Here is a 70,233-nt window from a genome sequence, read left to right on the forward strand (position 1 = left end):
GCGCTACGCAATGGCCTCTTTTAAAGCTTTATCGCGTTAAGCGATGGAACCCAAAATTTTACCTATAAAAAGCGGCCACGAGGTGATGTTCCATTCATCCGTCCATACTCCAATCACATATAACCTTGAAAAGCGTGCCAAAATCCCGACGGTTCGACGTGTTCGTTGTCTAGAAATACGTACAAGTATTAGAAGTTCTGCCGGTTTATTCTCTCAATTACCTAACGATACGTAGAAGTGCTGCCGGCACAAAGCTTAAGCATGTCGTATAAAAGCATCCATGCAAGGTAAGGATTTTGCCCAAGTATTTTGTTTTTATGGCTTAGACCCTAGTTAGGGGTATAACCCATACATTGAACAAATAATAAGTGAAATATAGATTTTATAAGACAAGGGTATATTTGAAATATTATTTCTTTATAAATACAAAATTTTATAATGTTTCTTATGAAAGAATAAACTTGGTATACACGCTTCTTCATGAAGAAGAAACGTAGTGTACACATATTTTGTAAAGAAATGATTATCAAGGTGAGGGTTATGAAAATAGACTAAAGGTCTAAAGCTAGATGTTGATCTAGTTATTTATAAAAGGTTATTCTCGTACTATAAGTCCAAGGTAACAAGCAAGTATAACTCAGTGAGACACACTGATCACGAATAAAGGTGAATGCATCTAAACTCTTTACAACTTTATAAATAAAGTCTTACAAATGTTTATGTGGGATTATGTATCCCTAAAACTTTATAAACAAAGGTAATCGCTGGCCTTCAGGCTATTGTATACGTTTTTCTGAATCCTTTCATATGCGGGGTAGACAGTGGGCACACCGCACCACGCTTGATAATACCTTCGCCACATTGGGGCGAACCTAAATAATGCCCGAGAGAGGATTATTTTTTGTATATTTGTAGTTGCTAAGTCCTCGAACGCTACGGTGTTTTCTAAGTGATTTCGAGTTGAGCTGGAGTTTATAAAAGTAATTCAGACTTTCAGAACTTGATTATTTCCTAAACCACGAGGGCCGGGTCATAAGATACCTGAGTGGATAATTGAGTATCAAAATATTTTGTGTCAACGTGTTCACCAGCATGTGTTGCTAACGTATTTTATAAACTATTTTACATGTAATCAGGAATAGATGTTTGGAGACGATGGATAGCCATTAGACGATCTGATGGCTCAGATGAAGTTTTTGTTAATTAAAATAATGTAAATTATGGTTTTCTAAGTTAAACACTTTTGTATTCACTCTAGGGTGTTTAATTTCCGAATTTTGAAATATAATAATATTTTAATCAAGACTTTCGCTTTGCGACCTTAACCTCTGATATACTTACAAAACATGTACCAACTATCGGTCATACTCTTTGGCCCTAAGTTGGAATGTGACACTAAATACATTCCTTGCAATGATGTTAATCATATTCCATGATGTGCCATATCCACGTGATATCATATTACCCTTTTGAGTTTTTCTTATCAAGTTTTGCCATCATGATTCGTTTGCCATCTTTGTTTTATATGTTGTCAAAGTCCATGTTTCATGACTAACGGCAGGCTTGTGATCAAGTGGTGATCACGACACGCTGCCGCAACTGCATTTATCACAACAAGATGGGTGTTTTTCGTTACGGTGATCACGGTCTTGATGGATGAAAAAGTGGGGGAAGAAGAGTTGTGTCACGAGGTAGTTGGTTATTGGCCAAAGAAGTGTGGGGCATTTATTGAGAACCTATTAAATGATGGTGAGTGATCAAGTTATGGTGTTAGTGAACACCCAACCCACCCTAAAGAAATTGAGTGTCTCATTTTGTAGAAAGAATAACTAAATGGATAATAAGTAATCTTATGAATAATCAAAGGGGATGCTTTGCACTTCTTTATTATAATGGTGGCATGGGGCCCAGGCCTTGTCATTCCCTATGTGGGAGAATTTAGAATTATTGAAAAAGGCAGGGTGGAGATTTGACCTTTTCTTTTTTCATTATTCGGGTTTTTTTTTTCCTCAACTGATTTTGAACCATATATTATTTTAATTATCGAACATAGTTTTTATATTTAGTTTTGAACAAGTTTTTTAAATAGTGAAGGATCAAACGTTAATGTGTTCTCTTTTGGTTTTAATCATTTTTTATGATTATCATTACCTTTATTCAATTAGTTTAAAATTACTTGGTTCATTTAGTTCCGTTAATTAACTTGTAATCAAACCGACACTACCAACAGTGCTTGGTTTTATCGGTAAGACAATAACACCAACCAGCTTGCTCTGATTTTCAAAAAATACTAAAAAGGTAAATGGTTGTTGCTAAACATTTGAGTCTGATTTCCAACTAAGTCTCAACAATAATGATATTATTTATTGATCTTAAACATTATACAATATTATTATTGAAAAATATAGATGTTTGATGATTATCCGTTATCAAACTCCGGCTCCACCCGTTACTATTGGCGCAGCTTGGAACCTATTAACATCTATATAAGTTATAACACTCCTTTTTCTACGATAATTACAACATTGCCATCGTAGATATGTGGACTATCGAGGTCGTGTAATAAAGTGCAAAAGTGCTTGTACAGTTGTACAAGTTATGTTACACAACTATAAAAAGTGCAATAGTCAATTTGAGGATGCATATTGAAAAATAGGCTCACCACCCATCAAAATTGTAACTTGGTACCTACTAAATCGTATTAGATGGACGGAGTGGTGTTCTTATTCTCGAGGAAAGATTTTGGGTCGGTATTGAAATTCACTACCTTGTATTTTCATCCGTCTTTTTTTTTTTATCGTCCAATCTATCAGGATACTTTTTACCTATGTTCTTTCATGGGTTCGGGATGGTGAACCCGCCAAGGGCGGACTTAGCTAATAACCAGGGGTAGCCTCTGCAACTTTTCATCGGTAGTGTAATATTTTTATTTAGTCGGTTTTCGTATTTCGCTAACTCTGACAAAATATAACGTGACCATATTTGTTTAAAGTCCAAGCAAATTAAAAGCTAAAACAAATTAAAGTTTAGCCCGAATCAAATAAAACCATTGTTCGTTGTTCCTTTATGCTTGGACACCTGGACCATGCCGGACATCAACATCAAAACAAAGTTTCATTCAGCCACTGTCCACCCACGCTGCCCCAACCCCCTGCTGCCCTCCTTCGATCACTGAACCTCCACGATGCAGCCGAGTAGCCGATGACCGGTGTTCCCTTAGTCATTTTTCCACGGTTCGACTTCTGCTTGTTAATTTTATGTATTCTTCTACTTTTATCTAAATTGTAATTGTTAATTTGTTTATATAAATTGTTAATTTGGATTTTTTTTACAGGCAATTGAATATGGTTTATTGGATATTTGAACAACGTAAATTGGAATTGATTAAGGATTAGTGTTTAAATTTTGTTTATTCTAAAATTAGGGAACTTGGAAGATGAAACGACAGAGTCTTATTAGCAATATTTTTAAACGAAAATTCAATAAAATAATGATATCAGTCCAATAAAAAGTTAAAAAATTATTATATGAAATACGGTAAAAAAAATTAACGTTATCCTTGAGATTTTCGTCTAGATCCACCACTGAAACGCGCTCGGATACTTTTTCAATAGTAATGGCCGGTACCAAATCCACGCCTAGAGCCCACTTAGTCCGGCCATCCTTAAAGAAACATGCTCAAATTTTGTGGAAAATATAATGCCACAATCAATAACTAACTACAATTTTTTATTTATTAAAAAATAGTCATATAACATGATCATTTAAGTCTACTTATCTTTTTATTTTTTACTTTCAAACAACAACGCCAAACACATGAGATTATCCTAGCAAATGGATCACCTTTTGCCGAAATAATAGAATTTGTTGATCTAGCCCACCCGCATAGAAAAAGTCAAAAAACCTACACTACCACAAACCACTATTGGAAAACGTTATGGATCAACTTAGAAAAAAATACTCAAGCGAGACTTCAGTCTACAACGTCTTATAAGAAAAACAATGAGGCTACCACTAAATAAGTTTGTCTTTCGTTTTATTTCTACTTGTAGCTTTTAAAAAGATTTTTGTCATATACTTAAAATATATAAAAACAGGTTTGCCATTAGATTAAGGCCCCTTGGATTTTGGGACCAAAAAGTAGTTTCTCAAACAACATTAATCTCGTGTTTGATGACCACTCTAGAACACAGTAGACTCCACCAAACACCACGTGTCATCAATCTATAACCTAAGACCACACAAGCTCCATGCTCCATCACACACCCAATCCCAAACACTTCTCTTCAAAGCTCTATAAATGACCAATTCTTCACAGCAATTATTCCTTCCCACAGTCCCTTGAACCTTAACCTAAGCACCACGCTCATATTAGCAACAGCCTAACTTCCCTTTTGAAATTACACACACCATGAGTTATGATCTATATTACGCCGGGAGTGAAGAGCCCCATTTTCTTCAAGCTTGTACTCTTTGCTCTAAACCTCTAGGTCACAACAGTGACATATTCATGTACAGGTATAAATTTTTTTTTATTTTTTACAACTTGTGCATCATTGACTTTTACTTTATGCATAAAGACTTGTACCATCATTGAACCTAGACAAAGACCAACTTTTATATTTTGGTCATGGTCTTTAATGGGTATTTGGTAAAATAAAACAAAATTGTACTTTATGAATGAAGAGTTGTATACAGTGAATTTTGTTGTAAATTTTTATTTTAGGGAGACTAGATTCATTGAACCTCGACATAAAATAGTTTGGATCAAATACAAATGAAATTACGTGACATAATTACTGTATAATTACTCTACCGTTATATATAATTACCTTATTTAATTTAATTCTTACAATTACCACGTTAATTTCATTTGTACATTAACTTTTCCCGACATAAAAAAACCTAACCTTTTTAAACAACACTTTACTTTGATGCATCAAGACTTGTACTTTATGCATAAAGACTAGTACTTTTTGATGCATTAAGACTTGTACTTTATGCATAAAGACTTTTACCATGTGAAAAAATTCAAGATTTCTGATGGGTATTTTTGTAATTTGTTACAGAGGGGACATTCCATTCTGTAGTGAAGAATGCAGGCAAGAACAGATTGATTGTGATGAAGCAAAAGAGAGGAGACTTAAGATGTCATCCAAGAAGTCCAAAGAGATGACCAAGAAATTTGAAACTGTGCAAACCGGAACTCTTGTTGCTTCAAACTAGCAAAGTTTACAATAATAATAATAGTAATAATAATAATATTATGTGAAATTACATAATTACCCTCTCTGATAAAAATAAATGATGGGAAGGGGTTATATAACTTTGGTTTTGTATAGAAGTTGATGGTGGGGTGTCACGGCGGACTCACGACGGTTTGATGGTGGTCATAAAGGGAAAAGACGAAGATGCCCTTTGAGAAAAATTTTGCCTTTTTTTTTAATTTTTTTTTTTTGTATTTTGTGATGCTTTGTTCTCTTTTTTAACCTTTGTGTGTTTGGGTTTTTATTTTGTAATGAAAATACCCAACTTCACGAGTATAGGTTAAATAATAAATTTTGATGTTATTAATTTTGGTTTTTATTTTGGAAGAATAATACTATATGCTCTTGTTTTTGGTAAGATATAATGAGATTTAAATATAGGATAAAATGTTATAAAGCATCTTTAATCAGCTGAACAAATTATAAGCTTTGTAATCTATGTTTTACTCAAAATATTATGCACCAGATTTTATCCTCCCTACTACGGGGTTGTTTTACATTATTCGTTTTCAATATTTATATATGTATATTTGGATTTTAATTTTATTTATTGTAATAAAGTTAATATACTTGAGGTTTGATAATGAAATGGTTTCACAAATAAATGATATGTTATAATCCGATTTAAAAGCTATCTGGGTTTGGTGATACTCATTACTCATTTATTTTCTTTATTATAAAATTGTTTCTTAATTATAAATAATATCTTTTTTTAAATAAAATAGGACATTAATTTTTAGTATATCCCTATTTTATAGGATTTTCATATCAAATATTTGATGAGATTAATTTTTAATATAATGAGATGTATAACCCGTTTAAGAGCTATGTGGGTTTGGTGAGACCTTTACCCGTGAATTCAAGTCAAATGCGTGAGAAGCCTTCTTTTACAAATATATCAATATAATGGCTTGAGAGAATGGTTGTTTCACATTTTTTGTTTTTAATATTTACTTTTTGGATTTTAATTTTCTTTATTATAAGAAAGTTAATAATATACTTAGGGTTTGATGATGAAAGGATTTCATAAAAAATGATATGTTATAACCCGTTTAAAAGTTATCTAGATTTAGTGACCCATGACCCGCTTATTTTTTTACTATAAAATTGTTTATTAATTATAAATAATATCTTTTTCTTTTTAAATTAGATATTAAATTTTAGTATATCCCTATTTTATATGATTTTCCTATCAAATAATTGGTAAGGTTAATTTTTAATTTAATGAGATGTTATAACCCGTTTAAGAACTATCTGGTTTTGGTAAGACCCATACCCATGAATTTGGGTTAAATCAATGAGAGACTTCCATTTAAAAATCAATCTGGTGACTTCCATAAAGGAGGGGGGGGCGACTACATCGCGACACATAAGATTTTAGGGCTTTCAATTATATATATTATAGATATGTTTTCTCATTGAAATTATCTAAAAATATTTAAGAATAAACTTAAATTAGTTGAATTAGTAGTGACCTGTAATAAACTATAAAAATCATAGTTGTTATTAAAAAAAAATCAACAAACTTGCAGTATGGGTAAAACCTTAGGAAACATCCGTGTAATCAGCTATTTAAAAAATAATCAACAAACTTGTAATATGGGTAAAACCTTAGAAAGAATCCGTGTAATTAGCTATTTTTAAATTAGTTTGTGATGCGTTGTGATATGCTTCTCTTGATGCTTTTAAGTTTTTTATGAAATGGGTATCTCATCAATGGATGATCAACAAAAGGGTACAATTTTAGATACATATCTCACCAATGGGATGTTCACAACTAGGCACTATGATATCCATCAATTTAACTGGTAATGAGTTTTCTCTCACTTAAACTCGTCGCCAATCCATTTGGTGATAATTTTTGTCATTGCAGGATACAACTTAGGGTTGATTCTTCTAGAGCAGAGCGGCGGTACATGGGTGAGTCAATAGGTGAGGGAGAACTTATCTTCAAATGAATTATCTATGAGTTTAAGTGAGAGAACACTCATTACCAATTCATTTGGCGATAACCCTAGTCATTAAACATGTGTAGGATTGTACCTTTTGTGGGATTACCAGTTGATTTTTCCTTTTTTTTTTTTAAATAATGCTTTTTAATGGTTTCTGAGGTTAAAGCTGAAGAATATATTATAGAAAAACAAAATAATAATAATAATAATAATAATAATAATAATAATAATAATAATAATAATAATAATACTTTACACTTATACTTTCTCGATACTTCTTTTCTTGGTATGTTTCTTTCATTATGGCTTGATTTGTTGTTATGCTTATCATAAAATTGCATGGCATGCCATGAAAGTGCCATAATATAAAAATAGTAAATTCGATATTAAAACAAGTACAAAATTATAATGGAATGCTTTTTTTTAACTTTGTAGACACTATGATGAATTATGATGAAAAAGTACACTGAAGTTGATAAAACTGCAAAAAGCAATGATCTCACTTCAATTTGGGCATCTAGATAGGTCACTACCTCCATTCATGACTTTCACTTTTGCATAGTTTTAAATATGGACCGTTGCATGACTTCAGTTAACTCGAGTTAAAGTCGTGTTATCTATCTGAGGGCACGACTTATCTATTTATACAAAACAAAAAAATTTGAACTAAAGATGGATTGCTACATCTGCCCGTGACTTTCACTTTTACATAATTTTAAACATGGGTCGCTACACACATCACGACTTCATACTTTTCTGATAGGTCGCAACCCCATCATGACTTCAGTTAATCCAAATTAAGTCGTGGGTACCAGGGTAACAACTTACCTGATACCTGTATGTACAAAAGCTTTACAAAACCACATAGAAATCCGGGGTGGTTTTGTAAACCACCATTCTGGAAAAAAAATTGTTCCAATATTGAGATGTTATATTCTCGGACAAAAAACGAACTTTAATGGTGGTTACAACCAAACTAATAATTTTAAGACACTTTTTAATTTTGATCATTAACTATAAGATGTATTACTTTTAAATACCAAGATTAATACAAATGTAAAGCTATATTGAACGACGACTCACACACCCATCTACATCTTTCTCTTAAACCGTTTTAGAAAAAGAAGAAGTAAAAAAAGCTACCATGTCAAGATTTGAAACCTAATTTCTACCAAAAGTCAGTCGTTACTATGATAGTAATTACTAATATAAATGTAATGAGAATTAGAATGAAGACAATAACTAGATCATGGATCTATTATTAATCATTAGAGCGCACATATACTTTGTGAACACACCTACATAAACTATGCATTTTAATATATGAGATGAAAGTAAGTAAACACTCCTTGTCCGGTTATATGTGATTACTAAGTACTTTGTAGAGGTTTGCTTATTTTGTAGAGATTCTTACCTTTCAGTAGGAGGTTCTGAGTTCCAACTCAGGCAAACACTGCATCTATAAAAAGAGTATTATGAGAATTGCAACTTTACCGTAAAAAAATTAATTATGTATAAAAGCATTATGACAAAAAATATATATATTAAATATGTTGGGGGTGATTGTCAATATATAGTTAAGGATGAAAATGTAATATTAAAAAAATACAATTATAGAAAATGAAGGCTTTTTTATAGTGTGATTATTGAGTTGAAAAAAATGTGTTTGGTATTAATCAACTTAGGTAAGGCTGAGGGGTGTGGGGGGCGCGAGAGGGGGCGTGAGTGGGGGCGCCATCCAATAATATTGTGACGTGTGGCAGAGAGAGAAACTTGATAAGATGGGTATTGGTAGTGGTGATAGCGCCCCGGGGCATGGTGTGGAGGGGCGCGAGAGGGGGCGCGAGCGGTTTATTTTTTTATTTTTTTATAAATGTATTAAAAAAACGTATTATTAAAAAAACAAGTAATTATTTAAACAAACACACATTAATTAAAAAAACACATTAATATATAAAAAAAATTAAAGTACTAAAAAATTAAAAAAACACATTAATTAAAAAAAATTAAAAAAACACATTAACATTATTCTTATTCTTCGGCTTCGTCTTCTTCGATCAACCTCTTCCGGATACGTTCCTTTTGTTTTTCCATCAGCATTTGGTCGACCGGATTTAGGTGGCTGAAGTCTCTTGCAAGGAAGTCCAAATCTCTCATTCTTTTTTTTTCCTTTTTGTCAACAGAGACCACCTCCAGGGTTTTGTTGAATTTATTGAGGGATTCAACAAGATCGTTGATGTTTACGGCTTCCCCCTCAGCCGGTTTTTTCCCCCTGGCGTCCCTTCCCAATGGCCGCCTCCTCGGCGGTGAAGACGTTTCCTCCCCCGCAACGTTTAGGTCGAATCCAACCCGGCAATCCGACCCGTCCGTTGTGCTGTACGCTCCAGACGAACTAGTTTTAGTCCGTTTCGGCCCTACTTCCGCATCAAGGTCCGGCGCCACCAGCTCAACCCACTTGGCACACCTTCTCAACCTCTCCCACAACTTTACACCGTCCCACGTCTTCACCGCCCCATACCTCCGCAGGCACTCCTGCTTCCACTCTTCGACAGTGAAATTATAGACCGCCAAATCGTCACTGCCACTTGGTCTCATACGACCGGCGTTCCTGTTGAACAGATTAGTAAACAAGCCGACAAATTTTCTAATTTCGGTCCACCGACCCGAAATCATATCGGGATTCCGCTCTGTACTCCCAACGAGCGAATAGAACGTCTCCCTAACCTTTGTCCAAAAGACCTTGCTCTTTTGGTAGTCGGCTGCAAAATTATGTAAATAAATTTGTAAGCCATTTAACTTTTTTATTTAACTTTTTATTTACAATCATTTTTAAAAACGTTAAAACAATTACCGCAACGCCGATCCTCAGAAATGGCTATCCAAGCCCGACACAGGGCTTCCTTCTCATCCGATGACCACGGAGTGATTTTCCGTTTCGCCCTTCCGGTCGAAGCCGAACCCGACCCGTCCGTTGCAAGTTGTTTTTTCCGGTGGACGCGTCTTCTTTGTCCCGCAGCTTCACCTTCTGGTTCCGGTTCTTGTGTCTCCGGAACTACAAAGTTAGGAGACGGTTGCATGTTGGATGGTTGAAAGCCGGATGATTGTTGCGACCCCGAATAAAACATCGGTTGTTCCGGTGCCGACCATAAATCGTCGTAAGGGTAATCTGAATCTAGGTTTGGGTACCAATTTCCAGACATGTTTTTAAAAAAAGGTTTCGAAGATAGGGTGATTTTGGGTTTTGGGTGTGGTGTGTGATATTCGTTTTGGTTGTAGTATGTGAGAATGGTTGTGTTTGATATGTATTGTGATATATGTATTGTGATATATATAGATGATTTTGTTAAAAAAAAAAAATATTTTTATTCATTATTAAAGCCTTCCAACGGCTCTTTCCCATTTCCCACAGCCACTCACGCGCGCGAGCCTCCTGGCGCCTGCCTCGTTTTCCGCTCTCGCGCCCCTCTCGCGCCCCTCTCGCGCCCCGGTGGTGTGGCTCTCGCGCCCCGGGGCGCTATCGAAGTCCCTCACGCGCCCTGACTAGCGCTCCGCACCCCTCAGCCTAACCTAGGTGAATGAGTCATCAACCGGTCACATGACATGATATGATGTTGATGTTTGGGATGACTCACTTCCACATAATGAGGACTTTATTATTACCTAATTATTATTGCTACCTACGTCTTCAAAACGACCTAACATTTTTTATTTAGTTAGTTTATTATTTTATATAGATCATAAATTAAGATATGACAGTCTCAACTCTTTTTATTATATTGGTTCAGATTGTGAATGATTTCTAAGTACACACACAAATTTATTTTAGTGTATATGTATGATGTATCTTGGTTTTATAATACTAGTGTTACATACATACCATTTACAACCCTAACATATTAGGTTGATAGCACATGTTTTAATTAGGCTCGAATGTTTTTATCTTTAATTTGTAAATTAAATTAGATAAGTAACCTTTACAAAGTTCTCAAGGAGAAAGGCAAGGTCGTTTTACTCGATTTGCCTTGTTTCGTTGTGATGCTTATGGAATGAGAGGAATGATATGTTGTTTAACGACTTGGTGGTTACGGTGGAATGTGTGGTGGGAGATATTGAAACTCTTAGCTTTCTTTGGGTTAAAAATAGATTGGGTGGGTCACCCGTGTCATGGGAGGTTTGGTGGAGGTTCAAAGTGTAGCTAGTGTGCTTGTATTTGGTTGTGGTGTCCTTTGTTGGTGGTCACTGGACCGTGGTCTAGTCTCTTGCTAGTCCCGGGCCGCTTCTAATGTTGGTTTCTATATAATGTTTTTGTTGGTCGTTCAAAACAAAGTAAAATATAATAATCACAAAATTTAGTATAGGAGAGAGGCCAATCAAAGGATCAAGTTGTTAGAGTATTCCTAACCCATTCCTCAAAATTATGTGAGGAGGGTTTGTAAATTATAGGGTGGGGTTGTGAGTGGTTGTGAGTAAATGAGAGAAAAAATTTATATGGGAAAGTTAAATTTGAGGTTTTACTTAGATACTGTATAATTATTTTAATATTTTCTTAAAGTAGTTGTGAGTGAAAGAGAGAGAAAATATGTTGATAAAGATATAAAAATTATTATTTAATTAAAAATGAGAGAGAAAATACAGTGTTTTTAGTGCAATTATCTATAATATATATAAACGAAAACCATAAAATCCTACGTGTCGCGATGTGGTTGCTCCCCCCTTTTAAGGAAGCCACCAGATTGCTTAATTTTTAAATGGAGGTCTTTCATTGATTTAACCCAAATTCATGGGTATGGGTCTTACCGAAAGCAGATAGCTCTTAAACGGGTTATAACATCTCATTAAATTAAAAATTAATCTTACCAATTATTTAATATGAAAATCCTATAAAATAGAGATATACTAAAATTTAATATTCAATTTAAAAAGAAAAAGATATTATTTATAATTAATAAATAATTTTATAGTAAAAAACATAAGCTGGTCATGGGTCACCAAATCCAGATAGCTTTTAAACGGGTTATAACATATCATTATTTATGAAACCTTTTTATCATTAAACCTTAAGTATATTATTAACTTTCTTACAGTAAAGAAAATTAAAATTCAAAAAATAAATATTAAAAAACAAAAAATGTAAAACAACCATTCTCTCAAGCCATCATATTGCTTTATTTGTAAATGAAGGCTTCTCACGCATTTAACCGAATTCACGGGTAAAGGTCTCACCAAACGCAGATAACTCTTAAACGGGTTATAATATCTCATTATATTAAAAACTAATCTAATCAAATATTTGATATGAAAATCCTATAAAATAGGGATATACTAAAAATTAATGTCCTATTTTATTTAAAAAATATACATTATTTATAAGTAAGAAATAATTTTATAATAAAGAAAATAAACGGGTAATGGGTATCACCAAACCCAGATAATTTTTAAACCGGATTATAACATATCATTTATTTGTGAAACAATTTCATCATCAAACCTTAAGTATATTAATTATCAACTTTATTACAATAAATAAAATTAAAATCCAAATATACATATATAAATATTAAAAACGAATAATGTAAAACAACCCCCGTAATACAGGAGATAAAATCTAGTATGGTATATACGGATATAGAGTAGGAAACGGGGTGGGAATGCTTTAATTGTTATGGACTTATGGTGTCCAAAAGATCTCTCTTTGGATTTGAAGCACGTGGAAACACGTGATCATTATTAAGCCTTCTGACTTTTCCTCGTGTTTTGACCACCTTTAAACTTTCATATTTACTCACAAAACTTATATACGAATGCATGAAACGATGCCACGTGCTGTGTTTAAAATATAAATTCCAGAAGGAGCAATGAGTTATGAGTACCATTCAAATTAAGGGTTATCAGTTGTTAAAACCAGGTCAAGTCGAACAATAAAAATTCTATAGTCAATCATTCAACTAAAACACCAATTCAATCATTCAACTTATCGCTCTTGCCCATAAAAAACCAATTTTTAAAACAAACAACGACAAGAAGCGAGGAAAAAGATGAGTACTTGAAAAAGAATCACAACTCAACACAGTGACCTTTAAGATCTTTAAACTCATCAATTACGGATGTTGAATCAAAATTTCAGCAAGTTATCTTTAATATAAATCACCAGTTTTTCCATGATAATTAACCTAACAAAGTGAAACTCCTAGTTTTAATATGGAGGATAAAATTACAAATATTGTATACAGAGAAATATTTAGAGATTTAAGAATTTTGAACTTTTTATTTCTATATTGTGTATTGTGAAATTTATTCTATTATTATATCTTTATATATGTTGAACATATTTTTTATAGTTCACATTGGGTTATTATTTAAATAAATTTATTTATTCAAACACACGGGTGCCTAACCTAGTTCTTATATATTTCACACATTTAACACCACAAATTAGAAAAAAAAAAACCTATTACTTTTAAGTTTTAATCTAAAATCAAAACACATCAAATTCACATTCAAATACCAAATTTACATAATCAAAAGACTCGTATTCCTAATTCATAAAAGGAGACCAACTTCAAGCACCAATTCTTCCAATATTTCCAAACCCTAACATACCAAATTGAAAAAAAAAAGAAACAAACAAAACAAATGTCGAACTTGTTGCTTGCCTAATGTCTAAATTGTGATTCGTGAGCACTCGTGACTTGGCCCTTGTTTAGTGCTCCGAGTCTTCTTCGAACGACCTGCTTTTGCTCCTTCAACTTCAATTTTCACACCTTAATGCCCAGACAAAAACTCTTCTGCTTCGGTTGTTTGATTAAGGTTGGTAGTGTGGACTTATTGTTCGCTTTCTTATATCATTTGGGCTTGGACTTTTTTGTTTTAAAATAAATAGGCATACGGGACTTTCTTTACGTTTATTAGGTAAACGGTTTCCCGTTCTTCGGCTTTAAGGGATTTACTTATTTAAAAAAAAAATCAAGTGTGGGCCAGACACAAATATAATGGATGGGTCGGACACAAATACTATGGATGGGCCGGACTCAATATATTTATTTTATTTTTAAGTTTTTGAGAAAAATTTAACCTACTAAGCGAAAAAACTGGATGGGCCGAGGCTCACCTTGGCCCGTAAGAAGATCCGTCCCTAACTCCTACTAACTATGGTGCTAATTTCAACTAATTTACTTATGAATATGTAACTAATCACGAGTTAAATATGCTAAGACGAAAAGGTAAGGTAATGGGTCAAAACTCGCATGGTGTATATTTAATGCAAACTAGAAGTATTAATAAAATAAGAGGAATGTTCATATACATTTTAATATTAATATGAGAACGCAGGAAATAATACCAATTTATAAAAAAAATGTGAACGTAAAAAATAATACCAACTATAATACCAATCTTCATAAACAATGATTTATATTAACAAAGAAAAAAACCTAAAAGTTACAACAAAAGAATCCACATCAATAACAAAATAATAACTGCAAATACTTATAACAGCAAAAGAAAAAATCTAATAATAACAACAAAATATAAATCAGCAAATACTTATAGCGTCTCATAATCGAAAATTAGCAAATACGAACAAAAGATAACAGCAAACACCTATAAAAATAAATCTAATAATAACAGCAAATTGGTTCTCGAATAAAATGTAATTGATCATGTTTCAATAAAATAATATGGCTTAAAACTTTTTAAACGTGTTAAACGATTTGGTTTTCGGTTACGGCAGACAGTGAGATTTTGGGATGCATGGTCTTTTTATTTTTATTCGGGTTGCATAATGCCATAATTTTTAGATTGAATTTGGGCTACATAAGTGCATAACTATTTCAAGTGGGCTATGTATTTTGCAATGGCCCTAGATGGATGGAATTAGATACCCAAATAAAAACCGTATTACTCATTCATCCTTGGCTTAACTACATCGATTAGGTGCTTGTGTTTTCATAACTCAATATTAGTAATTGTTTTTATTTTGGATTTTTAGAAGTTTAAGAGTTGGAAATAATTTACTACGCATCATATTTCATATCTTGTATCATTAACAAACAAATGTACCCATTAATATCTAACTCATAGCAAGCTATTTGTAAGGTTAGTGAGGGGTTGATAAGGGCAAACATTTCCTCTATTCCATTGGATAGAGAGGCCGCTCCCACAAAGACTGTCGACTTTAAAACCTTTTTATACAAGTATATATCTCGTATATGTAAAAGTGATTAATTATTTGTGTTTAATGTTAATGATTTTTTTATTCAGTGGTTTATTGGATTTTAATAATCCCTATTTAATGGTATTGGCCGATAATAATCCCTATTCATTTTATCGCCACCAGCGGTCCCAAATTTAAAATAGTTGGCCCCAATAGTCCCCCGTTAAAAATGAGTTGACGTTATTATACTTTTTTCCGAACTTCAAGCTAATGTTTTAGGGCTTTTGATCGGAACGAGAATACGAGTCGATTGGTGTAAAACTTAGCATGAAGCATTGATCCAAACGGCTTGATTTATGTTAATTGTAAGTTCAAAGATCCGAATTAAAGTATTGTTTCGTCATTTTGGAGCGCCGTTTCAAATTAAGTTTTACACTAGTCGACTCATATTTTCGTTCCGATCAAAAGCCCTAAAACATTAGCTTGATATTCGGAAAAAAGTATAACGACGTTAACTCATTTTAACGGACGACCATTGGAGGTCAACTTTTTTAAATTTGGGACCGCTAGTGACGATAAATTGAATAGGGATTATAATCGGCCAATACCATTAAATAGGGATTATCAAAATCCAATAAACCTTATTCAGTTAATCTTTCCAATAGGAACAAATGAAAGTTATTATCTACCATAGTTATAATGTGCTAGTTACCTTTTTTTTTTTTTTTTTTCTGATTTGTTATATTTGCGGCCTCATCTTTTTAACTTAAAACATAGAGCCATGATGTAGTATGTACTGTGCAAACAAATGGACCTGACTTATATTGTTGCGCCCGTGGGCCTTGAACCAACTTAGGTACGGTCATCAAGGCAGAAGGCTTACCCACTTAACCTCTAAATATATTAGTGTCTATTAAGAGGTGCGACAAACAAACGTATCTAGTAAATCCTACAAATTACAAAAATTATTGACAGGGTTTAAGAATTGCATGATGTAAACAAACCTTACCTCTATCTATAAAAATAGAGAGACAACTTCCAAAGAGATCATCGTCTCCACGTTGAACAAATACTTGGGTGACATGATGATTGAAAGATTAAAAAACTTATTTTATAATAAGAGTTAAACATTTAATACTAGGTACCAATCATAAATAATTAAAATGAATATAAATAAATAATGTGTTATAGTGTTGTATTAATCAAGTGAGGTATGAGTGTTTTTTTACATTCCTAATTTTTGGTTTACTATTGCCTTTTTTTTTTTGGTTTACAATTGCTTTTTTTTTTTCGTTTTCTTATCAATTGAGGTATAAGTGTTTTCTATTTTTTTTTCTATTTTTTTGATTATAATTGTTTTTACTTTATGACTTTTCTTTTATTATAGACGTGCAAATTTGATCAGAATTATTTATACTGTCAATGCCGTATTTAGTAGTGTGAAGAGTTTTACAATGTCGTTAAGTTAATAAGTATGAATTGGTTTTACCATACCCATTTTATCCAGACTTATTTTGGCCATACCAATTTTCCCTCTAGTTAAGTTTGTTGATCGGCCATTGGCGAAAAGGAAACATGTTGAACTTGCGTACATTTTCATTAATCCAAAACCCTTTGACCTTGTACCTAGCAATATAAGCTAAATAAGTAGTACCAACATTATTAAACAATAAACCATGAGAAACACTTACATATTGTAGAGCAAGATACTTATTTGCTTCCATCACAAAAAACACACACTACACCGCAAAAGAGAAAGCAAACGGCAATATTCCATGTGTATAGTAAATAAAAAGAGAAGGATGTTCTTTGAGATTCCTACGCATTTTAAGAACGTTTTGTCAGATTGAATTCGTTTTGTATGTCTACATCTGCTAATTGAAATCGGTAAATGTATTACACGTACATCATCATAATAGAAAATACAAGACATCACAAATTATGCCAAATAACACACTAAAGTAGTTCATCGAGTCTACACTTCATCCTTTGAATTGAACATATGTAATGCACACATAACCTATCCGAAGCACACACAAGTTGTTGCATAAACCCTAAAAGTATCAATGACTATTGCAAATGAGATCTTAAAATCATTTTACAATTTCAGATACCATATCCCGAGTCAAAAGTTACGAGACTTCTTATGACCTAGTTTTCATAGTGAATTTCAAACCTAATAACTTTTCTAAAGCATGCTTTATTACTATACATTTTCACGGATTTCACGGGCCATCGGCCTAACTTCCAACTTATTTCATTAACCCACTCACTCGCAACCCAGAACTAAGTATAGCAATTGCTTTAGGGCCAAACATAACCACTCCTGTTACATATCAACTTAAAGGCTTTCTTAAAATCTTCACACTCTCCTCGTGTCTACAGAAAGAAACGTTACTCTAGTACTTTGACTCTCCACATGCAAATTTAAAGACACTGAATAGATTCTTACATCCTCAAGTAACAATGCAAACTATCCTCTATCTCAAGAACATTGCACAAGATCATACCAAAAGCTAAAGAGAAAATCTCACAACCCGTCATCCAAACTAAATATTTGTAAACTTTGCTAATTTGATTATCCCCTTCAATTAGTAAAACTCTTGATCAGATTAAAGAGCAGACTTACAACAACTTTTATAAATAGTTATCGAAACTTTGTAAGATTATTCTTTTCATAGGCATCTAATTTTTATTAGCGAACATATCCTCCAATGGTCATAAATCGTAATAAGTTACAAAAGATCATATAAAGATTAGATATACTAACCTTTTGGATTAAGTATCATTAGTAGATAATAAATGTGACAATTGAATTCATTAGACATAATCAAGCTCATCAAAATTTAGTAAAGAACTTTAGATCATCTTTTTAATTTTTGGGCGTACTCTAAAATCCACTAAAAATTGGAGTCAATGATCAATTGTCTTTACTCATAGTCATCAGCAATCCGATTCACATCGACAAAACCCACAACCAGTTCATCATATTCTTCATTTTTCTCTGCATTAATGGCGTAAAGCTCGAAGCTTTAAACCCAAAACCTCATCTATGGCCAAAACCCATATCAAATCTCGCACGATCCTTGAACCCTTTGCCCAATTCAACCCATCTTCAGCTTCAATTCGATCTTTAGCCCTCTTTTCACCTTCCAATTTCCAAACCCTAATTTACATCGGCACTGCTTCTGGTAAACTCCTTTTACTCTCTCTTCAACAACCCAGTTCAGATTCTAGTAGTAGTAGTAGTAATAATAATAATGAGAATAATAATGGTAGTCAAGAGAAGCTTAAGTTTGTGAGGCATGTTGTGATTAGTGACTGTGCAGTGGAATCTATACATGTGTTTGGTGAAATTGAGAAGCTTTTAGTGGTGTCAGATGGGTTTATACATTTTCTTGATTTGGAGTTAGTGAAATCGGTGAAAAAGATTGGTGTTTTGAAGGGTGTTAGTGTTGTCGGTAGACGGTTAAGGAGTAATAATTTGAATGAGGGGTTTTCGAAGTTGACGGTGGGAGGTGGCGGTGATGCGATTGGGGGGTCGAGTCTTTTGCAGAGGTTAGGCGGTGGTGGTGGCGGTAGGGTGAACGGTGGTGGCGGTGGGAGTGATTTACCGATTGATGATGATTGTGTTTTTGCGGCGGCGGTTGGGAAGAAGTTGATTTTGGTGGGGCTTGTTGGTAGGGATAATGAGAATTATGATAGTGTTGCGGGTTCGCTTGTGACTTTGAGAGAAATCCCGTGTGTGGATGTGGTTAAAGATTTGGTTTGGGTTGATGATTCGATTGTTGTGGGTTGTTCGAGTGGTTATTATTTGTGTTCATGTGTTACGGGTCAATGCGGGTTGATATTTTCGTTTCCTGACGTGTCGAGTGTGCCGTGGCTTAAGGTTTTGAAACGGGATTATAAGATTCTTATTTTGGTTGATAATGTTGGGATTATTGCTGATTCTCATGGGCAGCCTCTGGGTGGAAGTTTGGTGTTTCATGGGTCGCCGGATGGTGTTGGGGAGATGGGATCTTGTGTGGTGGCGGTTCATGGTGGTAAGATGGAGTTGTATGTTAAGAAATCCGGGAAGTGTGTTCAGAAGATTTTGTTTGGTGAGGGAAGTGGTTATTATGCTGTAACGGATGATGAAGATGGAACCGGGAAGGTGATGGTTGTAGCAACATCATCCAAGGTATGGTCAACTCTATAGTCAACTGAACTTTTGTAATTTGTAATTAACGATAATTATATAATCTAGGTTATGTGTTACTTAAAAGTACCATTTGAAGAACAAATGAAAGATTTGTTAAGAAAGAAGGATTTCAAGGAGGCCATTTCGTTAGCTGAGGAGTTACACGAGGATGGTGAAGTTACAAAAGAGACCCTCTCACTTGTTCATGCTCAAGTGGGATTCTTGTTAATGTTTGACTTGCATTTTGAGGAAGCAATCAACCATTTTCTACAATCTGAAACAATGCAGCCTTCTGAAATATTTCCATTCATCATGCCAGATCCGAATCGTTGGTCTTTGCTGGTATACTTGCATATGCTTTCATTCGTCACCTATTTATTGTTTGTTAGGGCCAATTGCATAACAAAGTTATCAACTTTGTAAAATATATGTTCTGGTAACCAACTTATATTAGGCCAGAAACTGGAAAACCATCAAAGTTCCAAACTTGTGATTCAAGAATATTAGTTAAAGATGGTTTTCAGGCGCTAATTTAGGCCTGTAAACAAACCAAACGTTTAGTAAATTGTTTGTGAACCTTTCAGCAGGAAGTTTACTTATGTTCGTTTTTCTAATAAACAGACATACATGAACATAATTTTTTTATTCATTTTGTTAAACGAATGAGCATGAAAAAAAAAATCCTGTTCTTTCATTTACATTCGTGAACGTTTGTTTATGTACGCTCATTTATGTTTGTTCATTTAGTTTATATATATATATATGTGTTCATTTGTTATTGTCCGTTTAAATATTCAACTTTATTTATTACTAATATTAATTTGAAATCAATTTGATTTTCATATTTCAAAACCACTTGTTAATATGTGTTTGTGTGCGTGAACCGTTTGCTTAAAATATTAACGAACGGACATAAATGAACACAACCAAGAAAATCCGTTCTTTCAAGTGTCTGTGTCCATGTTCGTTCGCTTGTTTGAAGTTAAACAAACAAACACAAGCAAGCCCTGTTCATGTTCGTTCTGTTCGTTTACAGGCATCTAGGCGACATGCCAGTTAGAGTAAAATTCCTCAAAAAGTTATCAAACTTCCAAATCTTTTAATTCAAGAGAATTACCCAAGATGGGGTTCAGGCGCCATGTCCGGAAAATGCCCAAGTTTTCAAAAGTCAACGTCACATCATAGTTTTGACCTGTCACCAAATCAGATTATCTTAAATTTAAACTTTTTGAGAAAAAAAAACCAACTTTTGTTATCTTTTTATGCAATTAACCATTATTATTATTATAATTATTATTTTTATTTTGATAACAAATTGTTTTTCAGGTACCTAAGAATCGTTATTGGGGGTTACACCCTCCACCTGCCCCTCTGGAGAGTGTTATCGACAATGGTTTAATGGCAATTCAGCGAGCTGTTTTTCTTAAGAAAGCCGGTTTGGAAACTGCTGTGGATGATGAGTTTCTTCTAAATCCTCCAAATAGAGATGATTTATTAGACTCCGCATTAAAAAACTTAATCAGGTTGATATTCTTTCTCGTGATGTTAATTTCATATGCTCTTATCAAACTTACGTTCACCCCATTTTTTATAAAAAAAATTTGTAGGTATTTAAAAGTTTCGCATGAGAAAGATCTGACATCATCTGTGAAAGAGGGAGTTGACACACTATTAATGTATCTTTATAGAGCTCTGAATCTTGTTGATGAAATGGAGAATCTTGCATCTTCTGAAAACTGGTGTATAGTGGTATGGGTGGTTTTATTTTACTCTTTCATCATCATTTTTTTAAATTATTTTTAAGCATATGGTTGGTTTAAAGTTTTTGACTTTTGTACCAGAGGTGTCAGTTTAGATCATTTACTTATGATTGGTTGATTTGGGTTGTGTTTATATCTCAAATGGGTCAAAATAGGTCGGAAGGTCAAGTGAGTAAGCCCGCTACATTTTGAGCTCACACCGAACCAAAAACCTAAAATTTGGTTTTTGGGTTATTGAAAATCATTAGGTTTCGATTTTTTTTTGGTTTTATCATCTGGGCTTGAAAATTTTGGTCGGAAGGGCCTGAAACTTTGGGCCTGATTTTTTTTTGTTATTTAATTATTTAACTCATGATTACATTTGGACCTAAAATTTTGGGTTACCGTTTATTAGCTTTTTTTTAAATTACTTAAATTTTTTTTTTTGTGTGTTTTCGGTTATGTTCGGTTTCTTTGGATGATAGCAAACATAAAACCAAAGCGTTGGTTTTTTTGTTGGGTTCGGTTATTTCATTTACAATTCCATCAGTTATGTCGGTTACAGTTCGGTTATATCGGTTTCTGGACACTCCTGCTTAATGGTTCATTATGGTATCTAAATATAATCATCATGGTTAAAATTATATAATCATAGGAAAATTAAATATTTAATATTATGTAGGAGGAGTTGGAAACTTTACTAAACGATTCGGGGCATTTAAGGACACTTGCGTTCCTGTGCGAAAGCAAAGGAATGAGTTCCAAGGCTCTTGCCATCTGGCGAATATTGGCAAGAAACTATTCTTCGGGCTACTGGGTGGACCCCGCAAAAACAAATGAAGAAAATGGTTCAGGTTTAAATATTATTATTTCTGGCAAAGAAAATGCAGCAACTGAAGCTACACGAATTCTTGAGGAATTATCTGATCAAGATCTCATATTGCAACATCTTGGATGGGTATGACTGCTTATTTATTGTTGTTAATGATAATAATAATAATAATAATAATAATAATAATAATAATAATTATAATTATAATTATAATAATAATTACAGTTTATTATACAGACAGTTACTTTTTTGTAGCTCATTGAAAACTTGTATTTTCAATTAGATTGCAGATATCAACAATATCCTTGCTGTTCGAGTATTAACGTCTGAAAAACGGAGTCATCAACTTCTTCCAGGTAATGGTAGTTATGTAATTTTTTGCCCCTTGCTATATTTTGCATGTTATGACCAAACTCATATATTATTGTGCAGATGAAGTAATTGCTGCGATTGATCCAAAGAAAACCGAAATTATTCAGAGGTACATCTTGAACTTCTAGTTCATGTATTTATAGTGATTTATGCATATGATAAATTTTATAACGTTTACACGCTTACAGATATCTTCAATGGCTGATTGAAGATCAAGGCTTGGATGAACCTGAGTTCCATACATTATATGCTCGGTTACTCACCAAATCAGCACTTGAAACTTACGGGACCGAAAGCCCGTCAGAGCAGATTAACGGTTCAGACCGCTCGATATTTCAAAGTCCCGTTAGAGAGAGATTACAAGTCTTCTTACAGTCTTCAGATTTGTATGATCGTGAAGAGGTTCTTGATATGATAGAAGAATCAGAATTATGGCTGGAAAAGGTCGGTTGCAACAGGTCACATAGGGTTGAAGTCAAACGGGTCGGGTCGGGTCGACTTGAAACACGTTACATTTATATTGAAAATCTTCTCTACTGTTTATTTTTGCAGGCTATTCTGTATAGAAAACTCGGGCAAGAAACATTAGTGCTCCAAATCTTGGCTGTGTAAGTTTTATATTCAAAATAAGCAGTTAATGTCTTTCCAAACAAATTTTTGTTGAAGTTAATAATTAGTGTAATGTAAAATGTTCAGGAAATTGGAGGATAGTGACGCTGCTGAACACTATTGTGCTGAGATTGGTAGACCAGACGCCTATATGCAGTTGGTTCTTTCTCTCGCTTTACTCTCTCTCATCACCGACACAAGTATCTTGGAAATGAGTTAGACAGCTTATATTTTCATGGATTTATATTTTCAGGTTGCTTGATATTTATCTAAATCCAACGGATGGCAAGAAGCCCATGTTTAAAGCTGCTGTTCGGTTGCTTCATAACCATGGAGAATCACTTGATCCTCTCCAAGTTCTTGAGGTTTCAAATATCTAATTTTTATGATATTTAAAGCCGAACAAAACACGAATTTATTGAACTTTGTCACACACAATTTTTATATTTAAAATGTTATTCATGCTAAAGTTTTTAGGTTTTATTTGCAGAGATTATCCCCAAACATGCCCTTACATCTTGCTTCCGATACAATATTAAGAATGCTAAGAGCGCGGCTTCATCATCATTATCAAGGACAAGTATGCTCTTCATATGATTTAAATTTTAAAGAATACTTTTTAGGAACTTTTAGAAAAATAAAGCATTAAATTTGAAAGTTGTCGATTTTTTAGGTGGTTCATAATTTATCTCGGGCTGTTAACCTTGATGCAAAATTAGCTAGATTGGAGGAACGGTCTCGACTTGTACAAATTAATGATGAGAGTCTATGTGATTCTTGTCACGCGAGACTTGGAACAAAATTATTTGCAATGTATCCTGATGACACTATAGTTTGCTACAAGGTACCTCTTACTTTTGCTAGCTAAATATATATTTTTTGGTATTCTTTTTTTATTATTTATTATTTTTTTATTGATAAAAACATAGTGATTTTAGTCAAACTTTGACCTCATTTAACCTTTTTATTTATTTATTTATCATGTTGCAGTGTTACCGACGGCAGGGGGGGTCCACATCCGTAACAGGTCGCGACTTTAATACCGACCCTGTTTTCAAACCCGGGTGGCTTGTAACTGAGTGAGTGCCAATATCCACCATTTTTGGGGGTGTTTGGTTTTTTTTGACGCTGAGGTTGTGACTGAATAGTAAAAGATTTGATGGATTGTCAACGATGTAACTATGGTTTTGGACACGAGTCAACATCGGTCAAACAGGTAGATACGTAAGACGGTCACGGTCAAACCTATACTAAGGCACGGGTTAAAAATTAGTGGTGAAATGTTATAGGCGTGTCTAGTTTTACACTGATGCAAGACCCTTACTTTTATTTTTTTTTTTTATTTTTTTTTTGTATTATGTCATTCAACATGTGTAAAGTATTAGCTTGTATGTCAAATGGCTGGCATTTGTTGTATTTTTGGAGTTATTTTGATGGCGAGTCGAGATGATTAATGACCGTATTTTCACAAAGAACGACATGAATCTTGAGCTAGTCGAGATGGCGTGCGCATTTTATGACGCAGTTTGTGAATTTGAGTTTAGTCCAAACATATTTGAGTCAATTTAGGTTGAAACCATGATGTGATTGACTTGTCCAAAAATGTTACCGAGTATTTTCCGCCAAAAAAAAATTAAAAAAAGAACATCAGTTTTTATAGTTTGGACGCAATGTTTGATACACATTTGTATTTGCGGTTGTAAATTTGTAATTTTAGAGTATTAAAATGCAAAAAAAGTGAACCAAAATAATTGTTTTGACACGAATTTCAGGTTCGCATCGTGTTCAGCTTTATATCAAAATTTACAATTATTAAGGGGGTCTACTCAATAAAAATTGCAGTAAAAGAGGGCATGTGTTGGCTATAAAATGAGGGCATTTTAAGGCTGTGTTATGGTTGAGCCCCTTCTAGGATTTATCCTATGATGTTGTTTCAAAAAACGTTGAGTGTACATTAGATAAAGCCCCTGTTAAATTCATTTGAGCCTATTGTGGTTCATGTGAGCGGAGGCTTCAACGAGTTTCTTTTTATTTTATTTTACTTCTTTTGAAAATATAAATTAACAATATAAATTAAAAGATTAAAGTGCTAAAGTATTAAAGAAAGTATAAACCTTCTGAAAACAAAAGAAATTATATATTTTTTATTACTAATCTGAACAAAATAATAATTAATAAGTTATAGTTAGCAATTTCTTATGTTTTTTATTTAATGCGGGGCCAGGAAATTATTTTTTTTTTTTACTAATTTGTTACACCTTTTTAAGCCCAAACAACATTTTAATTGAGTCTCAACTAGCTTATAAAAAAACCCATATAAGGCTACTTTCATTCACAATCAAACTCAGCTCAATATTTTTACTAAAAAGCTAATTTTTCACTCTTTCACATACACAATCCAACCAAGTCCAATTTTTCACTCTTATTCACAATCTAACCCAATAAATTTTTTTAATGACTAAATATAAGTTATGATTATTTTCAATGTTTTTAAAAATAATTTTTTTCGTTTGACAGTTTATTTTACCTTAAATAGAAAATAAATTAAATAAATATCTTAACGTTATACATTATAAATAAAGAAAAGAAATTATGATTTTTGATATTTTATTATATTTTTTTTTATTTCTATTTGATTAAAATTTTTAGATGATAAGTTTACAAAAATAATAATTATTATATAATAATCCGGATAGAATTTTAATTTTATCTGGCAAGTTCATTTAGATGTTGGAGTAAATTAACTGTTCTAGAGCGAATGGATTGTGATGTCAGCATACCAACCCAACCAAGGGTGGCTCCACCGATCAAGTCGGACTACATAATTCAATTTTGAATTTTTTTAAATAAAAAACACCCGACCGACAAAGAAAGATTCTCCCAACGGGAATGGTCTAAATAGGGCACATGCCCTTCTTTATCATGACCTACAAATCGACACGAAGCTTCAAGTTTGATTTTTTTTAATTAAAAACGGTTATATTAACCAATGACACAAGATCTAACACAAGCCAACCCTCCAACAATCACAAAAGTGCCGTTAGCCAGCATATACCCACTCGCTCGCACCTCGTATCACATGACACCGTTGTGGTGTCTGTGACCGATGTGGCACGAGGTCACATATGAAGCCCTTTCGTAACTTCTTGACCCACCAAACCTCCAAAATTCCCAACTTACAAATGCATGAATCCCTTTCGCAACTTCTTACTTTACTCGAAAACCCGATTTAACCCGACCTGATATAACCCGACTCAACAAAACCCAAGAACCATAAAACCCGAATCTAGAATAGTTAGGTTATCAGGTTATAGGTTATATTTTCACCGTTGAAAACCCGAAAAACCGGACCCGAAAAAATAAACATACTCCGAAAGTATAAGGTTTAAGTTTGAAAATTCAGTTCTCTTATCATTCCGCCACTCTGCTAGCAGACCACACTACCTCCGGTGACGGCGCACCGATCGCCGGATGTCTGCCGTCGTAATCCACCGCTCACGAACCACTCTCATCAAGGTCCGTAACTCTCTAATTTCCAATTCTACCCTCACCCCAAAACCCCAAATCACCCAACACTCACCATTCTCCAATAAAACCCATGACCCACTTCAAGATTTCTCACCCTTTAACTACCCACCCATTCAAGATTCCATTTTGAACCCAAATGAGAAACGCTTAATCTTCTTAGGGTTTGCTAAAATAATCAAAACCCATCAAGGGTTTGTCTTGAAAAGCTTTTCTAGTAACAAATTTTGCCCCTTTCTGTTGGTTAAGATCATGAAACTGCTTCGAAACCGAGACGCCGCATTCGGGTTTTTTAAATTCGTGTTCCGGGATGAGTCGGATAGGATAGTTAAGGCGTGTTGTGTGTCGTGTCATGTTTTAGCTATGCAGGGGTTTCGGGTTGTTGCGCAAGATGTGTTGGCGTGGATAATATGGAGAGTTGGATTGTTGAGAAGTCGGGACGTTGTGGAGTTTATGTGGGAGAAACATTTCGGGTACGAGTCGGATTTTTCGGTTCTTGATTCGCTTATGCGAGCGTTCGTGAAGGTTGAGATGCATTCACGGGCGTTAGAGGTTTTGGAGAGGATGAGAGGATTAGGATTGCAGCCGTGTTTGTCTGCGCTTTCGGTTTTGTTTAGGTTGTTGCTTAGAGTAGGTGATTACGGAAGTGTTTGGAAGTTGTTTAGAGATATGGTTAAAGTAGGGCCTCGGCCGACGAGTATTACATTCAATGTGTTGATTCTAGGGTTCTGTAAGAAAGGTGAGATTCGAACCGGAGAGGGTTTGTTACATATGATGAGGAAGTTTCTTTGTGAACCGGATGTTTATACGTATAACATTTTGATTAATGCGTATTGTATTTGTGGACGAACTTTGGATGCTTTAAATTTGGTTGATTTGATGGTTGAGAGTGATTGTACTCCGAGGTCTGCCACGTTTAGCACGATTATTAACGCCTTAAGCAAAGAGGGAAACATTGTGGAAGCAAGAAATGTTTTTGATCAAATGAAAGATATGCGTGTGTGTCCAAATACAATCGTTTACAATGCGTTGATGGATGGTTTTGTTAAAGCTAGAGAAATTGATCAGGCAACGATGCTTTTTGAGGAAATGAGAAGTAATAACGTTAAAGCGGATGGTGTGACGTTTAATATTTTGGTTGCAGGGTTTTATAAGTATGGGAGAGATGAGAATGTTGACCATTTGTTAAGAGATTTGTCAACGCCTGATTTGCTTCCGGACTATTCTTTACCGGATGTATCAGTAGCAAGATTGTGCTGGGCGGGTCGACCCGACGAAGCCACCAAGCTTCTAGAAGACATGGTGAAAAAGGGTTTACCTATTACGGTAACCGCTTTCAATTCTATAATTTCTGCTTACAGTAAACAAGGATTAGAAAAGAAAGCATTTGATGCTTATCATATGATGATTAAGTTCGGTTTCGCCCCTTCGTTCTCCACATGCAATTCTTTGCTTATGTGTTTGTCAAGAAATGGCAAGTTGCAAGAAGCAGAGGAGTTAATGTGGTATATGAAAGATAAAAATTTTTCAGTTAATCGAGTGGCTTTTACAGTGCTTATAGACGGGTATTTCAAAACCGGGGATTTAACGGGTGCTCAAAGATTATGGCTTTTTATGAAAAATGTTAACGCAGCCCCCGACGCGGTTGCGTTTTCTGCGTTTATTGACGGGTTATCCAAAGCTGGCCTTGTTGACGAGGCGTATAATATGTTTTTAGAAATGAAAAATAAAGGTCTTGTACCGAATAATTTCACTTACAATTCTTTGATTGCTGGATTTTGCAATGCTGGGAAGTTAAACGAGGCGTTGAAGTTAGAAAAGGAGATGAGGAAGACGGGTCTTTTTCCTGATTTGTTTACTAATAATATTATCATTAACGGGTACTGTAAACAAGGTAGAATGAAGTCTGCTATTAGTACCTTTATCGACATGCATAATATCGGGTTGGTACCAGATGTTGTTACTTACAACACGTTAATAAGTGGATACTGCAAGGGGTTTGACATGGTCAATGCTGATAATCTTGTTTATAAAATGTATAATAGCGGGTGGGACCCGGATGTTACTACATATAACATTCGGATGCACGGTTTTTGTGGCAGTCGAAGGATGAACCGAGCGGTCTTGGTGTTTAATGAGCTTCTTTCATCTGGAATTATTCCAAATACAGTAACTTATAACACAATGTTGAATGCAATTTGCAACGATATACTAGACCGTGCTATGATTTTGACTGCAAGATTGCTTAAAATGGCTTTTGTTCCTAATATTGTGACGACCAATTTGTTATTGTCTCATTTGCGTAAGCAAGGATTGCCAGAAAGGACGTTGATGTGGGGCCATCATTTGAAACAAATACGCGTTGAATTAGATGAAATAACTTATAAAATTCTGGAAAGAGCTGACTGTGACATAAAAGAAGATGTTGTATATTTAAGAGGGGCATCGGGAAAGAGCCTTTTTCTAGACTTCCTTATGTACCTTACGTATGACTATTTATACAGAAATAAGGTTTATGCTGAAACTGATATTTCTGCTATAAGAATGCTCGACAATGGATCTGCACGTGCTCATCAACAGCCAATGTTAGAAGTCAACAAGTGAAACTGTCCATTGAAACTAGGGTTTGAAGTTGTGATCAGCTGCTCAGTGATCTTTATGGCAGTTTCAGATTCTGTTCGAATGCACAAAAGGCTCTGTTGATGTTGAGTTTCGTGAAACTTGGTATATGTTAACCCTCATTGTTAAAGATTTGGTTTATTTTTAATGTTTATTTTTAATAATTTTTTTATTGTGTTGTCATTGATAAAGTACATAATGGCTACTAGTTCTATATAGTTTTCTACACACATATACTCAAAAAATAGTTGTATCAGTGTCAGTAAAGGACATCGTTATAGATATAATATAATAGACATATCTTGAAACATCTTTGTATATATAGAAGTAAAATGCGTGTGTTTTTTTCTAGTTTTATTTTCATCTAGTTTGCATTTTGTGATATTTAAGTAAAATATGCAGGGTGGTCAAGAATATGAGCCAGGCTTGCAGGTCAAAACTAATCAAGCATACGGATCATATGGTCAAATTATTTGAAGCAAGATGAAGGTATGCTTCACTGTTTTTGCTTTTAGAACTTTTAAATATCATGCCCATATGAAAAAGTTGTGGGATTCATAGATCTTGTGAAATAGTAATGAGAGTATATATTTTATGCAACTTTTTTAGTTTACATTGATGTATCACTGGCAGTTATGTTGCTTTTTTATGCAAAATTATTTGATTCATCGTATATCTCGCAGAAAGGATATAATAAACCAGATCTATGAACGGATAGGTTTTATAATATTAACCACTCTAATTACTAGCTAGTAAACATTATCAACTCTTGACATCTAAACATTGCATCTCATATATTTCCTCATTCTGACTATTTAGACTGTAAATACAAATAAAATTATACAAAATTGGGGCAATATTAAATTATTATTCAAATGGTTCGTGTGAGTCAAGAAACTTTAGCTCTATGCATTATCATGAACCCTTTTTTACTAACTCCCCCAACATGTTCACTTAACTTAGCCAACTGGGCCAACCTTCTCTTAGATGACTCTGATGCTTCCTTTGACTTTGACTTTCTGGTCAACTCTTCTGACTCATCTTCATCTCTTTCAAACTTCTTATTTGATGGGCTTCCTTCTGTAGATTCTTCTAAAATCTGCTTCAACGATTCCACAACTTGACTCATTTTAGGTCGGTCTTTTGCACTTTTTAGCAAACAACTGTCTGCCAGCTTGGCAATCTTCCTTGCAGCAGTGAGTGAGTATTGGCCTTCTAGTTTTGGGTCTATAATGAGCCCGAATTTTTTACCGTCAATTGGATACCGTCTTACCCAATCTAGTAACGCTTGGTCTTCCTTAGGTCGGTTTCTTTCTAATGACTTTCTACCCGTTAAGATTTCATATAAAACGACACCGAAACTCCACACATCACTCTTTGCTGTAAGATGACCGGTCTCTATGTAGTCTGGAGCTGCATAACCGTGTGTGCCCATAACCTAGAAACATAACCCAGAGAACCGGACGTTTAGTGAACCATTCGGAAAAAAGTTCTTTTAACTAACCAACATAGACAATTTTTTTGGTCATTTAGTTAAACGAACAGACATGTATAGATGTCTGGTTCATTCATTTATGTTCGTGAACGTTCGTTTGTTTACGTTCATTTATGTTCGTTAGTTTACGTTTGCTTAAGTTCTTTCGTGTATATATTCATTTAAATTGTTTTAAGTCCACTAAAATTTAGTCCAATTTTATGAAAATATAATGTTGCCAATTACAATGTAGTCTAGTTTTATTTGTGTTTTAGACTCAACAGATTGATGCTCATGCTTACTGATATTCGCTCAGTTATGTTCATTTACATTCATGAACTGTCCGTTTACATTGGTAGCGAACAAACAGACATGGACAAACTCTTTTTGTTTAATTGTTCCTGTTCGATCGTTTGTTTTGTTAAAGTTAAACACACGAACATGAACATAATAGTTTTACTAATAATAAAGTACATACCGCGGTTGAGACGTGCGTGTTACCCTCTGTGGGCCCCTCTCTAGCCAGCCCAAAATCCGAGAGCTTTGGGTTGAAATCTTCATCCAATAATATATTTGATGTCTTGAAATCTCTAAATATGACCTGAAACCATTTACAAGCATATCATAGGTTTATTACTTTAGTGTTAATTCTTTATATTTTATTTAAATGTTTATGATAATAAATTAATAATACTTGAGCTTCTAATTCTTCATGCAGATATGCAAGTCCTTGTGCTGCTCCAAGCATGATTTGAAGTCTTCTTTGCCATGGAAGAGTTTCATGAGAGTTCCTGAAAAGATGATCTTCCAAGCTTTTATTTGGCATGAACTCGTAAACTAACAACCGTTGGATCCCTCGCTCGCCATCTATCGCGCAGTATCCAATGAGTTTGACCAGGTTCAGGTGGTCAACTACACCAAGAAATTGTACTTCAGCTACCCATTGTTTGTGACCCTGCATTTTGTACATTCAATGAAATTACATGTCAATCACTACAGGTGCAATAAAGTAATAATAATAAGTTCCCTAATCATACCTGAAAACCATCTCTGTTTAGTTTCTTAACAGCAACTGCAATGGGATCACCGTTGCCATCAACAGGCTTAATCGAGCCTTTATAAACGCATCCAAATCCACCTTCCCCGATCTTTCTCAACCTCGTGAAATCATTCGTCGCTTGTCTAAGTTCCGCATAAGTAAAAACCCTCAATTTCCCGGCCTTTTCCTCGTACAATTCTAGGATGCCACGCGGCGACTTAGCTGATCCCGAGGATTTGGTCACTCGATCTTTACTCGAAACATCCTCTGATACTCTAGAATTCGTTTCGTCTTTTAGTATCGGTGCTGATCTTTGACTCCTGCTTCTGGATTTGTCTTTGAAGTAATGAAAGCACTTCATCTTGTTCTTGAAAGCCTTGAACATGCACTGAATATTTGGTGATCTGTGACTTAAAATGGTCAAAGAAAGGTTATTTAGGTTGGAATCAAGATGCCCATGTAAGCAATCTGCAAATTTAAGGTGGGAAAATGGTTAAAACTTAAACTAATGGAACTCACAAGATATGCAGGTATGATTCAAGAAAGTTGGTAATTTTCACTTGGTTTCTAGAGTTGTTTGTCTAATTGAAGTAGCTTTCTTATGATAGTTACAGGAGTTGAATTCAAATCTCATAAATAAGTATAAAAAGTTTTGTTCTTCAAAGTTTTCTTGCCTTTCTAACAAAAAGTTTACCTTTTTTTTTTTTTTAAAGAAAGCTGCACTTTAAGCAAGAGAAGTGGAGATTGGTGACTTCTTGAGTCAAATTTGATAAATTTGTTTATGAAGTCAAAATAGTTAGGTAATAACCAACAGAACAAAACCATGTACAAACTACAAAGTACAAACCTTCATGACTAACCATAAAGAAAAAGAAATAGGGGGCTATTTCACCAAAGTTTATAATTTTTCTTTACATACACACAAGGTATATGTATAGGAACATATATTCAAGAAAGCCCAAAAATTTGGGAAGAACAAGAAACCTATTAAAACCAACCTATAAGAGAAAGATGCCTCCTTGAAAGAATGAATACATATTTTAAGTGGATAATGAAGAAACAATATAAAAGATATGTCAAATCAAAGCTAGGATGTTGACCTAAGTAGTAAGAGACAACAAGAACACCTTAGGAAAGGGAGAAAGAGATAGTACCTTGGAAGAGAGGCAATTGGATAAAGATGAAGAAGAAGATAAAGAGTCAACAATGGTGTGCTATCATATACAAAATCCTATTAAAGCTGCCATCTTTGTGTTTGTTTTGGTGGTTGTTTCAAATGTTCAATATCTTGAATATGTAATTAATATGTGCAAGAAATCCCATATTTCAACATAATTGCATGATAACATTTAAAAAAAAAAATTCTTCTAGAAAGTTTTGTTTATATTATTATTCAATGCTTTTCTTTCTCCCAAGATCCCAATTTATTTGGAAGTATGTGTGGTTCAGCAATCACAAGATTATAATAATTGTTGCTACCATACACACACATACATATGTATGTGTACAAATACAGTCTTGAATATTGTTTAGGCTGAGGGGTGTGGGGCTTTAACGGGGGTGCGAGCGGAGGGCGCGAGCACCTCACCACCGGGGCGCGAGAGGGGCGCGAGCACGAAAAACAAAGCAGGCGCAAGGTGATTCGCGGGACCAGTATGGCATAAAGGTGCATGGGATTGTGTGAAAGAGCCGTTGGACATTTAAAATGAGCCTTTGGGCTCTTATTTAATAAAAAAAAAATTTTTTTTCTTCCTATATATAACCCATTTCACATAAAACAATTACCACAACTTCAAAAAAAAACCCAAATTCAACCCATCTTCCAAACTTTTTTTTAAAAACATGGCTGGAAATTGGTACCCAAACCTAGATTCAGATTATATTGACGACGATTTATGGTCGTCACCGCACCAACCGATGTTTTATTCGGAGCCGCAACAATCATCCGGCTTTCAACCATCCAACATACAACCGTCTCCTAACTTTGTTGTTCCGGAGACACAAGAATCACACGGTGAAGCTACGGGACAAAGAAGACACGCCCACCGGAAAAAACAAGTTGCAACGGACGGGTCGGGACAGGCTTCGACTCCGAAGACGAAACGGAAAACCACTCCGTGGTCATCGGATGAGAAGGAAGCCTTGTGTCGGGCTTGGATAGTCATTTCTGAGGATCGGCGTTGCGGTAATTGTTTTAACGTTTTTAAAAATGATTTTTAATAAAAAAGTTAAATAAAAAAGTTAAATGACTTACAAATTTATTTATTCATTTCGCAGCCGACTACCAAAAGAGCAAGATTTTTTGGACAAAGGTTAGGGAGACGTTCTATACGCTCGTTGGGAGTACAGAGCGGAACCCCGATATGATTTCGGGTCGGTGGTCCGAAATCAGAAAATTTGTCGGCTTGTTTACTAATCTTTTCAACAGGAACAGCGGTCGTATGAGACCAAGTGGCAGTGATGATTTGGCAGTTTACAATTTCACTGTCGAAGAGTGAAAGCAGGAGTGTTTGCGGAGGTATGGGACGGTGAAGACGTGGGACGATGTAAAGTTGTGGGAGAGGTTGAAAAGGTGTTCCAAGTGGATTGAGCTGGTGGCGCCGGACGTTGATGCGGAAGTACGGCCGAAACGGACTAAAACAAGTTCGTCCGGAGCGTATAGCACTTCAATCGGGTCGGATTGCCGCGTTGGATTCGACCTAAACATTGCGGGGGAGGAAACGTCTTCACCGCCGAGGAGGCGGCCATTGGGACGGGACGCCAAGGGGAAAAAACCGGCTGAGGGGGAAGCCGTAAACATCGCCAATCTTGTTGAATCCCTCAATAAATTCAACAAAACCATGGAGGTGGTCTCTAATGACAAAAAGGAAAAAAGTCGAATGAGAGATTTGGACTTCCTTACTAGAGACTTCAGTAACCTAAATCCGGTCGATCAAATGCTAATGGAAAAGCAAAAGGAACGTATCCGAAAGAGGTTGATCGAAGAAGACCAAGCCGAAGAATAAGAATAATGTTTTTTTTAGTACTTTTATTTTTATTTTATTTTTAGATATTAATGTGTTTTTTCATTAATGTGTGTTTTTTTAAATAATTTATGAGTTTTTTTAATAATACGTTTTTTGAATATATTTATAAAAAAATTAAAAAAAAATCCGCTGGAGCCCCTGCTGGAGCCCCTCCACACCAGGGCCAGGGGCTCCACCGGGGGCTCCAACACCCCCCTTATCCAGTTTCTCTCTCTGCCACACGTCATAATATTATTGGCTGGAGCCCCCACTCGCGCCCCCATTAGAGCCCCCCACACCCCTCAGCCTTATGAATGAATTTGGATCTGTCTAGGGGTTCTATATATTGACCACTTTGACTTACCGTACAATTATGTCATGATTCATGTAACTAAATAAAATTGAAGTCATTTACTCATGTTGCAAGTAGGGGGGTGGACTAGACATGTTGTTAGGTACATGTTTTAGGTATATGTTGCAAGTGTTGACCACTTCTAGAGTTTCAAGCACTTTTGGTTATTGTGCAAATGGAGTGTTTTTCTTTTTGTTATAAACTTATAATGCTTCAAAGGAGTTTAGTGTTAAAGAATTTGATAGTTAATCTGGGTTTAATATGTACTTCTTTCCTTTGGTATGCTATTCTTGATATCGGATATGGCATCTCAAGCACGTTGTTGACATTTATGGTATGGTTGGTTTAAGGTAATGGAATGAAGGGGGAATGAAAACATGAAATGGACAAGAGAATGAAATTGATCATTGCCAATCCGTTGTCTTATTTGGTTAACCTATGTGAATAAAATGAATTATTACTTTATATTGTTTGACGTCCAAAAAAATTGTAGGAATGAAATAAAAATAATAAAAGCGCTCCTATCTCAAATTATTTTTTTTACCAAAAAAACAAAAAAACTGCAATGGCTACGGTGGTGGTAGCTCCGACGACGCAAATGGTGGCGGTGGCGGTGGTCAAGCGGTGGTAGCATTAAGTGATAGTGATGGTAGGGTGGCGACGATGGTGGTGGCGGTCATGTAGCAACAGTGGTGGTAGTGGTGATGGTCAAGCGGCAACAGTGACAATGGTTACGCTGGTTACGGTGACTATGGTAGCGTTGGTGGTAAGGTGGTGGCGGCGAAGGTGGTGATGGCGATGGTGGGGGTCAGGTGGTGGTGGCGGCGATGGTAGTAGTAGAGGTGGTTGTTGTTTGGTGGCGGTCAGGTGGTGGTTGTTGTTGTTGAGAAAGTAGGGTGAAGAAGGAATGGAATGAAAAAGAAGGGGGTGGCAAGAATTTGTTTTGATTGAATGAGATTCCATGTGTAATGGATGATTCCATTCTATCGAGCCACCAAACACTTTTTTCATTCTCATGCAATGAATCTTTTCATTCCTCCATGTCATTCTTGCAAATCAAAAGCTACCTTAATGATTTAGATTCTTATCACCCGCTTGCATACCGGAATGTAATCACTTGGTTTAATTTTCTCAAAATATGTTTTCGTTATGCATTTGTATTTCTTTGTATTGTGTATTTTTGCTTTATAAATGCATATCTTTGTAGGTTGTTTTGCTTAATTATTTTTATGGTAGTTTTTAGTATTAATTTACTCCTTTTTTAGATCAAAATAAAAAAAAAAAAAAAAATAATAATAATAATAATAATACCAGGTTTTTGCTTGAATTTATTAAGACTTTGGTTTAAACATTTAATCTAAATTAACCATCTTTCAGATCAAACATTAGCATTTCTAAATACTAACTAATAAATCTTTGAGTTATCTTTGGTTCAAAAACCTCTCGTGTTGTAAAGGTATTTTATGGCTAGATAGGTGTAAGCTCTTGTTGTAATTTGGTTGTCGGTTGTTTGGTATCTAGCGTATTACTAGTTGTTTAATGTTATTTGTTATTTAATGGAAAAATATAGAGAGAGCTTTTTAATGCTTTATTATTTTTATTTAGCAGCTGGCAATGTTGTTTGGATTTGATGCAAGGGAATCTTCCTCAAATTTGATGTTTGATTTTTTTTTAAAAGTGGTGCTTATTGCAAACAACTGATCAAAAGGGGTGTTGGGTATTGTTTTTAATCACAAGAGGGGTTTTCGGGGTTAATATTGACGAATAAGGGAATAATAGAGGTGTAGGAGAGATCATAATTCTAAACCATTTATTCGCCACTAGCAATTACAAGTAACTCTTATTCGCCACTATCAATGGCAAGTAACTCTTGATATGACATAAAGCTTTTCATTCTTTTATTACTCTCTTATTCGCCAATACTAACCCCAAAAACTCCTCTTGTGATTAAAAATAATACCCAACACCCCTTTTAATTCAATGTTTGAAATTAGCTTCACTTCTAGAAAAAATTCTTTAAATCAATAAATCTATAATTAAGAGCCCCATTTTGACCAAATCAAAAGTTCAACGTCTCACTCTCCAATACAAATCGATTGTGCCATTTAGAGAACTTTTAATATATTTTTTCTCACGTTTGTGATAAATTTGTTTAAAGTGTGTTTAGGAGCTACAAGAACAATCTAAAAGTGGGTTAACATGATACAACACACCGAAAGACATTATTAAAATAAGAAGGTCTTTAGTTTAAATACCGGTACAAGCTTTCTTTTGAAGACATGCCAGTCTAAAACCCCAAAGTTCCTTACTCGATAAATAACAATGATCTTATGGACCAGCAACCCGTTAGTAATTCAAACTAGCCCTTTAAAAAAAAGAAAGAAGCATAACTATTAATCTTTTATTTTTCTAAAAAGAACAATGTTATAGATCATATTACCATTGACCATTCAATTATCAATAATAAGTGAAGTTGATGGTTGGTGCCGCAAGACCCTAACTGGGCCAAGTGGCACCTCCTCAACGGTTTAATTTTTTGTTTTTTTATTGGTTAAATGTTATTTCTTTTTGTTTTTTTTTAGATTCGTAACGAACGTTTTGTTTTTTGTATTACCGAATTTGTGATGACTCGTCGTCGCAATGTCCGAGACTGACAATACTAAGGTTTTATCGACTCACCGCGCAACGTCCAGCACTGACAACGCTCGGGTTTACCCACACCCGGGTTTTACCGAACTTAATTTTAGTTCTGGTACTGTAATCGCGTTGACTCACTACCGTCATCCGGGACAACCGACGCCGCCCCATTAGCCTACCTCAATTTTTATTATTATTTTTTTGTTTCCATTTTGTTTTACTTCCAATACCGTAACGAGCGTAGCTACTATTTATTAAATTCGTGTTGATTCGCCACTACGACACCCGGGTTTTACAGACCGTTATCTATAATAAGTAAAGTTGATGGTTGGTGCCGCAATGCCTTAATTGGGCCAAGTGGCACCACCTTAACGGTCTAATTTTTAGTTATTTTTTATTTTTTTATTGGTTAAATGCTATTTCTTTTTGTTTTTTTAGAGATTCGTAAAAAACGTTTTCTTTTTTGTATTACCGAATTTGTGAAGTTGTTGTTGTTTTATTACCGAATTTGTGATGACTCACCGCCACAATGTCCGAGACTGACAATACTCGGGTTTTATCGACTCACCGCACAACATCCAGTACCGACAACGCTCGGGTTTTACCGAACTTAATTTTAGTTCCAGTACCGTAATCGCGTTGACTCGCTGCCGTCGTCCGGGACCAACCGGCGCCACCCCATTAGCCTACCTCAATTTTTATTTTCATTTTTTTGTTTCCATTTTGTTTCACTTCTAATACTGTAACGAGCGTAGCTACTATTTATTGAATTCGTGTTGATTTGCTACTACGACACCCAGGTTTTACAGACTGATGTAACACAAAGTGTACATCTTATTGCATCAAATTACCTTCATATTTATCCCAAACTCCATGCAAATTCATTGTTTTAGGTACTTATTTGAGTTATTTGTGAATTTGCAGGTCCGGACGCCCGCCCGACAAAGAAAACATGAAAAGATGGCGTTTCGGGGACAAAAACAAGCAATCTGCCAGACCTGCACGCCCATGCCAGCCCGTGCATGGGCCCGTGCCAACCTGGAAATGTGCCAGTGCAAGCCAGTGCATGTTCTACAGCTAAGAAAGTTCAAAATAACCAGCCCGTGCAAGCCCGTGCCGGAACAGAGAAATCTGACTTTTTGGTCAGACTAAAGCAATGGGTTAACTTCCCACATTAGTGCATGGCCGTGCGTGCCCGTGCACCTGCCCGTGCCAGACGTCCATAATGCATAAATACACTTCCATTGTCCTCATTTCAAGTGTGGAGCCTTAGAGGAATTCTCTAAACTTGCTGGAAAATTATTGTGTGTTTGCTAGAGAGAATTCAAGGCTTCCATCTTGTGTGATCATGTAAGGCCCCGTTCTCGGTAACCCTGCTTTGGTGTTGGATTTACTCATAAACACAATTCTAAAATCAGAGTTAGTTTAAACTTTCGCGGAATAATTTAAAACTTCAAACATCACATTACAAACATTCATTTTTATCTTAACATACAAATTGTCTTTCCATTAACATTAATTAAAACAGTCATGACACTTCTTCATAGATGCCAATCTCTTCCGTCCATGCCATGTGTCCTTCTTCAAGCCAGCTGCCTCAATCTATTTGCCTGCGTGCATACTGAAAGTCAGCTACGCTGAGTGAGTTCTAGTTAATCATTTAACATACTATACATTCATATCTTTACTCATACGCATCCGAAGATACGTATTCATACCTTATTTACTCTTACTTCTTTCATACAAACTTTATATACATGCACACACGCTTATATTCTTTCTTTCATAAGGCCTTGTAATTTACCATAGGCTATTCTATCTCTACCATCACAGATATTATTAGGGTCTAGTCCCTTCTGTCTCAGATATTATTAGGGTCTGGACCCTTCTGTCTCAGATATTATCAGGGTCTAGTCCCTTCTGTCTCAGATATTGTCAGGGTCTGGTCCCTTCTGTCTCAGATATTTTTAGAGTCTGGTCCCTTTGTCTCCAATAACTATACCTGTCACGTCACTCGATCACCCATTCATTTTCGTTCATGCATACTTTACATATCTTCTGGTCATGTATATACGTATATATATATATATTCATTCGTATAAACATTACATAATAACATTCAATATTTAGTCATACTTATTACATATTCATTCGTATAAACATTCCATAATAACATTCAATATTTAGTCATACTTATGACATATTCATTCATATAAACATTCCATAATAACATTCAATACTTAGTTATACATATAACATACACATATCATACACTTACCACTTAAGTTAAGTGTATTAACAACTATCACAAAGGAGTATGCACACAGCCCCAAAAACATAACAAATAAAGGGGCTAGAAACTCACCTGAAGTCGGTTTCTCTCGCCGTTAATAGTAATGCCCTTCTTTAGCTGTGCACGGCTAACTGTATAACGCATTACGAGTGTCAAATATCCATTACTACTACTTCTTACATCTAAGTCAATGACACCCTCAACTAACGGGGGTCCGGGGGCAGCGCCCCTGGTAGAGGGGTCTAGGGGCGGCAGCCCCTAGCAGGGTCCAAGGGGCAGCGCCTCTGGCTGGGATTGAGCTGGAAGAATTTCGTTTCGCATGCAACTGCTTCGCTTCGTTTGAAACTGTTTCGCTTCGCATGAAACTGTTTCGCTTCGCATGAAACTGTTTCGCTTCGCATGAAACTGTTTCGCTTCGCATTGAAGCGTTTCCCTTCGCATGAAACTGTTTAGCTTCGCATGGAAGCGTTTCGCTTCGCATGGCTAAGCGAAGCGAAATGCCTGTTTCGCTTCTCATGGCTGAGCGAAGCGAAATGCCTGCCTTTCTTCGCTTTTACCATTTTTAAGCCATTTTACTTCGTGGCTCTTCCTCAGGACCTGATTTTTACTCTTTCCCAATTTTTGATACATTCTGACCCCATGGACCTGATCCTGAACCCATCTCTCAAAGTCCAAGGTCACCTTTTCATCTTAAGTGTACCCAAGAGGTTGTAACTTAACAAGTTTATATTTTTCTTACATTTTACAACCCGATCTATCATTATATCTGTTTGCATGATGATTCTAACCATAAAACTTAACCATTTAAACCGAAACCTACCTTTGCTTCGGGTTCGAGTTCAAATCCGGACAATACGTAGATCTGGACGATGATTCTTGTTATTTGATGATGTCTACACACGAGATTCTTCCTCTTTTTACACGGATTTGAATCCGGAATGTAGAGAGAAAGTGTGTGTGTGTGTGTGTGTGTGTGTGTTCTTGAGTGTGTGTGTGGGGTGAAAGGTAACAAAGTGGTGAAAAGGTGGAGTGGTTAGGCTTATATAGGGGGCCATGGGCCCCACAACCCACTCACAATTCCAAATCCAAATATTATTCAAACACTTGACACACGACTAACTTAAGGACACACAGTTAAATAACAAAACTTTCTGTCATTTATTATTTAACAAAAAGTTGGATGTTACAGATCATGCTTGCAAGTAGCAACCATCATCCATCTTAGTTTGCGATTTCTTGTTCTTAACAATGCTTTGTAAGACTACTTTGATTTGGTTTGTTGTATCAAGCCTTATGGGCTAATACTTTTGTTACTTAGATTATGTTGAAGCTTTTACTTATGTGATATTTATTTATGCATGATTTTGGCAAGTTGGTGTTCTTCAAGTTTATGATATATTCTTGAATAGAGTTTAATGGTTCCTAGTCTTGTTAGTTTGATAGATGCTTGACCATAATATGTTGGAAAACTATGTGTTAAGCATTTGTTTATGAACTTAGCTTGTATATGCATACTTTGTTCATATCACTAAGTTAGGAATGACTAGGGGAAATTAATTTGGTTATGAATTTTAACAAGCATGAAACCTATCACTTGATATTGGAAAATTGTATGGTGATAACATGATTCTTTGAGTTGGTTGATGTTTGCTAGAGATTAAGGCCATAATCCTTAGTTTATATTTTGCTAATTTAAAAGATTCATGTGTTTAACTAGTGTTCTTGAGCTTGTCTATTTTACATATTTTTAGGTGGTTAGTTTGTTGTTTTCATGCTAGCTTTCATTTGATTACGAGATTAGGTAGTTTTGACAAACTTACTAATCTATGGTTATTATCTTGAAAAACACCCATCATGATGTTGTGTTGTTAGTATTAGGTTGCCTTGATTGGAATTTGATATTGATGCTTAATACATGATGTTTACCATTATCATTGTCATTTTGTCACTAAGTTTAAGTGGATGCATAGTCTAAGTAGCCTTGTTTGGATTGATTGTTAGTTATATTTTATTGTTTTGTTATTGTTATATGTTAGTTTAGTAATTTGAAAAATCAATTTGATTGCTTGTTTGGTTAATTAATTACAAAGATTTATTATCAAAAGTTCGCCGTGTCCATGGATTGACACTCGATTCTTACCGATACTTTGCTACAAACGATAGGTACACTTGCCTTTCGTGTGTGGTTTGGTTGTTGGTGAAAACCATTTTTAAAACCCGATTTGTGTGAAACTTTTATTTTCATTTTTATATATATATATTCACACACGTCAAGTTTTTGGCACCATTGCCGGGGACACGGTGTTTTACTTTTGAAAACGATACGTGTAATTGATTTGCCTTGCTGATATTTTTGCTCTATGTTATTTTAGTCTATTTCATTTTTATTCATCTTATTTTATTTTATTAGTTATATTTTTAGGTAGTTTTCCGTGTCTTGTTTGTTTCCATTCCGCGTTTCTTTTGGGTGATGCATGTCCACCACACCCGTCCTGATCTTGTTTCCCCCCTTTCCGAACCCGAGCGACATCTTCGAGAAGGTTTGAGGAGGAGACCACGCGAGATTACCAAGGCATTGAAAACGAAGTTGTGGAGGACGACGCGAATCCCGTGGTTGAAGAAATGATGGACCCGAACAATCAAGGTCGCTTGGATGACTTCGCCACGCCGTCCCTCGATGGCTATGGCAGCGGTGTCACGGAGCCCGAGATTACCGTGAGTTTCGAGATCAAGTCGAGGATTATTCATATGGTCGAAAATTCCGTTTCTTTCCATGGCCTCTCGAACGAGGACCCTCATTCTCATGTTGCGCATTTCCTTCGATTATGTGCGACATTCAAAATTTAGGGGTGTACGGACGATGCCGTAAGACTCCGACGTTTTCCGTTCTCACTTCGCGAGGCTGCCTTGGAGTGGTTAGAGGCACTCCCTTCCGGTTCCATCACCACTTGGAACCAATTGGTTGAGCAGTTTCTTCTTCAGTACTTCCCACCCGATAAAACTGCAAGATATCGGGCAAAAATCACTGGTTTTCGTGTTGATGATGACGAGTCACTTCATGCTGCATGGGAGAGGTTCAAGGGCTTGTTGAGAAAATGCCCTCATCACGGTTTGAGTCGTGATCTTCAGTGTCGTACGTTCTTTGATGCTTTATCCGGAGCACAGAAGCAGGCCGTGGATCAGGTTGTGGGAGGAGACTTCGGTAGGTGTACTCCCAATGAGGCGTTGGATGTCTTGGAACGAGCTGCTAAGAAGAGTTTTGCATATAATCCGCCTCGTAGTATTCCTTCCACTAAGGGTGTTCTTCATATCGATTCTAATACTCTTGTTTCCGCTCAGTTAGAAGCCTTGACCAAGATTTGACCAGATGCAATCCGATCTGGCTAAGTCTAGCTTTCGTTGTGGGGTGTGTGACGGGAAACACCAGACCAGTCAGTTCCAGCAGGCCATGGTGGTGGAGGATGTTGGATTTGTAGGCCTCCAAAACAATGCCTACAACGACTCCTATAACCCGGGATAGAGAAACCACCCAAATTTCAATTGGAAAGATGGTGGCGGCAGTCAAAATCAGAATCAAAAGCCACCGGGGTTTGACCGAAATCCAAATTACCAAAGTCAACCCCAGAACCAGTCTTACCAGCAAAAGCCTCAGTTTCAGGGTCCCAGTAGTAGCGGTCAGTCTAGTGGTGGGTCTAGTGTTGAAAATCTTTTGACTCAGCTTTTTGCTAAAACTGAGACCTCAAACAAGCTGGCTAAACAGAGGAACCTGAAGATTGATGAGACTCTCCAGAGACACGATCTCGAGTTGAGGAATCAGAAAGCGTCCATTCAGACCATTGAGAATCAGGCTGGACAGATTGCTCAGCTCTTCTCTGCGAGACCACAGGGTAGCCTTCCGATTAATACCGAGACTAACCCACGAGCCGAGGCTAAGGCGATTACCCTGAGGAGTGGTAGATCCACCATTCCTATTGATGCATCGGTTTCACACCAAAACCGATTGCCGATGAGATCGAGACTAAGACTCCTGGTGAGGTGCAACCGAGGTTAATCCCAGAAAGTACCGCACAAACCAGTGAGCCAGTTAGGACTTATGTTCATCCTATTCCATACCCAGGCCGTTTGAAGAAGTAGAAGATGGAAGAGCAGTACGGGAAATTCTTAGAACTTTTTAAGCAGCTTCACATTATCTTCCGTTTCTCGATGCGTTGAAAGAAATGCCTAAGTATGCTAAGTTTCTGAAAGAGGTTCTATCGAATAAAAAGAAATTAGAGGAACTCTCTTGTGTGACTTTGAATGAGGAGTGTTCAGCGGTTCTTCAAAATAAACTACCCAAAAAAATGACCAATCCGGGCAGTTTTACCATTCCATGTTGATCGGTAGTTTGTCGGTTAGTAACGTTTTAGCCGACCTAGGTGCTAGCATAAACTTGATGCCTTATTCTGTTTTTGGAAAGCTAGACCTAGGTGAGCCTAAGCCTACTCGCATGAGCATTCAGCTTGCCGACCGCTCGGTGAAATACCCGAGGGGTATAGTTGAGAATATGCTTGTGAAAATCGACAAATTTGTGTTTCCTGTTGACTTTGTCATCTTGGACATGGATGAGGATAAAAATGTACCACTCATCCTAGGTCGACGTTTCTTAGCCACTGCTAGAGCTCTCATTGATGTCTGCACCAGCAGACTCACTTTTAGAGTTGAAGATGAGAAGGTGACCTTTGATATTGGGAGATCCATGTGTCACCCACATGATCATGATGACGTTCTCTACATTGATACTGTCGATTCTTGCGTTTGTGAGCACATACTGGACACGTGTGAGGAGTACTCTTTGGATACTCAGTTGTGTGTTGGAGGGATTTCTGACTTGGTCAGTGGACCTCTATTTGAGGAGTTGGTATGTGGTGTGGACCACGAGCCTTTTGAGTGTTTAGAGAGGATTGAGGATGTTGATCGCGTTTCCGAGCCTAAGGCAAAACCTTCTGTTGTGGACCCACCATCTATTGAGCTTGAGGAGCTCCCGTCCCATTTGGAGTATGCCTTCTTAGAGGATGGGTCCCGCCTTCTTGTTATCATTTCTGCTAGTTTGTAGAGCGAGGAGAAGGTGAAGTTGCTCGCGGTTCTGAAGAGGTATAAGCACGTAATCGCCTGGAAGATCATGGATATAAAAGGGATCAGTCCATCCTTTTGTACCCATAAGATCTTGATGGAGGAGGAGTACAAACCCGTGGTGCAGCACCAACGGCGTCTCAACCCTAATATGCAAGACGTTGTGAAGAAAGAGGTCATCAAGCTTCTCGATGCTCGATTGATTTATCCGATCTCTGATTCCCCATGGGTGAGCCCGGTGCAGGTCGTACCGAAAAAGGCGGTATGACAGTTGTTGTGAATGAGAAGAACGAATTGATTCCTACGCGTACCGTCACGGGATGGAGAGTTTGCATTGACTACCGCAAACTCAACGATGCCACGAGGAAAGACCATTTTCCACTCCCCTTCATTGACCAGATGTTGGAGCGATTGTCGGGAAAGATGTTCTATTGCTTTCTTGACGGTTTCTCGGGATACTTTCAGATCCCCATCTCTCCTGAGGATCAAGAGAAGACGACATTCACATGTCCCTATGGCACATTCGCCTACCGGTGGATGCCCTTTGGACTGTGTAATGCCCCAGCCACGTTTAAGAGATGTATGGTGGCGATTTTTTATGATATGATCGAGGACTCCATGGAGGTTTTCATGGATGATTTTTCTGTTTTTAAGAGTTCCTTTGATCATTGTTTGAGAAATTTGGAGAGAATGTTGGCCCGATGTGAGGAGGCCAACCTTGTTCTTAACTGGAAGAAATGCCACTTCATGGTGAAGGAAGGCATTGTGTTAGGGCATAAGATTTCACGGGCAGGGCTTGAGGTTGATCGAGCCAAAATTGATACCATTTCGAAGCTTCCGCCACCCAATTCGGTGAAGTCTATTAGGAGTTTTCTCGGTCACGCGGGATTTTATCGGCGATTCATAAAGGACTTTTCCCAAATCGCCCGCCCGATGATGAAACTCCTCGAGTAAGATGCCCCGTTCGTTTTCTCCTCCGAATGTCTTCGGGCATTCGAGCTGTTGAAGGAGAAATTGGTGAATGCCCCTATCATGGTTGCCCCAAACTGGTCCTTGCCTTTCGAGTTGATGTGCGATGCGAGTGACTTTGCAGTCGGGGCGATTTTAGGTCAAAGGCGGGATAAGCATTTTCATCTGATTTATTATGCGAGCAGGATACTGAATGATGCGCAGGAGCACTACACAACCACTGAAAATGAGCTCCTTGCTGTTGTCTTCGTATTCAATAAATTTCGGTCTTATCTTTTCCTTTCTAAGACCATTGTGTTCACGGATCATGCAGCCCTTCGCTATCTGTTCAGCAAACAAGATGCGAAGCCGAGACTTATTCAATGGATTTTGTTGCTGCAGGAGTTTGACATTGAGATCCGTGACAAAAATGGTGCTGAGAATGTCGCGGCCAACCATCTCTCCCGTCTTGAGTGCTCAGCTTCATCGGAACAAGTGGGGGTCCACATAAATGACATTTCCCCCACGAGTTCCTCATGCATATCGAGACGCGTGATCAAGATCATCCTTGGTTCGCTGACATTACGAATTTTCTTGCTAGTGGGATCGTGCTTAAGGATTTGACTCACCAGAAAAAGAAGAAATTCTTTTCTGATGTCAAGCATTATTTTTGTGAGGATCCTTACTTGTTCCGTGTTGGTGCCGATCAGCTCGTGCGTAGGTGTGTGTATGGTGACGAGGCTCGAAAGATCTTGAAACACTGCCACGAGGGCCCGACCGGAGGACACCATGGAGCCACATCCACGGCGAAGAAGGTCTTTGATACCGGTTTCTTCTGGCCAACCATCTTCCGTCATGCTCATGACATGGTGCAGTCTTGTGATGCTTGCCAAAGGGCGAGCAACATCTCATCACGAGATGAGATGCCCCAGCGATCGATTCAGGTCTGCGAGGTTTTCGATGTGAGGGGCATCGACTTCATGGGACCTTTCTCGACTTCTTTCAGCTACCGTTACATCCTAGTGGCCATTGATTATGTTTCAAAATGGGCCGAGGCGCAAGCCTTGCCCACAAATGATGCTAGGTCGGTGGTGAAATTCTTGAAGAAGTTGTTCTCCCCACTTTGGTGCCCCCAAAGCACTGATTAGTGACCGAGTGACACATTTCTGTAATGCCCAGTTGGAGAAGGCATTGTCCCGGTATGGTGTCCATCATCGCTTCTCTGCACCATATCACCCGCAGACGAGGGGGCAGGTCGAGGTCACGAATTGGGGCATCAAGAGGATCTTGGAGAAAATGGTTATTTAGAACCGTAAGAATTGGTCCGAGAAATTAAATGACGCACTATGGGCTTTCCGTACACCCTACAAAACACTGATTGGTACGACACGTTTTAAATTGGTGTACGGGAAAGCGTGTCATCTCCCTGTTGAACTCGATCATAAGGCATATTGGGCATTGCAAAGTGTGAATCTTGATCTTGCATGCGCGGGTAAAAACAGGATGGGTCAGTTGCATGAGCTTGAGGAGTTGAGAGGCCAAGCTTATGAGAATTCACGGATTTACAAGGAGAGGATCAGAAAGCTTCATGACGCCCGGTTGAAGGACCACAAACAATTCCAAGCGGGCGATCGTGTTTTGCTTTATAATTCTCGCCTTCGTTTATTCCCCAGGAAGTTGAAATCTTGATGGTCCGGCCCCTTTAGTGTGAGACAGGTATTTGACTACGGTACCATTGAGATTGGCCATGAGGATGGATGCATCTTCAAGGTGAACGGTCACCGTTTGAAATACTATTTGGGTGAGCCGGTCGAGACAGTTTTGGAGGTTGTTGATCTCCACCCCATGACTTAAGTGTGGGGAGTGTGAGTCTGGCTATCGACTCCGTCAAAATTTAGCATGTTTAGGACTTTGTAGATTTTGCGTGTTTGTTTTATTCTTGTTTGTTTCCGAAAAGTTAAGCTATCTTTGTAGATTTTGTGATTTTATTTATGTTTGATTTGTGTAGACTTTTGTTCATGACTTTGGTTTGTGATGGATGTTATTTGGAACGATGATATGGATTGTGTTTGTGTATTATGTTGTTTGGTGTGGCTTGTTTTGTCTTGCTCTATTGCAGGTGCATGTTGTGGATGTTTATTTGCACGGTTGGCGTTGCCGGGTCTTCCCTGTTGACCCTCCCGGGTCTCTTGTCAGGCAGCCTTGAGGGTTTTCAGGGGAGTTTTCTGTTCTCTCTTTTGCACTTACTTTTATAGTTGTTTGTTTTGCAACGAGGGCGTTGCATAATTCAAGTGTGGGGAGGGAATTTTGGGAATTTTATGAATTTTGTTTGTCCAAATGTAAAATTTTTTGCAAAACTCCTAAGAAAATTTTTGTAGCAAATAATAACCACCAAGCAATTTTAATTCAACTTTAATTGTTTTGTCAAAGCATAAATCTTTAAGACATTCAAGCCGAAAATCTTTAAAAAGACATACCTTTAAGTATGACAAACAAGATTCACATTCTTACCTTGTAAAAGTTACCCATTCCGCCCGTTTCCGTGAGTTGGCCTCATCATTATTTTTTCTCATGTTTTTGCGGGCAATTGAGTGAGTCGGGTGATTATTGTAAGGTAAAACTTGTTTTTGGGATTGCATTTTAAAACCATATACATATACATGGCATAAACCATTGAGGAATTTAGGATAAACCCTTTGTCTAGCCATTTTTCCACTTATATTTTCCTTACACACATTATCCGCTTAGTAGCCCATGTTTGGCCTTTTCCCGTGTTTTTATTATTTCGCCCTATTTTTATCGCCACTTAGCCATATAGCCTTTTATATTTTCACCCATTTTTGGTTAGAAATCCGGTTCGGCTAAGTTAGTTATTTTTTGTATTTCATTTTTGTTGTATTTTATTCACTTGGGAACTTTAGAAGCACAATGCTTTCTCCCAAAGTGAAAAGTTTGTATGTAAATATTCATTAATTTTGGCAAAAAAAAAAAAGAAAAAGAAAAATCCTTATAAGAAATGAAGAGAAGAATAAGAAGTTAGTTCATCATATATAAGTGAAACTTGATTTCAAAGAGCAATTTTTGGTTTGTTAGCTCTCGGCTCGTTTAAACCATTTAGTTTAGTTAGTTAGATTTTGTTTTGTAGTTAGCTTCGTTCCGGATTTTCTAGGCATTTAGCCACTTTTCCCAAAAATTCCTCACCCTAACCCTAAGCCAAGTTACAACCCTCGAGTACTCGTGTTTTATGCCATGTATGTGTCGGTTTGATTTGACCCTTAAACAAGCCTATGCCTTGCTTAGTCATCGTCTTGGCATCGAGTGTTCTCAACATGCACTATTACACGCATGATCACTAAATATAGCCGAGTGTATGAGTGAACATTGTGAGGATTGCAAGGTGGGAATGTGATGACAATTGTAATGTTCTCTAGATTATGTCTTCATTCTTATTAGGCTTGTTTAGACATATATAAAATGCTTGCTTGATCTATTAAATATTTGAATGATTATTGCTTGCGGGTTATTATTGCTATTGTGGAGTTTGTTTCATTTGCTTGAGGACAAGCAAAGTTCAAGTGTGGGGATGTTTGATGTAACACAAAGTGTACATCTTATTGCATCAAATTACCTTCATATTTATCCCGAACTCCATGCAAATTCATTGTTTTAGGTACTTATTTGAGTTATTTGTGAATTTGCATGTCCGGACGCCCGCCCGACAAAGAAAACATGAAAAGATGGCGTTTCGGGGACAAAAACAAGCAATCTGCCAGACCTGCACACCCATGCCAGCCCGTTCATGGGCCCGAGCCAACCTGGAAATGTGCCAGTGCAAGCCAGTGCATGCTCTATAGCTGAGAAAGTTCAAAATAACCAGCCCGTGCCTGAACAGAGAAATCTGACTTTTTGGCCAGACTAAAGCAATGGGTTGACTTTCCACATTAGTGCACGGCCGTGCGTGCCCGTGCACCTGCCGTGCCAAACGTCCAGAATGCATAAATACACTTCCATTATCCTCATTTCAAGTGTGGAGCCTTAGGGGAATTCTCTAAACTTGCTGGAAAATTATTGTGTGTTTGCTAGAGAGAATTCAAGGCTTCCATCTTATGTGATCATCCTTGCAAGTAGCAACCATCATCCATCTTAGTTTGAAATTTCTTGTTCTTATCAATGCTTTGTAAGACTACTTTGATTTTGTTTGTTGTATCAAGCCTTATGGGCTAATACTTTTGTTACTTAGATTATGTTGAAGCTTTTACTTATGTGATATTTATTTATGCATGATTTTGGCAAGTTGGTGTTCTTCAAGTTTATGATATGTTCTTGAATAGAGTTTAATGGTTCCTAGTCTTGTTAGTTTGATAGATGCTTGACCATAATATGTTGGAAAACTATGTGTTAAGTATTTGTTTATGAACTTAGCTTGTATATACATACTTTGTTCATATCACTAAGTTAGGAATGACTAGTGGAAATTAATTTGGTTATGAATTTAACAAGCATGAAACCTATCACTTGATATTGAAAAATTGTGTGGTGATAGCATGATTCTTTGAGTTGGTTGATGTTTGCTAGAGATTAAGGCCATAATCCTTAGTTTATATTTTGCTAATTTAAAAGATTCATGTGTTTAACTAGTGTTCTTGAGCTCGTCTATTTTACATAATTTTAGGTGGTTAGTTTGTTGTTTTCATGCTAGCTTTCATTTGATTACGAGATTATGTAGTTTTGACAAACTTACTAATCTATGGTTATTATCTTGAAAAACACCCATCATGATGTTGTGTTGTTAGTATTAGGTTGCCTTGATTGGAATTTGATATTGATGCTTAATACATGATGTTTGCCATTATCATTGTCATTTTGTCACTAAGTTTAAGTGGATGCATAGTCTAAGTAGCCTTGTTTGGATTGATTGTTAGTTGTATTTTATTGTTTTGTTATTGTTATATGTTAGTTTAGCAATTTGAAAAATCAATTTGATTGCTTGTTTGGTTAAATTAATTACAAAGATTTATTATCAAAAGTTCGCCGTGTCCATGGATTGACACTCGGTTCTTACCGATACTTTGCTACAAACGATAGGTACACTTGCCTTTCGTGTGTGGTTTGGTTGTTGGTGAAAACCATTTTTAAAACCCGATTTGTGTGAAACTTTTATTTTCATTTTTATATATATATTCACACACGTCACAGACCGATTTTACCGGGTAAATTACCCGTATATAGTAAAAGAGACTTTCGATGTCACATAAGTGAATAAGCGTCATGATTTCATTTTTATATATATTAGATTTTTATAAAATGTAAGCACAAAATTAGTTCTGCCTGAATGGCGGTGTTGTGCTGGTTTGATGTTGTTCTGCCTATGTTCTCTGGTTCGAATCTTGGTAAAGATTCATTAACAATTATTTTTACTTTTTTTCTTTATACCAACAGAACATCAATTATACCTTTTTTGTTATTTTTTTTGTTTTAACCCGATCAAATTCGTGTACTCTGACCACCTCAACGCCCGGTACCGATAATTCTTGGGTTCGAACAAGCCTGGGTTTAGTGATCCCGCCACCCCATTGGTCCACCTCAATTTTTATACATTTTTCGCTTTAGTTTCGGTATTATGACGAATGTAACCAAACGAATTTTTTTAGTTCCGATACCGTAACGAGCATGATGTAAACCGACCAAATTCATGTAGACTCACCGTCTCAACGATCGCGACCGACACCACTCGGGTTTTACGAACACCCAATTTTAACAACCTACGCCACCCCATTGGTCCACCTCAACTTTTGTTTTATTTTTTGTTTTAGTCCATAATGAACACAACCGAAATCGTAACAGATATGACGAAAACTGTCCGAACTCACCACATCAGCATCTAAGACCGACAACGCCCGGGTTTTAACAACGTTGCTTATACCGTAACGAACGTAACCAATACTGATCGAATTCACGTCGACTCACTGTCGGGTTTTACCAACGTCCATGCAAACTTTTTTTTAAACATGTTAATTTAACAAACTTTTTTAAGTTTAGTCCAATAATGAACGCCGCAGATATCCACCAAATTCGCGTTCACTCTCCACTACCATCATCAGGTTTTGCCAACTGATTTCCCGGCATAACACGCAGGCAATTTACTGGTTTGTTTTAAATAATTCCGAGGTTGCTGTCGGTCTCAACTAACTAACAAAATTGCTCGTGACAGTCTCAACTTTTAGCATGTTTGTTTCCAATGATTATCAGAAATGTAACTCTGTTAGTCTCTAATCACTGGAAAACTCAACCTTTTCGTCCCAAGCCTCTTTGAAAACTTAGATCGGACGTTTGTGAACCTTTTTTTTAGTAAAAACATTGGTTATTGAGGTCGCTGGAACCCTATGTGGTGGTGGCCCCAAAACGTTTTCGGCTGAAAGACTCCTTTTTTCAGTTGGAAACCATTGGTGGTGGTGTTTAGATATTGGTGGCCAGTACTTGTGGTCAACAACAGTGTTCAAGTGGCGGCGGCGGCGGTGTTCAGGTTGAGTTTTCCGTCGAAAAAGGAGTTATACGACAAAAAATATTTTTTCGATGACCGAAGACTAACGGAGTTACGTTTCTGTTAGTTGTGGATCGTTTGACACAAACATGTTAAAATGTGGGACTGTCACCAACCATTTCGTTAGTTGGGACCGACAACAACCAAAAGCTGATAGTTAGGATTATATAAAACCAATATACCTTTATATTTTAATCATAGGTCAGTTTACAGTTGGTTATGGGTCAGACGGCCAGTTTCGGTTACTTGTCCAATGAATTTTTATTCCATTGCCATTTATTGTTCAGTTATGATAATCTAAGCTCAATTATGAAGTTTCGAAGCTAAAATATGTCAGTTCGACGCTTGATTATGGTCTTCCAAGCTATATATAGACAACTACAACAGAATTTTAATGCTTAAAATATGGAAATTGAGGCATAGAAGATGGAAATAGATATATAAAATTAAAAGAAATACAAACATACAAGGTTCAGTTCGGTTTAGGTTAAAGTTAGTTAATGAAGACACATCAACCATAACCACAATCGAATTCTGGTTATCAGATTCGTTTAACCATAACCATATGTTTTGTTCGGTTATGGTAGTTTTGATTAACGATTCGGTCTTCAGTTTTTGCTGATCTAACTCATTCTATGCTGTAAAATTTGAACAATATGAATTGACACATATAACACGACATAATACAGATAAACTGAGATATGAATTACGTAACATAGGTTATACATGATAAAATAAAAATTCATATAATCCTTAAAAGATAACCTCTACAATTCTTGAAAATAAATTCATAAATATGGGTATTATAGTATTATCGTATAAATCAAAGGGAAACTGAGATCGAGATTTTAAAACCCATGTTGTGAAAATTTTGATATGCATACAGTTGATTTTGATAAGTGGATCCGAAATGGTTGTGCTAATATATTATCGCAATGTAACACTTTTTACTTAAACAGGTTAAACCCAAACTTGCTAATAAATGAGATATTTACAAGTGTAGTTTGCTTAGACATGCTTTTAATTAACCCTAGTCATAAGTATGCCATCCCGTTTATTTTGAACTCAAACTTGCTTAAAATTCATATGTTGTTATCAAGTCGTGTTATAGACTAACATCCCTAGTTATTATGATTCAATGAGTCACTTCTAGCCACCAAGTATCTTACCGTGTGATAGTCCTAAAGTTTATATTTAACAAAATTTAAAAACAACTCCTCTTTTATCTACTTAATTATCATTTTACCACAAAAGGCCGAACAAACTCTCACTAAAAATGATAAATAACCAAATATAAGTTGTCTAAATTATTTAGTTTTGTTACTCCTCTCTATGTTTTTATATGTATAGATGATAACTTCAAATCCAAACAAGACTTACATATATTCATACAAATTTTGTCCTTTCTCTCTTTATAGAGTTGTTCAATTATTGCTTACTAATAATAGTAGAATAAATGATGATCGTTGAAAAGGAACACCTTTGACAAAACAATCAAATAAAATTATTTAAAAACTAAATGCTAAAGAGAAAAAAAGATATGGTTGACTTATAAAATCATCAAATCATATTTAATATTTTGTTTTTGAAAATATGCAAATCACACGTTTTAAGTTTGTTGAGCCGTCAATTGCTGTTCTTATGCCACGTTTATTAGTTTTAATGAAATAACCCAATAACCCTTCTTCTTAACCATGATGTTTATTTAGACAATAGTTTACTTATAAAGTATATAAATTCTAGTTTCAATAACTTAATATTTTCTGGTTTCGAAACCTGAAATATAATTATTTCATGTGTTAAAGTAGTTTGGTTATCTTCTTTTTATGTTCATTGAAACAAATGAACCTAGTACTCGCGATCTTCAAAGAACCTGGGATCAAGGGACACCTAAAATTATAATAAGATTGAACCATTGAAAATTTTCTACTGCCATGTAAGATTCAATATGCTTTTATAAACCTAGATATTATTAGTTCTGTAAGTTAAACTGATAAATTGTAACAATAATGTTTAACATGGTATTTGAACCACGGTTATAAGACCATACGTGCTGAAGTACGTTGTGAGCTTCGTTGTGGGGCAAAATTAGGCCCACACCACCCCCACCCTCATTTTAATCATCGTTCAGGCCGGGTTCGTTGTATTTACAATCGTGTGGGGTGGGGGGATTCAAAATTTTTTTTTTATAATTTATATATTTATTTATATTAAAATATTAAAAATGTAATAATTGTGTAATGATTGAATGGGTTATGTTATGGGGTATTTTATCACTACGCCACTTTTTGCAAAACTAATCATTACTGACTGGGACGTCACGTGTCGGACAACCCTGGTTATGCTTAGTTACCACTTACCACTAAGCATAGTCTAAGGTAGCGTTTGGTATGCAGGAATGACAGTAGGAATTTTTTTTTTTCGTAACCAATCCTCAATTAATTTATCATTAAAATCAAAACGATTACAATAAAGTGGAATGATTCATTACGTGGGAATGAAAAAAGTGGTGTTTGGTTGCTCAATGGAATGGAATCATCCATTACACATGGAATCTCATTCCATCAAAACCATTCCATCCCACCCCCCTTCTTATTTTTCATTCCATTTCTCCTTCACCCTACTTTCTCAACAACACTACCACCTAACAACCACCACCACCGCTACCATTGGCACCAGCACCAACTCCGCCGACACCACCACAGCCGCCGCCACCACCATTTTTGTCGCCGGAGCTACCACTGTCGCCATTGTATGGTTTTTTTTTTTTTTTGGTTAAAAAGTATTTTGAGATATGAGTGTTTTTATTATTTATATTTCATTTCTACATTTTTTTTGGATACCAAACAATAAAAATTAATAATTGATTTCATTCCTATATGTTAATCAAACAAGATAAATGAATGATAATGATCCATTTCATTCCCTTGTCCATCTCATTCATTCTATCATTCCATTCCCCTTCATTCCATTACCTCCAACCAAACATACCCCAAGAAACAATGATTGCTTGTTAAACTGGGTTAATAGATGCAAACATAACTAGATGTGTAATTACCCTTCAACCGATTACATTGAGAAACAATCATTAGCCATTGGATCAAAACACAAAGGCTACTTGGTATTAATTCTCTTGCAAGCAATTAGACCTTATGAATTGATAAATAAAAAAAATAAGCTGTTCAATCGTCACTTTTTAAAATGTAAGTAACATAATTAAAATATTAGAAAATATAGGTGAAATAATAGTCACTAAATGTATAAATTCACTTAGTTTGTGAATCTAGTACTGAATCAATAATATACTAGGAGATTATGTTAGAGTTCGTGTTACACATGGTTGAAAAATTTTATAAAAGTAAAAAAAATTATTATATGTAATACTTAAATTTAATTATTTCATATAATACTTTTTATTTGTTCTTTTATTAAGTTCTTGATATATTTATGCACTGTTAACTTTAAGTTGCAAACCAAAATTTAGTGTTTAATTTATTTTAAAAATAAAAATACATACCGATATTATTATATTACATTTTGTCTGCATAAAAATAATAAGTTATAAAAAAATGTTGTAATAAATTTTAAAACTAAATTTGCAATGACGAAGATTTGGTTGTAAAACAAAATAAATTATCTTTTAATAAAAAAAGAAATGTTTAACATGAGTTAGTAAATTAGAAAACTTTACCACACGGACAAAAATTATAGAGAAATGCATATTTTAAATGAATTTTTAACGTGATATCAACATATTCTTTTGTAAAAATCGTATGTTTTTTAATGAAAAGAGAAATGGGTAATTGGATTCAATACTAACTTGTTAGCACAATCAATTAGTGTATAGTTATTCCCATTTAAACCAAGGTTAGGGTTCATAATTGTTAAACTTGTATTGCCATTAAAAAAACTTTTTGAAATGAAAATTATCTTGCTTGAAAACTATAGAATGTATTCGATTTCCCTGTCAATAAAAAAAAAGTATATAAGAATCAATGTATGTAATATTAATTTTAAAACAAAAAAGAACACAAACGAAAAAACAAACAAACAAATATTACCAATTCATGCATGACCACCATTTCAATCTGATAGTCCTCATTGGCATATTTCTTATCCTTTACCATCGACACCCTTGAGACTTGAACCTTATCTGTAGATGAGAGGCTATAAATACATCAATTTCATTAAGCATGGTAAAGTTTTGAACTTCCATTATCCTGTGAAAAAACAAAATAAATTACAATACATTACAATACTATTTGTAAATTAATTGAAATAATATATTAATAAGTTGGAAAACTTAAAAAGTATCATACAAAACTTAAATCTAACTATATATTAAAGCAACATGATTTTTTCACATGTCATCATTCTAGGGCTTTCACATAAGATGACACATAGATGTCATGTTAGCAATTTCCTATTTTATCATCTATTCTTCCAACCACAATATGGAGCATGAATACATTTTGTAAAATTTTTAAAAATAAGTTATTGTGTGATACAAGTCTAAAACCCAAGACCTCATGTTTCAAACTAAAGATGCTTACCAACTCCACTTAAGTAGTTATTGTGTTAAATTTCTTGACTTCTAAATTATATATATTGTTAATTCATTTATAATTAATGTATTACATATAACAATTTTTTATTTTTATTATATTTTTCACCCGTGTGAAACACGGGCTCTAACCTAGTTAGTTATAGAGAAATGAAATTGTGAAGGCATAGATGATTTGAACACGGTGAAGAAGAATGCATGGTTGATATGTCGTTTATATATACATTAGATATATGGTTATTTTTGATAAATATCAATAAAAATGGGTATGGGTATAAATGCCAATTAATTTTAAAATCAATTTTATTTTTAGTTTGAGCTTAAATTTAGGAAGAGTTAAATAAATTATAATGAAAAATATTTTGTGTTTTAAATATGTGCTTGAAAACATATTTTGATATAAATTTGTAGATAAATTATGTAATATAATTTGAAATCTTAAATTAAATCTTATTAAATAACCTTAACATATTTCACAGAGAAAACATTGTTTTATAATTTTATATTTTTTCAAATGTTACCAAACGAAGTATAGATAATAACTTTAAACAAGCATTAACTAAATAGAAACATATTAACTAAATAGAAACATAAAAAGATACATGAAACAAAAACACCAGCAAGAAGAAAGGAATTTTTGAGTTAAAAACTTGTAGGTAAATTCTATAATATAATTGAAATATTAAATCCTATTAAAATGTATTAAATATTGTCTAAAGCTTTCAACACATATAATAAAATATATTGCAGCTGGAAAATATCATAAATTATAATTAAATATGTGGTAACAAAAAAATATTTATTGTGAATAAATGGTGTAAATCAATATCATCGTTTTACAAAAATGTATAATATCATGGATTTTAATTTGAATGGAATATATTATTTCAATTTTTGGTAAGTATTTTGGGTTTGGAAACGTTTGCTTACTAAATTTGTAGTGCAATACTGTATGGTCATAATTAGGGAATTTAAAAGTATAAGTCAAAACCTATTCAATTTTAGCAAGTATTTTAGGTTTGAAACATATAATTAATATAAATTTAATGGCTAATATGTGAAAATTAGATATATAAAAACTTGATGACATGAAACCATATATGGACAAACTAGGTGAATGACATACGTACACATTGTGTTACTTTAGAGCATTCCCAGCCCATTCCATATATTTTCCTTATAAATTAGCTAAAAAACACCATTCTATAAATTTATCTATCATTTTTCAATAATTTTTCACATTCTATTCCCTATTCATATCTATAAATTCCTTTTTTATTAATTTTTTTTCTCTTTTGTCTTGTTATATAGTATACTAGCTTTTGAACCCGTGTATTACACGGGCTTTGTCAAATGATAAAGATGAATAAGGTCTGTTATTTCAGTTGTGATTCTCAAAATACTTGTGAATTAATTTAATGTAGACTTAATGGAAAAAAAACAAGGTTAACGAAAAGTACTAAAATAGCATGATTTTGGAAACACCAGGTGTTGATTTGCAAGAAATTTAAAAAAAGTACTAAAGTTGTGTAGTTGGTCAAATCTTAGGTATGAAAATGACACTTGATTCAATAATGAATATAATCCACACTATGTTATAACCCATTTGACAAAATAGTTTTGACCCATGACCCATGAATAACTAGAATGAATGAGATGAGATATTAGGAATTAGGTGAAATTTGGGCTTAACACCTAAGCTTTAACATTTTATTTTATTAATACTGTAAGATGGTGATTGGGAGACAGTTGATATATTATATGGTATGGATCAAAGCGAGACCCTGTATTTAGGTTTTTATTTTAGTTGCCATATAACTCATCCATATAATAGAGAATGGATTGGAGAGGTGATTTTGGGTTTTTTCAAAATTTACCCTGAATTATATGGGTTTGACAACTTTAGAGAATGGGTTGGGAATATTCTTAATAGATTAGTAAGATGGTCCGTGTAATACATGAGTGGTTAAAAAATACAACAAAAAAGTTAATTTAATAATAGACATAATAACATACCTTATAGATTCATAAGATACAAATAATGATAAATAAAATTCAATAATTCATAAATATCTAAAAAGTTCATTTAATACCACATTAAAAGTTACATTTGTAACTTTGTTAGTAATTATATAATTGATAATAATATTAGTCGGCATTGTAGTTAGCTATTATAGTTAAATGACATGTGGTGATATGATCCTACTTTAATAATATAGGTAGATCTGACTAATTAAGAGGTAGTCTAGCATGTCTCTAAAACTTAACCAATAAGAATTTTCCGAAACCATTAGTAAAATCAATAAGAGGTTACAAAACAACCCTGCTTTAACATGATTTAATGCTTGTACTTTACTATTTTATCTTGAACTCTTGAAGGTTCTTAAGGACTATGACGGGTTGTGATAATAAAATACAGCAAAATATTCCATGAGCAAGAGAAAAACAAAAAACAAATATTCCATGAGCAATAATTCGATAAAATATTCCATGAGCAAAAATGCAATAAAATACTACAAATTCAAATATTCTCCGGTGCTTAAAAGTATCATGTGGCAGTTGCTTATTGAGGTGCACAAGTCAGGTATTTTAGAAACCGGTTTCGGGTATTGAAGAAACACTAACCGACCCCGGGCAGATTACGGGTAACCTGGGGGTTGAATAGATGTTTCCCATGAGGGGTTGGACCCGGCAAAGATGGTTCTTCTGATAACCTGCAAAATAGACACCGTGAGTTCGTCACTGAGAAGGGGGAGGGGTTCCTCCTTGTGACCACCCTCCGGCATGAGAATCAGACTAGATTGCTCTTGAATATAAATGTATATTAAGATATTGCTAGAACAGATATCAGGTATAATATATCAGATACAAGATAAGATATGATAAGATGAGATGATCATACCATTTGGGGTATTTATAGCCGAAGGTAGGTTTCCAAGAAGGTGTGGCCGGCTGAATAGTATTCCTGTTCTACCAACTGTGGCCTACGCACGTGCCATGCTGGTAGTTGGTGGGTAGGCAGCGGCTGACAGTGACCAGGCCTGCTGTGTACTATTCCTTTTCCACCAACTGCCGGCTATGCACGTGGTATGACAGGAGTTGGTGAGTAGGCAGCGGCTAATAGTGACATACAGTACAAGAGCATGCTGCTCGCCATACTGTTGTCAATGAGCTGTCGTATCTTTGGTCAGATCTTTTGCCCATACCTCGTCAGGTACAGTACAGAAGATCTTTCCGTATCGTACGGACTGGCTTATTTGGGCGGGAGTATTCCCCCTCCCGCCTTTGTGCGGGATTGTTCCCAGCTTTGCTCATTCCTTCAGGTGACAACAGAATTATTGAGAGCTAAGTGCCTTGTGCGTGTAGCCTTGCTGCGCGGGTGGCCTTCCCTGATGGCTTGTATCCGCAGCTGCGGGAACAGGCAGAGTCCACCATTGGGAGGCATTTCCTGCGGGAACAGCTTGCGTACTGCGCGTAAGGACGTCACGTCTCTGAGCATGGTGGGTCCTGCGGATCCAGTTGGTTTCTGCGCAGACGTCTCTCTTCAAGGTGAGTCTTGCGGGTCCAACTGGGCTCTGCTGGGACCTACCTCTTCAAGTCCCCCCAATCCAATGTTCTTCTCATGAATGTTTAATAAAGTGAGGTGAACTTTTGGACTTAAGCAAAGGGTTTTGAAAAGGGTTTAGTTTTAAGGTTTTCCATGGGGATTCTTCCCGCGGAAGTCCTTGTCACTTGCAGAAATTCCCGACTTTCCTGCTTGATCTTTGGGTATGATGCGGGTAGGTCTGTAACCTCCTCGCAAGTCAGGAGCGTTGAGTCCCACTTGTGTGGATTCTCCATGAGGTTTTGGTAGTTTTGAACATAGTGATCACTTATGTTAAAACCACCAATTTCATCCTGGAGCTTCAAACAATGTAGTTCTCGACGTTCTCGCTATGCGGGGATGTTATTTCCGTTTCCGCAAGCATTGCCCAGAAGATCCTTCTTGGTTTCAATTCCCTGCGGAGCGCTAGGTATGTGAAGGGTTTTGCCTTAACACTGTACCCGCGCTCGTCTTACGGTTACTTTACTTCCAAGGTATTCCTGGCGTCAATTCCATGCGGGTGCTAGGTATGTGAAGGGTTTTGCCTTAACACTGTACCCGCACCCGTCTTATGGTTACTTGGTTGCCAAGGTATTCCTGGCGTCAATTCCCTGCGGGTGCTAGGTATGTGAAGGGTTTTGCCTTAACACTGTACCCGCACCCGTCTTATAGTTGGTTGCCAAGGTATTCCTGGCGTCAATTCCCTGCGGGTGCTAGGTATGTGAAGGGTTTTGCCTTAACACTGTACCCGCACCCGTCTTATAGTTACTTGGTTGCCGAGGTATTCTTGGCTTCAATTCCCTGCAGGTGCTAAGTATGTGAAGGGTTTTGCCTTAACACTGTACCCGCACCCGTCTTATGGTTACTTGGTTGCCAAGGTAAGGGGTATTTTCCCGCTTACTTTTGAATCTTTTGAATTTTTTGAAATTCGAAGAGTTGGTGAGAGGATAAGAACAGTCCAAACTGCTGAAACGTCGTGCGACGGTTTCTTCTGACTGTGTCAGGACGTGCAAGAAGTTATGGTGACGTGACAGTACCTGGTCATTCCAGACGCTTTTTCAGGCGCGTGGGCGCGATTTTTCGGGCGCGTGGCCGCGAAATTAATGGTACGCGTCCTTTCAACAGCTGTTGCCAGCTTGCTTTTTGCCACGTGTCATAGTTTCATTGCACCTTCGATTTCTCTCTCTTCCGCATTAAATTCATCGCATTAATTGCGATTAGTATATAAAGGGGGAGAGGTTTCTTTGTAATCCACACTTTCACTTTTCTCTTCATCTTCAAAACGATTTCCGGCGAATACTCACCTTTTCAGGCAAGCATTCTCTTGAAATCGTTTTCTTCTTTCATCTGCAAGATGTCTTCTCACGATCTCGAAGCTACAGCCCAGGAGGCTGGGGTGTACGCCGATGACAAGAGTACTGCTGGCGAGTGCCAGTGTGTTCTGCCTGTCGATTTATATCAGTACATCGTCAGGAAGTTCATGCTCGAGTCTCTCGAGCCTGAGTTTCCTGAACCCCAACAGACGGTGTATGATGCCCCCAGAGGCAAGATCGGGGTTTATGCTGCATTCTTTGTCTATGGGAATCTTAGGTTCCCTTTGACAAAGTTTGTGTACCGCGTCCTGGAGAGGCACGGTGTGCACTTGACCGAGGTGCACCCGATGGCGATCGCGAAGATTCGCCACTTCGAGTGGGTGTGCCGGATTCTGGGCATTGAGCCCTTTGTCGACCGCCTGATGACCTTCTACTCTTGGAGGTGCATCCAGGGGTGGTATACTCTGATAACCCGGATCAAGGGTTTGAAGATTAGCGCAACCGAGCGCAGTCTTCGCTCATGGAAGCGGGAGTTCTTCTTCATCTCAGCTCGCGCCATCCCCCTTGCCATGAAGTTCAAGAATGGGCAAGCACTTCCCAGCCTTCACGCCTCCAACTACCAGGAGGCGGAATGGTTCTCGAAGATATCCTGAGTCCAATCTCCGGTTTACCGGTTTGCGGAGTCCGGGATGGTGATGCTCGGGATGAGCCGGGTGTGGAAGGATGCGGATGCGCGAAAGATCCCGATCGTCCTCGAATACGGTTTGAACTCTGTTCCTTACGGTATGCTCTGTTTCTTTTTGTTGATTTAGAATCTCTTCTAACTTCTTTCCTGTTTATTTCAGAGGGGAACGACTTGCAGTCGCTCCTGTATCCGCGGGAGGCTGACAGTCCCGCTCGGATGGGTACTCGTGCTCTAGATGAGAACGAGTTGCCCATCCTAGAACTAACGGCGGATCGGTTCGTGGAGGTCTACCCGCTAGGCCACGAGATCCTGAGCGCCAGGCGGCCAGGTAAGGCGTTATTCAACCCTCGACCCCTCAATGTTGAAACCTCTGCCGGAATTCCTTTAATCTTATGTTCTAATGAGGAATCCGCGGATGGTCCTCCGTTGGTGCGGAAGAAGAAGGCTGCCGGCGGGAAGGGGAAGGAGAAGGTGGCCTCCACTGCCGATCCGGTGCCTCGGTCTGACTCAGAGGCCGAGAGCGAGGAGGTGGCGGGGAACCCGGGTGGTGATAGGACCACTGCTCCGGAGGCTGCGACTGTCACCTCCGGAGAGCCCCGGATGACGACGGTGAGCGGCGCAAAGAGGCCGGCTCCATCGGGTTCGTCCCCGCCTGTCCGCACTTTTAGGCTCAAGAAAACCCGTAAGTACAAACTTCCTTTATCTTTAACTTCATAGCTTTCCATCATTAACACTTTATCTTTTGTGCAGGCGTGGATGTTGACGCATTCCAGGGTGGAGCGGGGAGGAGTACCTCCGGACCCATGACGGTAGGCTTGGTCAGCCTACCTGAGGCGACGACCCAGGCGGCTGCGCCTACGCCTGCTTCCGCTGGTTCAATTGCTCACTCCGTTGAGCCGACTGTTCCAGCTGTGATGACATCACCGCCGGCTGTCAGTGCCATTTTTACCGCATCTTTCACTGAGCCGGCGGTTACTTTTGCTGCGGATTCCGCAGCGGCGACCGCGGCGGCTTTTACCATGCCTCCTCCGTCATCGGCAACGACGGCCGATCCTTCAGGTATGCATGGGGCTTATCGCCAACCTCTGCCTCCTTCCCATCTGCCTGACCTCTTGGACGGATTTCCCTTGGGTTCAGGTGATGGGTTTGGCGGCTATCGGCCTGTTGTTGACCCTACAGGTGCGTAGGGTTCTTTTGGCCCTTTTCATATTTTTATCATCTTTTCCTAACTGCTTTATGTTTTTTGCAGTGTCGGATTCCAATGAAGTGTATGTTCCACGATGGAACATCCGCCGAGGAACAACCCTTCGCACACCTATGGAGTGCGTGGAGTGGGCTCGTCACGCAGCTCCCAGTGGTGCGTTGGGGGAAGCCATGGCTAGCTACCAGGAGGGTAGGCTAACCAATGAGCTTCGGGTTCTCCTGGCCCGGATGCAGCCGCGCGTCGAGCTGCTTTGTCGTGAAAACGACAAGTTGAAAGCAGCTCGCATTAAAGAAGTAGCTCAGGCGCGGGCTGTCCGGGAGAAGAATAGGAGGCTCTTCGCGGCTGCTGCGGAGAAGGAGAAGGCGTTCAAGGCCCTTGAAGTTGAAGTTCAGGCCCGTCTCGAGGCCCGTTCCAAGGCTGCCCAAGCTATTAACGAACAGCTTCGGCTGGCTAAGGAAACTGCTAGGAACGCAACTGAAAGGGCCACCAAGGCTGAAGCTGTTGCTGAGCCTCTACGCGTGGTGAATGAGGAGCTTAAAGCCAAATTAGAGGCTCTCCAGCAGGCTCATGATGCCTTGGCGATGGAAGACACCAAAAAGCTCCAAGAGATCTTGGACCAGAGGGGGGTGCTTGACCACACTGAGCGGAAGCTAAAGGGCGTCGAAGAGGCTGCGGCTAAAGAAGTGTTGCTTGCCAACCTCAATAAAAGTGAAGCCGAACGCGCCCGTAACGAAGCTCAAGCTGCCCTCCAAGAGGCTCTGGTTGCCAAGGAATGGCTTCTTCGAGAAGCGTTGTCTCAGGTATGTTTAGCTTCATGTCTTCACGCTTTTCTTTGTAAATAGAAAAGGTTTTGATACTTGTATATTTTCTTTTTTGTAGGTTGTGCATCGGGTCTTCGCGGATACGTCTTATGACGATGCTATGAGCGCAGCCCTCAACGCTTCTCATGAGGATGGGGAAAAGGCCGGCTTCCTGCTTGGTCTAGGGTTCGTTGAGAAAGGCATCCCGCCTTCCAACTTCCCTTTATTTGATGTGGATACTGAAGTTGTATACGACCGAGCAGTGAATCAGTATGCCGCCTTCCCGCATCCTGTGGTGGAGAAGGTGAACGAAGCTGCTGCTGCTGATGATGGGCTAGCTATCCTTAAAGCTTTCCTTGAACTGCCACGCTCTACTGATGGTGCTGGTCCAAGTGGAAGTGGCCCTGAAGCTTGATCCTGAAGATCCCTTCCCACTGTTAGGATAGGTTTAGCTTGTATAGCTTTATATTCTTGTAGGCGGGTAGTTACCCGGCCATTCTTGTAATGAATATTATGAAATATAAATCTTTGTGCGGGTAAGACCGCTATTTCCACTGGATTCCTTGCTTTATAAACGTTATATGACTTGCATACTTTAGTTTAAATTAGCAATTTTCCAAGTGTTTAGAATAAGTTAACCTTTGAACGTGGTAGATAATAGGTTGAAGTTTTGCTTCCTCTTTCGTGATTGTGCGGGTAGGACCGTCACTTGCATTTAGTAGGATGGCTAAACTTTACCTACATCTGGCCTGCGTGGAGGTTTTCCTCATCTTTTTTGAAATTTCTAAGTGTTTAGGATAAGTTAACCTTTGAACGTGGTAGATAATAGGTTGAAGTTTTGCTTCCTCTTTCGTGATTGTGCGGGTAGGACCGTCACTTGCACTTAGTAGGATGGCTAAACTTTACCTACATCTGGCCTGCGTGGAGGTTTTCCTCATCTTTTTTGAAATTTCTAAGTGTTTAGGATAAGTTAACCTTTGAACGTGGTAGATAATAGGTTGAAGTTTTGCTTCCTCTTTCGTGATTGTGCGGGTAGGACCGTCACTTGCACTTAGTAGGATGGCTAAACTTTACCTACATCTAACCTGCGTGTAGGTTTTCCTCATCCTTTTGTTAGAAATTCTCTGTTTGAATAAGTTAACCGTTCGACGCGCGGTTGTCAATAGGTTCGGTTTCCTCTCATGATTTGTGCGGTTAGGACCGGCACTTTCATTTAGTTGACCAAAGTTTACCTATGACTGACCTGCGTGAAGGTTTGTCGTTTTTTGGGTTTATGCGGGTTTTGCCGCCTTCCCCACGCAACGACTTTCCACGTAATTATGCGGTGAAAACCGGCATATCCGTGTTGAATAAATTAACCGTTCGACGCGCGGTTGTTAATAGGTTAGTGTTCAGTTTCCTCTATCATGATTCATGCGGATAGACCGGCACTTTCATTTAGTGGGATGACTGAACTTTACCCTTCAACTGACCTGCGTGAAGATTTGCCGTTTTTTGGGTTTATGCGGGTTTTGCCGCCTTCCCCACGCAACGACTTTCCACGTAATTATGCGGTGAAAACCGGCATATCCGTGTTGAATAAATTAACCGTTCGACTCGCGGTTGTTAATAGGTTAGTGTTCAGTTTCCTCTATCATGATTCATGCGGATAGACCGGCACTTTCATTTAGTGGGATGACTGAACTTTACCCTTCAACTGACCTGCGTGAAGGTTTGCCGTTTTTTGGGTTTATGCGGGTTTTGCCGCCTTCCCCACGCAACGACTTTCCACGTAATTATGCGGTGAAAACCGGCATATCCGTGTTGAATAAATTAACCGTTCGACGCGCGGTTGTTAATAGGTTAGTGTTCAGTTTCCTCTATCATGATTCATGCGGATAGACCGGCACTTTCATTTAGTGGGATGACTGAACTTTACCCTTCAACTGACCTGCGTGAAGATTTGCCGTTTTTTGGGTTTATGCGGGTTTTGCCGCCTTCCCCACGCAACGACTTTCCACGTAATTATGCGGTGAAAACCGGCATATCCGTGTTGAATAAATTAACCGTTCGACTCGCGGTTGTTAATAGGTTAGTGTTCAGTTTCCTCTATCATGATTCATGCGGATAGACCGGCACTTTCATTTAGTGGGATGACTGAACTTTACCCTTCAACTGACCTGCGTGAAGGTTTGCCGTTTTTTGGGTTTATGCGGGTTTTGCCGCCTTCCCCACGCAACGACTTTCCACGTAATTATGCGGTGAAAACCGGCATATCCGTGTTGAATAAATTAACCGTTCGACGCGCGGTTGTTAATAGGTTAGTGTTCAGTTTCCTCTATCATGATTCATGCGGATCGACCGGCACTTTCATTTAGTGGGATGACTGAACTTTACCCTTCAACTGACCTGCGTGAAGGTTTGCCATTTTTTGGGTTTATGCGGGTTTTGCCGCCTTCCCCACGCAACGACTTTCCACGTAATTATGCGGTGAAAACCGGCATATCCGTGTTGAAAGTTCATAAAAGTATAAATGTGAAATCATCAGCGTCGATGTTCTAAGGAGAATCATTTCCATTAGAAGTGGCTCTGGGCCTTTTCTTTACAAATTTGGAATTGATCTACATGCAAACTGTGTAATTGAGCTCCCTTCCATGTTGTTGGGATGGGAGTGCCATCGAGCCGATATGCACCTGGTTCGGGATCTCGTTGTTTGCGCAGTATGTAGTCTCCAACATTGAAGCTGTAATTTTATTCGTGTTTTCCCCAACTGGGGTTCTACACGCATCAGCCTGCTCAGCGTTCATTGCGCCACGAGGTGCGCGAGCGTCCCATCTCTGACAAATGCTTCGACCATGTCCTTTACGTCTGTGCATTCTTCAGTGTTGTGGCCTTTTGTCCTGTGAAAGTCACAGTATTTACTCCGATCAGCATTGTGACGATGTCGGATTATTGGAGCCTTTGGCCATGGGAGCTCCTCAGTGGCGAATATCTCGGTGACGCTTTTGGTGAGTGGCGTCCATCTAGAGTTCTGGTTCGACTGTACGTTATCCCTTCCGCCTAACCGATGTTGCAAGCCGGATGAGGTGTCAAAGTTTACCCTTGACTGCCAAATGCCTAGCTTCCGCTTTTTGTTTAATCGGGCGGTAAGGACGTTGTCTTCTCTTGTTTTCCGGGTGTAGAGGTTTGTGCTCTGGGGGAGATCTCTACCCAGTTGCTTCTCCGTTTCCGCAAAGCGTTTTGCTGCTGTCATGATGGCATCCCATGTGGATGGCATGCCATCTTTACCCGTTAAGGTGCGGATGAGCTCTGGGTCGTTCGCGCCCTGGATGAAAGCAGCGCGAACAAGATCTTCGCTGATATTACCCAGACTTAGCTTCTTTGAGTTGAAGCGAGTGATGAAGTCTAGCAAAGATTCATCTTCTTCTCGAATGCATTTGAGGATTGTCCATTGTTCCTCGGTATACTTTCTTTGCTGGCTGAAGTGTTGGCTAAACTTTTGCTGGAAGTCTTCCCAACCGTAGATGTGGTGGACCGGTAGACGATCGAACCACGCTCTAGCAGCCCCAACAAGCGTCATTTGGAACATGTAACACCACGTAGGTTCCGTCCAACTACTGACGGTTGCCCCCGCTATGAACCTGTTCAAATGATCGTCTGGATCAGATATACCATCGTAAGTGCCGATGTTGGACATCTGTTTGGCACTTTTCGGGACGATTGCTTCCGCAATGTCCCTTGCAAATTTGGACGTTCCCGCATTTGCCACAGCTGGTCTGAATGTTTTGGAGAAGTCACGTGGATTTCCACCTGTGTTTTTTGGTTTGAAGGCTTCTCCAAAACGCCTTCTCGGTTGGGAGTCCGTTTCCTTACGCTTCCCTTTTGCCCTATGGCGAGGGTTCGCGTCGGTGTCGGATTCCTCCGAGTATTCGCACTCACTACTCATGTTGAGCTGAGTGCTTCCAAATTCGTCAGCCTGTTGGACGGAACGCAAGCGTTCGTCCAACTCAGCTTGGAATTCCTTTTGACGTGCCTCCGCCCACGCTTTAACTTCATCGAGTGTTTGGCGGGGGAGCCTCGTTCGTTCTCTCTCTAACCGGGTATCGGTGAATCCCAGTGAGCGATTATTTACTGCACTTGCCCCAGCTTGGGTAACTGGGGTAGTGTTCGTAAAATTTACTGCAATTGCCCCGGCTTGGGTAACCGGGGTAGTGTTCGTAAGGACTGTGTAGTCGCCGGTATTCCCCCCAGTAGCTGGGGTTGTGGTTACCGGAGTTTCTTTAACCATCTTTCCAGAAGTTTGAAAAAACTGAAAAGAAATGAAGTTCTAGCTTTTATGCACGGATGGCGCCAATGAAGAAACACTAACCGACCCCGGGCAGATTACGGGTAACCTGGGGGTTGAATAGATGTTTCCCACGAGGGGTTGGACCCGGCAAAGATGGTTCTTCTGATAACCTGCAAAACAGACACCGTGAGTTCGTCACTGAGAAGGGGGGGGGGGTTCCTCCTTGTGACCACCCTCCGGCGTGAGAATCAGAATAGATTGCTCTTGAATATAAATGTATATTAAGAGATTGCTAGAACAGATATCAGGTATAATATATCAGATACAAGATAAGATATGATAAGATGAGATGATCATACCATTTGGGGTATTTATAGCCGAAGGTAGGTTTCCAAGAAGGTGTGGCCGGCTGAATAGTATTCCTGTTCTACCAACTGTGGCCTACGCACGTGCCATGCTGGTAGTTGGTGGGTAGGCAGCGGCTGACAGTGACCAGGCCTGCTGTGTACTATTCCTTTTCCACCAACTGCGGGCTATGCACGTGGTATGACAGGAGTTGGTGAGTAGGCAGCGGCTAATAGTGACATACAGTACAAGAGCATGCTGCTCGCCATACTGTTGTCAATGAGCTGTCGTATCTTTGGTCAGATCTTTTGCCCATACCTCGTCAGGTACAGTACAGAAGATCTTCCCGTATCGTACGGACTGGCTTATTTGGGCGGGAGTATTCCCCCTCCCGCCTTTGTGTGGGATTGTTCCCGGCTTTGCTCATTCCTTCAGGTGACAACTGAATTATTGAGAGCTAAGTGCCTTGTGCGTGTAGCCTTGCTGCGCGGGTGGCCTTCCCTGATGGCTTGTATCCGCAGCTACGGGAACAGGCAGAGTCCACCATTGGGAGGCATTTCCTGCGGGAACAGCTTGCGTACTGCGCGTAAGGACGTCACGTCTCTGAGCATGGTGGGTCCTGCGGATCCAGTTGGTTTCTGCGCAGACGTCTCTCTTCAATGTGAGTCTTGCGGGTCCAACTGGGCTCTGCTGGGACCTACCTCTTCTTGAACTTTACTACTTTATCTTGAACTCTTGAAGGTTCTTAAGGACTATGACGGGTTGTGATAATAAAATACAGCAAAATATTCCATGAGCAAGAGAAAAACAAAAAACAAATATTCCAT

General features: G+C 37.4%; 5 protein-coding genes and 1 non-coding gene across 7 annotated transcripts; 4 read left to right on the forward strand and 2 right to left on the reverse strand.

Moving 5' to 3' along the window:
• The first annotated feature begins 4,148 nt into the window (after positions 1-4,148).
• On the forward strand, positions 4,149-5,574 carry LOC143595429 (FCS-Like Zinc finger 3-like). The gene is made up of 2 exons (XM_077074446.1): positions 4,149-4,518; positions 5,070-5,574. Exons 1-2 carry the CDS (start codon positions 4,412-4,414, stop codon positions 5,224-5,226), a joined length of 264 nt encoding a protein of 87 aa, XP_076930561.1. The 5' UTR covers positions 4,149-4,411; the 3' UTR covers positions 5,227-5,574.
• Positions 5,575-18,210: 12,636 nt separating this feature from the next.
• On the forward strand, positions 18,211-24,416 carry LOC143595432 (vacuolar sorting protein 3-like). 2 transcript variants are annotated; one of them, XM_077074450.1, is made up of 14 exons: positions 18,213-19,551; positions 19,618-19,893; positions 20,878-21,074; positions 21,159-21,300; positions 21,973-22,248; positions 22,406-22,478; positions 22,555-22,603; positions 22,683-22,938; positions 23,047-23,102; positions 23,191-23,259; positions 23,357-23,468; positions 23,594-23,683; positions 23,777-23,947; positions 24,094-24,416. In XM_077074450.1, the coding sequence occupies exons 1-14, from the start codon at positions 18,424-18,426 to the stop codon at positions 24,184-24,186; spliced, it is 2,988 nt and encodes a 995-aa protein (XP_076930565.1). In that variant the 5' UTR covers positions 18,213-18,423; the 3' UTR covers positions 24,187-24,416. The 2 variants fall into 2 exon arrangements, 1 of the variants encoding a protein (XP_076930565.1); XR_013146525.1 differs by lacking the exons at positions 23,777-23,947; positions 24,094-24,416 and having other exon boundaries at positions 18,211-19,551; positions 23,191-23,263; positions 23,594-23,652.
• A 2,025-nt stretch (positions 24,417-26,441) lies between these two features.
• On the forward strand, positions 26,442-29,269 carry LOC143595430 (uncharacterized). The gene has a single exon (XM_077074448.1). The coding sequence runs from the start codon at positions 26,575-26,577 to the stop codon at positions 29,230-29,232; it is 2,658 nt and encodes an 885-aa protein (XP_076930563.1). The 5' UTR covers positions 26,442-26,574; the 3' UTR covers positions 29,233-29,269.
• A 770-nt stretch (positions 29,270-30,039) lies between these two features.
• On the reverse strand, positions 30,040-32,458 carry LOC143595431 (putative serine/threonine-protein kinase PBL19). Its single transcript, XM_077074449.1, has 4 exons — positions 31,759-32,458; positions 31,416-31,676; positions 31,200-31,322; positions 30,040-30,685 (listed from the first exon to the last, which is right to left on the reverse strand). Exons 1-4 carry the CDS (start codon positions 32,143-32,145, stop codon positions 30,137-30,139), a joined length of 1,320 nt encoding a protein of 439 aa, XP_076930564.1. The 5' UTR covers positions 32,146-32,458; the 3' UTR covers positions 30,040-30,136.
• Positions 32,459-43,054: 10,596 nt separating this feature from the next.
• LOC143595433 (small nucleolar RNA R71) lies at positions 43,055-43,160 on the reverse strand. Its single transcript, XR_013146526.1, has one exon. It is a non-coding gene; the product is annotated as a small nucleolar RNA R71 (small nucleolar RNA).
• Positions 43,161-44,416: 1,256 nt separating this feature from the next.
• Positions 44,417-45,139, forward strand: LOC143595421 (uncharacterized). The gene has a single exon (XM_077074442.1). It carries the CDS (start codon positions 44,417-44,419, stop codon positions 45,137-45,139), a length of 723 nt encoding a protein of 240 aa, XP_076930557.1.
• Positions 45,140-70,233: the final 25,094 nt, after the last annotated feature.

This window comes from Bidens hawaiensis, unplaced genomic scaffold, assembly GCF_021521415.1.
Source record: "Bidens hawaiensis isolate Kalapana, Puna unplaced genomic scaffold, B.hawaiensis_p1.1 tig00045134_1, whole genome shotgun sequence".
NCBI lineage: Eukaryota > Viridiplantae > Streptophyta > Magnoliopsida > Asterales > Asteraceae > Bidens > Bidens hawaiensis.

Coding starts and splice junctions, on each gene's coding strand:
- LOC143595432 (XM_077074450.1), top strand. CDS start 18,424: ATGGCCAAAACCCATATCAAATCTCGCACGATCCTTGAACCCTTTGCC. Junction 19,552..19,617: donor TTGTAGCAACATCATCCAAG/GTATGGTCAACT, acceptor TATATAATCTAG/GTTATGTGTTACTTAAAAGT. Junction 22,479..22,554: donor GAGTCATCAACTTCTTCCAG/GTAATGGTAGTT, acceptor ATTATTGTGCAG/ATGAAGTAATTGCTGCGATT.
- LOC143595430 (XM_077074448.1), top strand. CDS start 26,575: ATGTCTGCCGTCGTAATCCACCGCTCACGAACCACTCTCATCAAGGTC.
- LOC143595431 (XM_077074449.1), bottom strand. CDS start 32,145: ATGTTCAAGGCTTTCAAGAACAAGATGAAGTGCTTTCATTACTTCAAA. Junction 31,677..31,758: donor TAAACAGAGATGGTTTTCAG/GTATGATTAGGG, acceptor TACAAAATGCAG/GGTCACAAACAATGGGTAGC. Junction 31,323..31,415: donor ATGAAGAATTAGAAGCTCAA/GTATTATTAATT, acceptor AAATGGTTTCAG/GTCATATTTAGAGATTTCAA.
- LOC143595421 (XM_077074442.1), top strand. CDS start 44,417: ATGTTGATCGGTAGTTTGTCGGTTAGTAACGTTTTAGCCGACCTAGGT.
- LOC143595429 (XM_077074446.1), top strand. CDS start 4,412: ATGAGTTATGATCTATATTACGCCGGGAGTGAAGAGCCCCATTTTCTT. Junction 4,519..5,069: donor AGTGACATATTCATGTACAG/GTATAAATTTTT, acceptor AATTTGTTACAG/AGGGGACATTCCATTCTGTA.